The sequence below is a fragment of the Panthera tigris genome, chromosome A2 (assembly GCF_018350195.1).
Source record: "Panthera tigris isolate Pti1 chromosome A2, P.tigris_Pti1_mat1.1, whole genome shotgun sequence".
Classification (NCBI taxonomy): domain Eukaryota; kingdom Metazoa; phylum Chordata; class Mammalia; order Carnivora; family Felidae; genus Panthera; species Panthera tigris.
Window position 1 is genome coordinate 70582357 of NC_056661.1, and position 71744 is coordinate 70654100.

At 40.8% G+C, this 71744-nt stretch overlaps 3 protein-coding genes across 5 annotated transcripts; 2 read left to right on the forward strand and 1 right to left on the reverse strand.

The window, feature by feature from the left end:
• Positions 1-26428: 26428 nt before the first annotated feature.
• Positions 26429-30851, reverse strand: MRPL32 (mitochondrial ribosomal protein L32). Its single transcript, XM_007094783.3, has 3 exons — positions 30629-30851; positions 29076-29257; positions 26429-26992 (listed from the first exon to the last, which is right to left on the reverse strand). The coding sequence occupies exons 1-3, from the start codon at positions 30756-30758 to the stop codon at positions 26738-26740; spliced, it is 567 nt and encodes a 188-aa protein (XP_007094845.1). The 5' UTR covers positions 30759-30851; the 3' UTR covers positions 26429-26737.
• Positions 30852-30960: 109 nt separating this feature from the next.
• Positions 30961-41543, forward strand: PSMA2 (proteasome 20S subunit alpha 2). The gene is made up of 8 exons (NM_001290585.1): positions 30961-31039; positions 34722-34798; positions 35813-35945; positions 37408-37530; positions 38284-38365; positions 40005-40078; positions 41113-41170; positions 41258-41543. The coding sequence occupies exons 1-8, from the start codon at positions 30999-31001 to the stop codon at positions 41372-41374; spliced, it is 705 nt and encodes a 234-aa protein (NP_001277514.1). The 5' UTR covers positions 30961-30998; the 3' UTR covers positions 41375-41543.
• A 4737-nt stretch (positions 41544-46280) lies between these two features.
• On the forward strand, positions 46281-49044 carry CA2H7orf25 (chromosome A2 C7orf25 homolog). 3 transcript variants are annotated; one of them, XM_042977383.1, is made up of 2 exons: positions 46281-46394; positions 47384-49044. In XM_042977383.1, the coding sequence occupies exon 2, from the start codon at positions 47405-47407 to the stop codon at positions 48668-48670; it is 1266 nt and encodes a 421-aa protein (XP_042833317.1). In that variant the 5' UTR covers positions 46281-46394; positions 47384-47404; the 3' UTR covers positions 48671-49044. The 3 variants fall into 3 exon arrangements, with proteins under 3 accessions (XP_042833317.1, XP_007094847.1, XP_042833318.1); XM_007094785.3 differs by lacking the exon at positions 46281-46394 and adding an exon at positions 46578-46919; XM_042977384.1 differs by lacking the exon at positions 46281-46394 and adding an exon at positions 47140-47199.
• Positions 49045-71744: the final 22700 nt, after the last annotated feature.

Genomic DNA, 71744 nt, shown 5'->3' on the forward strand with positions numbered 1-71744 from the left:
TCAACAACATTGATGAATCTTCACTGTATATTGCCTAGATTCAAAAGACTACATATTGCATTCCATTTATATGGCATTCTGGAAAAAGCAAACTAGCGGGATAGAGAAGCGATCAGTGGCCATCAGGGGTTAAGGGGTGAGGGAGGAGTTGACTGCAAAGGGGACATTCTGAGGGTTTATAGAGACTTACCACAGTGTGGCATGATTTTACACCTAGTCTCAGGTGATTCTAGTTATTGTCAGTCCATCACCAGTGATCTGTTCAGTTCCACATTAGAATTGTTCAGTTCCAGTTTCTAAGAGGCTGACACCATAACCCTTACTCCCTAATGTGATGCTGCCTGGAGAAGTTTCTTTTCCAGCTCTTTACTATATTCCTGTCTCATAAGACGGTCCATACAAGACTTTCTTCTGATAGATCCCTCTCATTGGAATGCTTATTTCCCTTTGCATTTGCCTGAAAACTTGTCCCAGAAATAGAGAACTTTGTATGCAAAACTTTAGGTTGTCACTCGGGTGTCTCCAGACCAGCTCCTGAAGGATATGGGTCTAGTTCTTAAGGAAAATGTGATTGAAATACGCTGAACAAGTCAAGTGATACTCGAGATGTCATATTATTCTTTCCCCTGACCTAGGTAGGGTACCATCTCAACACAGTGCAACCAAGGGGACACTTACCCACATTCCTACACCAGATGATTACTCAGAACTGCATAATGCTTGAGATCTTAAATTCCAGAAAACTATTCTCATTCTTGTTACCATCTGCTCTCCCTCAGTGAATACATTGAGAACATCATTACTTACCTCTTTCTAGGCCACTTGACATCCAGTAGCCTTGTTCTTCTGCTGCAACTATCCCAATGTGGCAAACCCAGGACCAAACCATCCCTGGTCTATGTTCCTGTCTGTCTTTGCTCAGAACACCTGAGAGCGATTTCACCATCATGCCAAAACAAAAGCATGGCCTCCATGAAAGATCAAGTGGTTCTTCAGTGCCATTTGGAAATCTTTTTATGTGCCATATTTTCTGCCTGGCACATTTTAAATGCCCATCTAGTGGTTGGAAAATTAAGAAAATTTGCACCCTCCTTTTCCTGGCCTTCTTTACAACTAAACCACAGACCTATCACGTAGGTGCCCCGGTCAAGCTCATCCATCTGAGACCTTATTTTGGAAGTCAGCAATGTAAAGAAACAGGCTCTTGTGAGGCATCAATTCGACTGGTGAGAGCAGCAGTAAAAGCATCCAGATGTTGAAGTTGGCAATGGTTACAAGATTGAGGGGACAGACATCCCGTCCACTGTGGGCCGGGGTAGAAACATCAGGGGAATAAGAAAACATTTCCCATACTGCAATGCAGTAAGTCCCTTGATGGCCCATAATTTACTTTACAACCTCCATTCTTATGTACTTGGCTTAGAGTAGGTGCTTAATACATGTTTAGAATTGATGACTAGCCGAAGGTCACTCAATAGGTCAAGGATCCAGATGTGTCAAATTCATTCTTTCAACTCTAAAGCCACTACTCTTTCCCAGACATAACTGGCAGAGCTGTTTTCTGTATCTGACTCCACCATTAGGCCTGGAATAAATAACGATGGTTGCTTACAACGAAGTCCTCCCATTCCTGGCTTTTCTGCTTCTGGCTCAGCAGCGGAGATGGTAGGACATTTGCAGAGGGCATAGCGCATTTGATATTTGCTGAAGGGGATGATTCACTGTGCCTTCTAAAAGCAATAGCTAAAGTTGGGTCCTGTGAGATGCAACCTTGAGGAAAGTGTGAACAGCACTGTGGGAAGCTTGACTGGTGAGAAATGACCAGGGGCTTGGAGGCCTTCCCAATGCCAGAGAAGGTGGCAGGGGACACATTCGGGGCTCAAGGAAAACAGCTGTCTTCTATCTCTAAATGAGATAACCATGACAGCTTGAAATGCATGCAACTAACTCTTCAGTCATTTCAAAAGTATTTTTACCATAGTGTTCCTCAAGACTCTCTGCATGCATCACACTGTGAAACATGTGGCAGAGACAGTGCTGTGTTTTTGTCTTCCACAGGAGGGGCTGCTGCCCTGTCTCTGGTGACCCCTGAGAAGCTCCAGCGCTGTTGTGGGCCCTCTGCACCAACACCGATGGGCGGTGGAAAATAGCCTTTGCCGTCGCTGCAGTTGAGGGTATGGGCCCAGATATGTGCACGTGCTGTGTGGGAAAGCAGATGTCAACCTCACCAACAGTTCAGGAGAGCTCACTGAGGATAGGGTGGGGCATGTGATCACCATTATGCACAATCTTGAGAAGACGGGGGTGAAGAACGGAAAAGTACAGCCAGGTCAGGCCAATGGTCTGGACAACAAGCCCTGTGAACCTGGATTGACTGAAGATTCAGGCCCATGAGGGCTGCACCACTTCCCACGGTATATCCCCATATTGCAGTAAGTTTCTTAATTGCCCCTAATTTACCTCTACCACCTTGGACTTCGTGTCAAAGGCCAACCAGGCTGCTGTGGCTGCCAAGAAGAGATAGAACTTTAGGTCTTTTCTGTTAAAACATGTTTTCTACACATACAAAAGAAATGAGGTCATGTGACTTATTGCCAACGGAATGCAGATGAAAGGGATGTGACCACCTTCTCTGCCTCTGAAAACCGTTGAGATCCCCCAATGCACCCCCCACTCCACCACACCCCCCTCACTCTGCACTGGAGTGAAGGTTTCAGAATCTGGAGCCACACAATAGAAGAGGTCAAACTATCTGGGTTCACCACTTGGAGAGTCACCTTGGAGACCGGACTGACTAAACTCTTTGTTAGGCTGTGATGTGCATGAGATTTAACCCTGCCATTGAGATATGTCAGACACATTATGGATTGTATTAGTGACTGGCATGAATCACGGTAACACAGACCATGACCAAGATTCTCATCTACTGCTTAAAGGAACCAGTGGATAGTACCAATTAAAATAAAACTTACATCTGGGCAATTTAGTTTGGAAAATATTTATCATTTACACTGTAACCTCCTTTTTACTTTGGGAAATTTCTATCTGCCCTCTGCATGGAATTTTCCTCTGCTCATGGCCCACCTCTCGCTCACCCTCCAACTCTCACCTTATGTCCCATGCCCACAGAGGTTTTTTCTGAAGCAGGTTCCCCCACCATTTTCTCTCATCGCATCCATGTTGTTTTCCTTATATAGCACTAATTACGATTTCTATCAATACACGTTTCTCTGTGTGTGTGTGTGTGTGTGTGTGTGTGTGTGTGTGTGTTTATTCCCCATGAGACAGTAAAAGCTCTGTGACACTGGACCTCATCACTGCCGCGTCCTCACTCCTTATATCATGCAGCCACATGATGGGAGACGTTAGTTGTACAAATGAACAAATTAATGAATAGATACATGCTTTGGTCATTGCAGAGAATGAAGATGAATACAATGAATTCATGATTAATGGTGAGGCTTAGTCAAGCATGTAGTTAAGGACAAGATAAACTGCAACGTGGTATTTTTCAAAGTAATAGAATAAGAAGCCAACCTGAAGGAGTTCCCAATGGCCAGCACTGAAACAATTTGAGCAACCAAATAAATAACGCAGTATTGGATTGTAATCCAAAGTCTAAAATAAACATCCACGAGTCTATACTAACATAAATAAATGCTTGAATAAGTAAATAATGGGAGAGAGAGACGAACCTCACATACAGAAGAATTCCACGTAGGTACTTCATGTAGGTACTTCCCGTCAAGGATCCAGCATCTAATCCCCACCACGGGGGTGTGGGTGAGCTTAGTAACGTGTTTCCAGCGGATAGAGTATGGGCAGAGGGGAGAAAGTAGCTTGACAGTGGAGGAACCTGGCAGAAATGACCTCAGCCAGGTAGGTGAGCAAGGGTAACACTATCGTGATAAATCATGTTGAAAACACACACTGTTGATGTGATGAAGGCACTTCGCCTCGGCAGCCTTCCTCCAAAGACCCACAAGCCGTCTAACCATGAGAGAAACACTAGACAAACCAGTCTGAAGGGCATTGTACTCCGCAAATGTCATCAGAAAGAAGGAAAGTCTGAGAAACTATCACAGCCAAGAGGAGCCTGCATTAGCCAAAATTCTCCACAACGACGGAAGCAAAACACTAGGGTGTAAATGTTTGCATCCTCGCCAAGTCTGTATGTTGAAATCCTAACCCTTGAAGATGATGATATTAGGATGTGGGGCCTTTAGAGGTACTTAGGTCATGAGGGTTGAGGCTGCACGAATGGGATTAGTTTTCTGAAAAAAGAGACCCTGCAAAGATCCCTTGTTCTCTTCACCATGTAAGGAGACAGATGTGAACCAGGAAGGCCCTCACCAGAGCATGACCACATGACCATGCTGATGTCTTGATCTCAGACTTCCCAGCCTCCAGCACTATAAACAATAAATTTCTGTTGTTTAGAAGACACACAGTCCAGTCTGAGGTATGAATACCAATCTGAATAGACTAAGCCTACACACCACACACACACACACACACACACACACACACACACACACTCACAGAAATGAATTAATTATAAAGAATTGGCTCCTACAATCATGAAGTCTAGCAAGTTCAAAATCTGCACAACCAATACATGTCCCAGTTCAAGTCCAAAGGCTGCCAGACTTCTGTAGAACCAGGAAGAGCTGATGTCCCAGTTCAAAGGTTGTCAGACAGAGGAAATTCTATGTTACTTGGGGGAGAGTTACCCTTTTGGTGTGTTCAAGCCCTCAACTGATTGGACGAGGCCCACCACATTGGGAGGCCAATTTGCTTTACTCAGTCTACTGCTTTAAATGTTCTTCTCATCCAAAAGCACCCTCGCAGAAACACCTAGTTGGTTTGTTCTGGGGTTTCAGCACAAAAAACAAACAGGAAAGCAAAAATAAAACCATCCAAACAAAAACACCTGGAATAATGTGTGCCCATTAAATTAACTATCACAGAACCTAGGGAAACATGATGACTAAATGTAATGTGGTCTCCTAAGTAGGATCCTGTAACTAAAAATGACATTAGGCAAAAGTAAGGAAATCTGAGTAAAGTACAGATTTTATTTAATAATAATGTATCAATATTGGTTTATTGATTGTGACAAATGCACTATACTAATGTAAATTGCTAGTAATAGAGAAAACTGCATGAAGGGTGTATGGCAACTCTGTACTAATTTTGAAATTTTCCTGGAAATCTAAAATTATTCTAAAATTACTCTAAAATTAAAAAAATATATTTAAAAAGACGATCTGTTGATGAGTGATGTCAATAAAGGATTCCTGGACAAGGGTGGCTTTTGAAATAGATATTTTGATTGCAGGTGGGCACACCAGAATGTGGAAGCCCTTGAATGTCAGACTGGAAAGCTTTTGTGCATGAATGTCTTCATGAAGATTTAGATAAACAGATCAGAGAAAGAGTGGGGATAGGGAAACCAAAGAGATTATTGCTGGGTCTAAGGGAAGGTAAAGAGGGATCCGATACGGTGCCAACTGTGGAAACAGAAAGGAGCTAGTGGATTTGAGAGACACCCAGGAGTGAATCGATGGGATTTAGGAGCAGACTGGATATAATGAAAGATCCAAAGGATTTTAAAGGATTTTTCAAGGATATTAGCTTCAGAGGCTTGAAGAATGTTGGTGACCAAAATGAAGGTAAGACAAGACCAAGAGCAGATCGAGAGAAGAACAGAAGTTTACATTTGCATTATCCTCAAACTATTCTGGACAGGACATCTGGAAGCACTTGGAAAATACACATGTGGTATTTGGTAGGGTGCCTCTGGTTAGACACAGAGGTACTGGAGTCCTTGTCAGAGGTGGGAAACAGCTGGAGTCCTGGACATAGAAGACTCTGCTCAAAGGATGGGGAAGAAAGAAGGTTAAAGACACAGCACTGGAGGACACCAAGGGAGAAGGGGAAAGAATGTAGAAACCAGAGGACTTTAGGAGGTCAGAGGAGAAACAATGATGTGACTGAAGTTCAGTACAACCCACCTTCCCCCTCCTTGCAGAAACAAAGTAAAAGAAAACCGACAGCCCTGTAAAATACACTGCAATTGATCAATCTAAACCAAAAAATCAGGAAAGAAGTTAAAACCTACTGGGAAGTCTTTTACTGTTAAGTAAAAATGACCAGTGAGGTGTGGTTAACAAACTGAATGCAAGGCAAAAAAAGATTTCGGGGATGGGGCAGTTTTTGATGTAAAAAAGGGGAAATCACAATAATGATCTAGACCTGTAAGTCACAGATGAAATAAAGACTGAATCATAGAATTAAGGGTACCTTTATATTTAAAGAATAGACAAAATTTATTGTCTTATCATAATATAGAAGTTGTTATTTACTTGATATTCTTAAGAGAAAAATGGTATTAAACTAATGGTTTAAAGCATGATTTCTAACATCTGTACTTCAAGAGAGAAAAAAATGACACATAGCCTATACCAGATAGAAAACAAATTGCACAGCAAAGAAGAAAAAGGAGGAAACAATGCTTTAATATGCTTTAGTAGGCATCAGACATTGTGGTACCTAGATCCTTCAGTCAGTTAAGTGTCTAACTTCAGCTCAGGTCATAATTTCACGGCTTGTGAGTTCAAGCCCTGTGTCAGGCTCTGTGCTGACAGCTCAGAGCCTACAGCCTGCTTTGGAGTCTGTGTCTCCCTCTCTCTCTCTCTCTCTCTTTCAAAAATAAATAAGCATTAAACTTTTTCTTTTAAATAGGCATCAGATGTATAGAAAACCTAATCATTTGACTAAGTGCGAGTTAATCAACACTATTAAAATGCAAAAATATCAGATGAGGCTAAAAATGCTAGTCGAAAGGAAAATGAAATATTGTAACACAGAAAAGTTAAAAAAATAAATACACTAGCAAAAATGTAAAATGTAAAATGATTTGTACACAGGGTTGTTCACCATGACGTTAATAATACCAAAGGAATACAAACACCCAATGTCTACCACTGTGACACCTGTTGGGTGATCTGTGCCACATCCGCACAGCATAGAACTGTGTGCCCTTCAGGCCTTTGATGGTATATGGAAGGTCTCTCTATCCTGCCATGGAGATGCTGCCAGGACACACGGCTGTAGTAGTCATTTAGGTGTTCTCTCTCTCCAGACAATGGCGGGAACGCACTTCCATGCCCACTTGGATTTGCTTTTGCCAATTCAATGTCAGCGGAAGCATCGTGCCTCACCCCTGTGTGGAGCTGTTGCCCGGCACGGTGTGACTAGCCTTTCTTTCCTTTCCGCTGAGCCCACACAATGTTCCAGATGGTGGTTGCTCCTTTAGCTTGGGTCCCAAAGTCAGGATGACAGTGACACAAAATAGGGTTCCTAGCTGGAATGGCAAGGGGCATGTAACATGAGTGAGACATAGATCTTTGTTGCATAAAACCACTGAGATTTTTGTGTTAGGGTGTTGCTGCAGCTTAACACAGTATCTTGACAGATAGATCAACTTGTAACCAGAAGTAGGGTGCTATGGTTAAAAAAAAAGTGGGAGGTGATACTGTCTTAAGGTTCAGCTGTAAAGGGTTTGGAAACTGAGTAGAAGCTGGAAGGAGGGGGATCCATACTATGCAGTGGTAAAATGCCTGGTCACATTTGGACCAAGAAGATAATGGGTAGAGAAAGGTCTTCCAGAGGTTAAAGTCAAAGAGTCATAAAAACAATGGAGCCCCAGAACAGTCCTACTCAAGAAACAGCCCCAGGGTAGAGGTCCTCAGACAACTGCCCGGTGGTATCCCAGAGTTGCTGTAAAGATTGCTGTTCGTCCCACTGGTCTACTTCCCAAATGGGAATGTCCACCAGGACAATCTTACTCCATCCTGTCGGGGTGTGCTGTTGCTGTGTGTGGACAGATGGTCAGATGACTTGTTAAGTCTCTGGATCCAGGAAATGCATCAAATGTGAATAGATAACAACCACTTTCAAGAACTATTTAATAACGTAAATATAAGCATGATATGAACCATTAAAAATGAAATATATTCCTATTCTGTAACCCAGCAATTTCACTCCTATATAAAAAACATAAGCGGGCATATAACCACCAAAAGATATGTACAAAAATGTGGATAGCATCTTTATCCATGATAATCCAAAATAAGAAAACAGTCCAAATGCTCATCAATAGAATGAATAAACAAATTGTGGTATTTATACAATAGAATGGTATTTAACAATATACTACCTAACAACACACTGTTGAATGAAAGGAGCCAAACATAAAAGATTATATACTATAGGATTCTATCTATATGAAGTTCAAGAACAGACAAACTATATTGATAGAAATCAGAATATTAGCTATCTCTGTGTTGGGAAAGGGGCACAAAGAAACCTTTCAGGGTTCTGGAAGTGTTCTGTTATATCTCAAGAACAAAATTTCAAATAAAATAAAATATGAACACACACTCTCCCTCTCTCTCAAAAATAAATAAACATTAAAAACAATTTTTAAAGGGGTGCCTGGGTGGCTTAGCCCATTAAGCACCTGACCTCAGTTCATGTCATGATCTCATGGTTCATGGGTTCGAGCCCCACGGTCAGGCTGTGTGCTGACAGTTCAGAGCCTGGAGCCTGCTTCAGAATCTGTGTCTCCCTCTTGCTCTGTCCCTCCCCCATTCATGCTCTGTCTCTCTCTCAAAAATAAACATTTATATATCTCTATATATAATATATACATTATATATTATATAATATATACATGATATATATAATATACATATATATACATATGATATATATTATATATATGATATGATATATATATACGATATATATGATATATATGATATATCATATATATATATGTATATATAGAAACCACATCTGGATCCAGTGTAGAGACACACACCTGACCCTTAGTGTAGGGCTACCACCAATCATCCCAAAGAGTCTGACTTGGAGATGAATGCCAGGAATGCGCTAGCATCCTCAGGTTAGACAAGCATATTTGTATGCAGGGAAGAATTGGAACCAAGTACTTACTGCCAAGAAAAGTGGACTGTGATAGTTATTATGGCTGTTCACAGGTGTGCTGGCTTTCTCTCTTCCCCAGCATATAATAAAAGCGCACTTCTCTGAAATCAGCTATGGCCACAATTTCAACAGCCAATGAAGTGTGTGGTAGTGAGTCCTCTGAAAACCAGTGTGGGCTCTGCCACGTTCCCTTCCCTCCGCAACAGTCCAGGGAGAGCTGCTCTCTCAGCTTAGGCCGGAGGGAGCCCACGATGGCAGCAGAGCCCCAGCCCCCCGAGGGGGACACGGACTGTGAGATGCAAAGTGAACTGTGTTTCAAACCACTGAGGTGTCAGTGCTGTACCCAAACCTACACATAGACCCCAGCCTATCCTGGTAGGTAACAATTGTTAGGTACGAAAAGCAAGTGGTAGGCAAACTGCTTTTCTTCTGTATCTTTATATGAAAGAAAGGGAAGGAATAGGAATAGATACATATATTTGCTGATATTTTCAGAAAGAAAACAGTGGAAGAATACCAATTTTTAAGAAATCACTCATAATGAAAAGGAGGAAAGAGGTAAGAAGACATGGAGAGAAGCCAGACTCCTTTGACTGTACCTTAGTATACAGTTCTCACTTTTGAATCATGTAATTATCTTCTGTATTCAAAATATAGAAGTAAATCATGAGAAAGGGCCCTTGTGGTGATGGAACTCTTCAGTATCTTGATGGTGACAAAATTATTTAGAGCTAAACACACACACACACACACACACACACACACACACAAGTGCAAGGAAAACTGGCAGAAGCCGAACAAGATCCGTGGATTGGATCAATGTTGATATTCTGGCTGTGATATTATACTATGGTTTTGCAAATGTTACTGTTGGGGGACACTGAGTAAAGTGTACGCTTGATCTCTCTGTACTATTTCTTACAACTGCATGCAAATCTATGGCTATTTCATTAAATATCAAAATACATCAAGAAGAATAAAAAACATTCCCTGACTATGAAATTGTATCAAATGATTCAATTATATCTCAAGTTAGTGACATAATCATATAAAGAACATTATTATTTCAAATAACTTTAGAACAAATATTTTGATTGCATATTGTTAGTGAAACGTATCATAAGGGCAAATTAAGCTATGAAGAAATCTTTTTTTTAAGGTTTTATTTTTAAGTAATCTCTACACCCAGTGTGGGGTTAAAACTCACAACCCCGATATCAAGAGTCACATGCTCTGCCAATCGAGCCAGCCAGGTGCTCCAGCTATGAAAAAATCATAACTTCATTCAGTAATGTTACTATCATTATAAAGTGGTACGGCTATAGCTAAATTGTAAGCTAAAGCAAATAAGTAACTATATTAATACTGTTAGGAACTAAGATTCTGAGCATTCTGCAACAGAGTTGCAAGTATAAAATTAAAGAAATAAAAGTCCTGTAACACTGCATTCAAAATGAAAATAACACTATAAAGTCATCAGTATTTTCCTTTTAAAAGCAGTACATTTCTTAGTTTTTTTCCATTTAAAAATCCTGAAGGCAGTGACAAGTTGGGAGCAATGAGCACCCCAAGTAAACAGATCAGGACCTCTAAATGCCATTCGCTCTGGGGATAGACTGCAGTAACGTCACAGCTTCCCCTGGTATTTGCAAGCTTGAGTGTTTCCCTTTGAGTCTAGGCTTGGCCATGTGACTTGCTTTCACGGATGGGACACTGGCAAAGGTGATGCAAGCGGAGGCTGCAAAGCACGTTCTCCTTAAGATTTACTCTCTTGCTGCTCTTGAGAACTCTGTGACCACCAGCATATGAAGAAGCCCCCCACAAACTGACTGGATGAAAGAAATATGGTCTGTCTGCTCCTGGTGTCCTAGCCTAGTGCCACCAAAGGCCTACCATGGGAGCAGAACCAGCTACATAAATTTCGGGGTTAGAAAAAAGTGAAAATGTGGGGCCCTTTCTTTAAAACATTAATTTCAAAACTGCCACAGCAGATCTCTGGGGCCAAGTATGAGGCCCTTCAGAGCATGGGGCTCTGTGTGCCTGAATAGGTCACAAACCCAGCCCTACATGCGAATAAGGCCATCCTCGATCCTCTAATTACCTGCGTTGTTTACGACAGATGTATGAGAGGGCTCAGCAGAGACAACATGAGCAGTCCCACACAACCCACAGAATCATGAGCTAAAAAATTGGTTGGTTTCCGCCACTTGGTTTTGGAATGGTTAATTGCACAGCAGAAGCTACATGGCCTAAACACCAATGTCTAAAATATTATGAACTAATGTCTAAAGAACATTAAAAAAAAAAAAACCACTATAATTAATACTGAAATCTAGTTAATATTATCCACAATGAAGTGTTTAAGGGAAGTTTATGATATCTGCAACTTACTCTGAAATCCATTAGAAAAATAGCAAGGATTGATGGATAGATGGATACATGAGAAAAAACAAGTATACTGAAATGTTAATAACCAGTTGAATCCAGTAGGTGGGTATAGATGTTCACTGTACAATTCTTCCAAACTGTCTTTATGTTTAAAAATTCTCAAAACAGGGTGCCTGAGTGGCTCGGTTGGTTAAGTGTCCGACTCTTCATTTCAGCTCAGGTCATGATCTCCCGGTTCATGTGCTCAAGCCCCGTGTGGGGCTCTGCACTAATAGTGGGGAGCCTGCTTGGGATTGTGTCTCTCCCCCTCTGTCTGCCTCTCCCCTGCTTATGTGCACGAGCATGCACTCTCTTTCTCTCAAAATAAATAAACATTTAAAAAACAAAATCCTGAATAAGAAAGGACACAAGAATCAAACAATGATTGAAAAACATATTAAACATTTAAAACACTGTGTAGTTATCCTGATATTCAAGTAATTATTTAAGTCTGGTCACCATTATTGATAACTAGGGCACCAACTCCATGTTCTAAAAAATGGCCAATAAAGGGGGGGGATTCCACATCTCCCCTGATTTTCCTGTATGACCAATGTTTATCTTCATTGATAAGGGAAAGTTTATTTACAGGATAATTCCAACTGCTAAGAATGAGTAGATCATAGTTAGAAATCCATCATTTTGCAAGTCCTAATAAAATAATTGATTCAGGCGAAGATCCACCAATAGATGAAACCCTTAGATGATAAGTTAATGGGGAACTTGACAGTGGAAAAATCAGGCTGCTGCTACCTGAACCCACTTATGGGACTTCACATCACTGAGAGCCGGTCAACCACACACCACGTGACTTCTAATGCAATATGTTAAGGACACAGAACTACCTACATATTAATTATGCCAAACACAATTGAGTCTGCATCTAATCAAGCATTAAGGCTAACTTCCTGTTCACATGGGGACAGTGGAACAGAAGGAAATGAATAACAGAAGGAAGTAAAACAAAAATTCAAAACGTGCAGGGTTCCTGGGTGGCTCAGTCGGTTAAGCCTCCAACTTTGGCTCAGGTCATGATCTCACGGTTCCTGAGTTTGAGCCCTGCGTGGGGCTCTTCTGCGGTCAGCACAGACCCTGCTTCGGATCCTGTCTCCCCCTCTCTCTGCCCCTCCCACATCCATGTGCGCACAGACCCTCTGTCTCTCTGTCTCTCTCAAAAATAAATAAACATTTTTTTAAAAATTCAAAATGTGAGGGGCGCCTGGGCGGCTCAGTCGGTAAACCATCCAACTTCGGCTGGGTCATGATCTCACGGTTCATGGGTTCGAGCCCTGCGTCGGGCTCTGTGCTGACAGCTCAGAGCCTGGAGCCTGCTTCAGATTCTGTCTCTCTCTCTCTCTCTCTCTCTCTCTGCCCCTCCCCCACTCTCACTCTGTCTCTCTTCCTCAAAAATAAGTAAACATTAAAAAAAATTTTTTTTTTAAATTTAAAATGTGAGACATTCCACGGAACAACAAACCAAGGCATGACAGAGATGGGGGTGGGGACCACACTAGATTAGCAATATGTAAGAGACTTAATGATTGAACATAGAGTGTGGGTTTATTTGCCTCCTAATTCAGACAACCCAACCATAAAATGGTATTTATAAGGAGAGAAACTTTAGTTTGGATTGGGTACCTGAGGATAACCAGGAATTGGGACAAACCTCTCCGACACTGTGAGGTGGCATGGGCGGCTCTTCCCTGGAACCAGGGTGCACGGAGAGGGATCCTTTAAGACATCGGGTTTAAATCCCAGCCGAGCTCCAGGGAGGCACAAGAACTGGTGCAGTGGGATAAACCGCCTCGTTCGTGCCCGCAGCACTGCAAGGACGGCCTGAGCAGAGTGGTTTGGGACACTCGGTCAGGGAGGAGAGGCTGGGGTGTCACCATTTTTCTCCCCGTCGCCGACAAGGTGGGGCTTCAGGGAATGGACAGCTCTCCACAGGGGAGGCAGGACCCGCCTACACCTAGCCACGCCCCTCCGTGCCTGGTAGCCGCCTATCTACTGGAGTGAGATTGCAACTGTCGAACCAGACGGCCCCTCCTCCAGACCAGTGCTGCCACTGGTTCCAAGGCACTCAGTGGTTTTGCGTTTCCTCATTTAATTCTTGGACAATTCTTATTTTATATATACATATGTAGATGGATATAGATATAGATATAGATATAGATATAGATATAGATATAGATATTTTTTCCCTCTTCCTTTTCTCCTTATTATTTCTTCCCTCCTATAGTCTGGTTATTATTGATTTGTTTAAGCAGACATATTCAATCTATTCTCTTTATAGCTGGTCTATAGCTCCTTCTTTATTTTCCTCTGCCTCTCTCTGTATTAAGCCATAGAGTTCCTCTGCCTAGTCAGTTTTCTTTTATTTTTCCCCCACCCTCATCTCTCTTTCTGTATGAGATAAGCCCTCTTCCAGCAACAAGGTGGCCACCTCGTTGTTTTGCTGTAGTGCGTGTTTTTGTTTTTCCTGGTTTTTTTTGTTTGTTTGTTTTCTTTTCCAGGGCTACTTTGGAGAACAAATCAAAGCACGCCTGGTATAGGGTCCAAAACATCACTACAAGTAGGGAGATAAAGCAACCAGAGTCACAACAACAGACAACAAGTAACACACTCCAAAAAACACCTCCTGAAAGGCAAGGCCCTGGACAGTGTATGACCCCTCTTTAATATAGTAGTGCTCACAGGTGCAAGTCACATAACAAACTTTTAAAATACATAAGGGACAGAAAATCAGCCAAAATGATGAAACGGAAGAATTCTCCTCAAAAGAAATTCCAGGAAGAAATGACAGCTAAATAATTGATCAAAACCGACATAAACAATATAACTAAAAAATAATTTAGAATCATAGTCATAATATTAATTGCTGGGCTTGAAAAAAAGCAGAAGACTGCAGAGAATCTATTGCTGCAGAGATTAAGGAACTAAAAAACAGTCATGATGAATTGAAAAATGTTGTAAATGAGGTGCAAAATAAACTAGAGGTGGTGACAGTGAGGTTGAAGAGGCAGAGGGAAGAATAGGTGAAATAGAAGATAAAATTATGGAAAAAGATGAAACTGAGAAAAAGAGAGATAAAAAAATTCTGATCCACAAGGGGAGAATTAGAGAACTAAGTGATTCAATGAAATGGAATAATATCCATATCATAGGATTTCCAGAAGAAGAGAGAGAAAAAACGGGTGGAATGTACTTGAACAAATCGTAGCTGACAACTTCCCCAATCTGGGGAAGGAAACAGACACTGAAATCCAGGAGGCACAGAGAACTCCCTCCAGACAGGACATATTACAGTGAAACTAGCAAAATACAAAGATAAAGAGAATTCTGAAAGCAGCTAGGGACAAATGGGCCTTAACCTACAAGGGGAGACACATAAGGGTAGTAGCAGACCTATATACTGGAACTTGGCAGGCCAGAAAAGAGTGGCAGGAAATTTTCAATGTGCTAAATAGGAAAAATATGCAGCCAAGAATCCTTTCTCCAGCAAGCCTGCCATTCAGAATAGAAGGAGAGATAAAGGTTTTCCCCAAAAACTGAAGGAACTCTTCACCACTAAACCTACAAGAGATCCTAAGGGGGACTCTGTGAGGGAAATGTTGCAAAGGCCACAAAGGACCAGAGACATCACTACCAGCAAGAAACCTACAGATAAGACAATGATGCTAAATGCATATCTTTCAATAACAACACTGAATGTAAATGGACTAAATGCTTCAATCAAAAGACATAGGGCATCAGAATGGATTAAAAAAAGAAAAAACAAGACTCATCTATTTGCTGTCTACAAGAGACTCATTTTATTTTATTTTATTTAAAAAAAAAATTTTAATATATGAAATTTATTGTCAAATTGGTTTCCATACAACACTCAGTGCTCATCTCAACAGGTTCCCTCCTCAATACCCATCACCCACCCTCCCCTCCCTCCCACTCCCCACCAGCTCTCAGTTTGTTCTCAGTTTTTAAGAGTCTCTTATGATTTGGCTCTCTCCCACTCTAACCTCTTTTTTTTTTTCTTCCCCTCCCCCATGGGTTCCTGTTAAGTTTCTCAGGATCCACATAAGAGTGAAAACATATGGTATCTGTCTTTCCAAGAGACCCATTTTAGACCTGAGGACACCTTCAGATTAAAAGTGAGGGGATGGAGATCTATCATGCTACTGGAAGTCAAAAGAAAGCTGACATATCAGACAAACTAGATTTTAAACTAAAGGCTGTAACAAGAGATGAAGGGCATTATATCATAATTATGGGGTCGGTCCTTCAAGAAGAGCTAACAATTGTTAATGTTTATGCACCAAATTTGGAAGCACCCAAATATATAAAACAATTAATAATAAACATAAGCAATCTTATTGGTAAGAATGTGGTAACTGCAGGGGACTTCAATACTCCACTTCCAACAATGGACAGATCATCCAGACAGAAAATCAATAAAGAAACAATGGCCCTGAATGATACATTGGACCTGATGGACTTGACAGACATATTCAGAGCTTCTCATCCTAAAGCAGCAGAATACACATTCTTCTCGAGTGCACACAGAACATTCTCCAAGATAGATCACATACTGGGTCACAAAACAGCCCTCAATAAATATAAAAGAATTGAGATCATACCATGCACATTTCAGATCACAATACTATGAAATTTGAAAGCAACCACAGGAAAAAGTTTGGAAAACCTCCAAATGAATGGAGGTTAAAGAACATCCTGCTAAAGAATAAACGGGTCAACCACACAATTAAAGAAGAAATTTAAAAATATGTGGAAACAAATGAAAATGAAAACACAATAGTCCAAACCCTTTGGGATGCTGCAAAGGCAGTCCTAGGAGGAAAATACATTGCAATCCAGGCCTATCTCAAGAAATAAGAAAAATCCCAAATACAAACTCTAACAGCACACCTAAAGAAACTAGAAGCAGAACAACAAAGAAACCCCAAGGGCAGTAGAAGAAGAGAAATAATAAAGATCCGAGCAGAAATAAACAATATAGAATCCAAAAAACAGAACAGATCAATGAAACTAAGAGTTCGTTTTTTGAAAAAATTAAACAAAATGATAAACCCCTATCCAGACTTCTCAGAAAGAAAACAGAGGACCCAAATAGATAAAATCACAAAATGCAAATGGATTTATCAAAACCAATCCTCAGAAATACAAGCAATTATCAGAGAATACTATGAAAAATTATATGCCAACAAACTGGACAACCTGGAAGCAATGGACAAATTCCTAGACACCCATACAATACCAAAACTCAAATGGGAAGAAATAGAAAATTTGAACAGATCCATAAGTAGTGAAGAAATTGAATCAGTTGTCAAAAATCTCCCAACAAATAAGAGTCCTGGGCCAGATGGCTTCCCAGGGAAATTCTATCAGACATTTAAAGCAGAGTTAATACCTATCCTTCTCAAGCTGTTCCAAAAAATAGAAATGGAAGGAAAACTTCTGGACTCATTCTATGAAGCCAGCATTACCTTGATTCCCAAGCCAGAAAGAGACCTCATTAGAAAGAAGAATTACAGGTCAATGTCCCTGATGAACATGCATGCAAAAATTCTCCACAAGATACTAGCAAATCAAATTCTACAGCATATAAAAAGAATTATCCACAATGATCAAGTGGGATTCATTCCTGGCCTGCAGAACTGGTTCAATATTTGCAAATCAATCAATGTGATACATCACATTAATAAAAGAAAGGATAAGAACCATGTGATCCTGTCAATGCATGCAGAAAAAAAAACATCTGACAAAATTCAGCATCCTTTTTTAATACAAACCCTCAAGAAAGTCAGGAAAGAAGGAACATATCTAAACATCATGAAAGCCATATATGAGAAGCCCACAGGTAATATCATCCTTAATGGGAAAAAATTGAGAGCTTTCCTCCTGAGATCAGGAACATGACAGGGATGTCCACTCTCACTGCTGTTGTTTAACATAGTGTTGGAAGTCTTGGCATCAGCAATCAGACAAGAAAACGAAATAAAAGTCATCAAAATTGGCAAAGAGGAAGTCAACCTTTCACTTTTCACAGATGACATGATACTCTACATGGAAAATCCAAAAGACCCCACCAAAAGTCTGCTAGAACTGATACATGAATTCAGCAAAGTCACAGGGTACAAAATCAATGTACAGAAATTGGTTGCATTTCTATACACCAATAATGAAGCAGCAGAAAAAGAAATCAAGAAATTGATCCCACTTATAATTGCACCAAGAACCATAAAACACCTAGGAATAAACCTAACAAAGATATACAAGATCTGTATGTTGAAAACTACAGAAAACTTATGAGGGAAATTGAAGAAGACACAAAGAAATGGAAAAACATTCCATGCTCATGGATTGGAAGAATAAATATTGTTAAAATGTCAATAATACCCAAAGCAATGTACACATTCAATACAATCCCAATCAGCATTCTTCTCAAACTTAGAACAAACAATCCTAAAATCTGTATGGAACCCCAAATAGCCAAGTGAGAAAGAAAACGAAAGCGGGAGGTATCACAATCCCAGACTTTAGCCTCTATTACAAAGCTGTAATCATCAAGACAGTATGGTACTGGCACAAAAACAGACACATAGACCAATGGACTAGAATAGAAAACCCAGAATTGGACCCACAAATGTATGGCTAACTAATCTTTGACAAAGCAGGAGAGAGTATCCAATGGAATAAAATCAGTCTCTTTAGCAAATGGTGCTGGGAGAACTGGACAGCAACATGAAGAAGAATGAAATTAAACCACTTTCTTAGACCATACACACAAAAAAAACCTCAAAATGGATGAAAGATCTAAATGTGAGACAGGAAACCATCAAAACCCTAGAGGAGAAAGCAGGCAACAATCTCTTTGACCTCAGATGCAGTAATTTCTGGCTTGACACATCTCCAAAGGCAAGGGAATTAAAAGCAAAAATGAACTATTGGGACCTCATCAAGATGAAAAGCTTCTGCACTACAAAGGAAACAACAAAACTAAAAGGCAACCAATGGAATGGGAAAAGATATTTGCAAATGACATATCAGATAAAGGATCAGTATCCAAAATCTATAAAGAACTTAACGAAACTCAACACCTGAAAAACAAATAATCCAGTGAAGAAATGGGCAGAAGACATGAATAGAAACTTTTCCAAAGAAGACATCCAGATGGCCAATAGAAACATGAAAAGATGCTCAATGTCACTCATCATCAGGGAAATACAAATCAAAACCACACTGAGATACCACTTCACACTGGTCAGATTGGCTAAAATTAACAGCTCAGTAAACAACAGATGCTCCACAACAGTGGAGAAAAGGGAACCCTCTTGCACTGTTGGTGGGAATGCAAACTGGTGCAGTTGCTCTGGAAAACAGTGTGGCGGTTCCTCAAAAAATTAAAAAGAGAACAACCTTAGAACCCAGCAATAGCACTACTAGGAATTTATCCAAAGGATACAGGGCACATGTACCCCAATGTTTAAGCAGCACTTTCAAAAATAGCCAAATTATGGAAAGAGTCTAAATGACCATCAACTGATGAATGGATAAAGAAGACGTGGTTTATATATACAATGGAATACTACTTGGCAATGAGAAAGAATGAAATCATGCCATTGCAGCAACGTGGATGGAACTGGAAGGCATTATGCTGAGTGAAATGTCAGAGGACAGATATCACGTTTTCACTCATATGTGGATATTGAGAAACTTAACAGAAGACCATGGGGAAGGGAAGGGGGAAAAGAGTTACAAATAGAGAGGGAGGGAGGCAAACCATAAGAGACTCTTGAATACAGAGAACAATCTGAGGGTTGCTGGCGGGGGGTGGGGGAGAGGGGAAAATGGATGATGGGCATTGAGGAGGGCACTTGTTGGGATGAGCACTCAGTGTTGTATGTAAGCGATGAACCATGGGAATCTATCCCAAAAGCCAAGAGAACACTTTACATACTGTATGTTAGTCAATTTGATAATAAATTATATTAAAAAAAATAAACATTAAAAAGAAAAAAAAACAATTTAGAACATTAGAAAAATTTGAAAAAAAAAAGAATATTTTAAAAGTCAAATATGGCTGGGATTATGGTCCAAATAGATAGTCCTAGACCCATCTCTAACATTCACTAGCTTTGTGATCTTGGTTAAATCTAGGGTTAAATTTCCTGAGCTCCAAAATGAAGCCATTGGACTAAATCATTTTCTTTCAAGCTCTAACAACCTATTCTACTATAAATATCTATATACCATCTGGGAGGCTCGCCAACATTTGTTCTATAGAATTAAAAAGTACAGCTTTACGATTAGCACGTGCCCAACACCAAAGATGCAATGAGGCACATGGGAGAGCCCAGGCTAGCTTCAGATACCAGCTCCCTTCCAGAAGCTCCGGGATGTGGGCAAGTTTCTGTCATGTTCACCATCTATAAACCCCAAGGCAGTCTACCATAGTAACAAAGTCACTAGGATTTAGGATTTAGAATCGGTTCAATCTCAATTCTTAGCCTCTTTGCTGGTTTGACAATGGCAAGGCTTTGCTGTGTGCCAAAGTCTACCTCACAGTGTTGCTTAGTTTCTATTGTGAGGCTCCATTCTACCAGGTGACAGACACAACCGCCAATTCAAGGTCAACAGATCCTGCTTTGCCTCACCACACATATATCTGGAAAGTCATCCTTGGTTCCTGTCTATAAGACCCTGTCAGGACCAGACATTCCGTGGTTCTTCACCTCTCAGTGATACTGCAAAAGGCACTGCCTGCCTAAAAACACCACACAGACACTTGTTCCCTGGAGTCTTTCTGCCTCCCCAAGGCTATACCCACACCCACCCTTCCCCTCCCCCCCCCTCCGCCAAGAAAAAACAAAAACAAAAACAAAAAACTCCAGTCCTCCTTCCAGAGTTAGAATTTGACTGGGGACTGGGTGGGGTGGGCAGGACACAGAAAACTTCCTCAGACTCCTGCCTTCTTGTTCTCTGGCCCAGGGCTTTTTCATCTGGTCCCTCGGGCAGGGAAGCTAACCTACTACATAAATGTGTGCCTTCCCCAATCATTTTCCTTAATTCTTTGGTTTTTCCCCTAACGGCCAAGATTTTGAAGTCTTTTTTTTTTTTTTCTTTCTCTCTCTTTCTGCCTTTCCTTCCTTGAGAAAGTAAATAAGGTGTTCTAGTTCCCTGATTCAGATAAAGGCCAAAAGATACAGGAAGTATCACAGAAAAAAAAAATTAAATTTTTACAGCATATATTGCTTTACAGCATATATTTAAATAGTAGTCTATATAAAACAGTCAGCACTATGCCTCATGCATTATACACACTCAGCTGTAATTATTAGTAACGGCTCTACGATATTATTTTAAAGGTTATTTATAACATGCAAAATGCCTGACATGTTCAGTAAACATCACTCACATTGAAGAAAAATGATTTTGAGCTTATTATAAAGACTAGTATTGGTTTTTGAATGAGGACATTAACTGGAAATAATAATTTTTTAAAAGCTTTGAGAATTTGTCTTTCCTGTTGCTCATTTTTACCTCCTATAAACCATATCCTGTGCTAACTCTGAGTGTACAATTCGATGTCCCTGGCCTCCATGTTCTGGAAAATAGTATCAGCAGAAATAACCATTAAGCTTCCCAAATGATACATGACTTACAACACCAGCCATTAAATCATCAATACATTGGACTGAATAGAAGTATTTGCTTTACCTAAATCTAATGGCAGGAAAATGGGAAAAGCAAAATTATAGATTGGGCTGTGGTGAGCACAGATTCAGAGACCTAGGCATCTTAGGCATATTCCAGAAAAGTATGAAGATGAATCAGCCTTCTCAGATTTCCTCCAGCTTCTGGGATTACTTTAGAAATACTGATGTCTGATCACTATTTATTCCATGCCCGATGGAGGTGGAAGTTTCTCTGGCTAACTAGCAGGACACAGTCTCCTCTCCACTGACAGTGGTTTGGGTCAAGGGCATCGAGGTGGCCCTTGCAATGAATGTGTGGGACCTTAATTAAGGCTGGAAAATAAGATTGGGATAAATATAGAAAAATACCATGTTGCCATGTGGAAAGACTATACCAAATCCATTAAAGTTTAGGGTTAACATCTCAAGCAAAGTCTCAATGAATACAGAACTAGACTCTGTCTGTCCTTCATCATTTCATCAAGTCTCCTCTTTTACTGGATAATTCCCATAAGCATAAACACATGTCTGAGCTGTAAGTTCATAGCGCACGTGTGTGCTACACCGGCCTCTTCCCTGTCTTCCTCTAGCTTTCCCCTCATCTCTCTACTCCCTTGCAGAGGAAGACTTTTGGAAAGAACTCTCTAGGAACACTGCTTCCCTCCTCAGTCTGTCTACTCTTCAGCCCAGTTCAATCTGGCTCCGGCCGCAAACATTCAAAGATAGCAGTTTTGCCAGGTCACAAATGAGATTTGTCCTGATCGCTGGGCCCCCTTCGATCCTCACCCCAGCCGCACTTGACAGAATAGGGAACTCCCTCTTCCTGACATGCTCTCCTCTCTTGGAATCCGTGGCTGAACAACCATCCTGATTTCCTCCTCCGTTTAGGGTTCTTTCCTCTCTCTCTTGAGTACTTGTTCTGGATAATCTCATCCGTTTCCATGGCTTTAAATGTATGGCTTTGGTAGAATCAGAAAAAAATGTCCCCTGCATTGCAGGACCTGACAGGCCATTATTTCTCTGGAGAAGAGGCAGTGCAGTTCACCTGCTGCCCCCTAGTGAGGCAGCTCGGGATGCCTGGTACGTTGTGGCACTTCCAGGGTTTGGTTTCAAGGCTGAGAACTGTCAAGCTGTTTCAGAGCTTGAGAAACAGGGTCCAGGAGACCAGATTATGCTGGTCGTCTAGCTTTCTTCCCGTCCTGGCTCCAACCTGCCTCCCTAACACTCTCTAGCCACTTACCAAACATTGAGAAGGGGGAAGGCAAAGGAGGTCAATGAGACAGGAGAGGAGCAGGGTGACACAAGGGCATGGCCATTACAGGAAGTGTTTCCAGTAAGGTAAAAAGAGCCTCTGGTGCCAGAACACGCACTCTGTTGCCCTCTGCCGTAGACAGGAGTGAAGACAGCAGCTGGAAGAGACACCATTCCATTAGAAAGGCACAAGTTAAAACGCTATGCACCAATATAGGCCACAGGATGACACTGCTCCTTGTGAGCTGTGCCCAAAGGCAGAGCATCTATTTTGGTGTGCGTGCCAGGAAAAGAAACACTAATCATAGATGGTAGAGTTCCTAAGCACAGTTTTAGAAATTCTGAGGGACTAATCCTGTCCCTGAAACATAACAACTGCATATGGGAGGGTGGGGGCTCGGATAGAAGAGTTCTCCAGTTAGAAGAGTGTTAAAGTGACCCATTCCCCTACCAGGAATGGCTGAAAGCCCTCTATTTTTCGTATATATAAAAAGAAATCTTGAATTTGAAAGTCATGCCTGACAAATTATGAAGAATGATTCACATTTTTAAAAGATTTATTACAATTTCTTTAAGTGGGGGTCATCCACAGTACACCTAAATCTCAAAACTCAGTTTATCCACAAAAGGTATATATTTACGTAATGCAAAAGTCCTCACGTATGTATCCTCACGTTTCATCCAAGTTAACGTTTTGAATAAAGGAATTTGAAGAGAGGAGAGCCATGGCTTGCCCAGTTTTGAAAGGATTCTGGCTGCTGTGTTGGGGACAGACTATAGGAGACCAAGTGGTAACAGGGACACCAGTGAGAGGGATACTTTGGTATTCTAGACAAGATGATAGGGGCTTTGATTGGGATGGCAGGTGGTGGTGAGAGGTCAGATTCTAAGTATATTTTTAAATGTAGAACCAGTGGGATTTGTGGATTTGCTCAGATTGAATATGAGAGGAAGAGATGGGTAGATGGCCAATTTAAGGATGACTGGGGTGGGTTGTGGGACTGAGCAACCAGAATGGAGTTGCCATCAGCTGGGATGAAAAAGGTCTAGGGAGTAGCAGAAAGTAGACTGGGAGAGAAGGGATTCTGAACTGGAGATAGGGAGTTGAAGACATCTTCTAGACATTCGACTGGAGATGTCATGTAGGCAGTTGAGCATGGGTCTGCAGTTCAAGGGCGAGGCCCATGCCAGAAACACCACACTGGAAGGTGTCAACATATAGTTAAGGCCATTGACTGGATGAGATCACCAAGAAGGGAGCCTCGGGCACTAGAAGGTGAAAGGGCTAGGGACAAGAGGTGAAATCAGTAAGGGAGTCTGAAGGACGCTGAGGTCGGAGAGGCAGTGAGGCCAAGTGAATGCAGTGGGAGAGGAGTGAAGCCTGCTGAGAAGGTGGTCAACTAGCGGCTGCAGATGGTTGACTTCCAACAATCTGAGGGATGGGCGGCACACTACACTGCGGTAGGAGGCAGGCATGAAGACTTGGACGGACTGTGAAGATGAGGGAGGGTTTAACCAGGAGCCTGGTTCTGACCAGGGTAGTGATACAATCAGATATGGGTTTTAGAAAGCATCTAGTGGCAGTGTGACATTTAGAAGCATAGACACCAGGTGGTGTGGTAGAAGGCATAGTGGGAGAGAAATGATTCTCAACTTTTGCTTATATACTTTGCATTGTTTCATTAGCCACAATGACATGTCACTTTTGTAATTTAAAAACTACTGAAGAAAATTAGAAATATGAGACTAGAAACTAATAATTGGGAAGCACATGGTAACAACAGCTCAGGAAGGAGGACAGGGTCAGAATGAGGACACTGGCAGGGAGATGGAATGAAGTCAGACACCTGATTTTCAGAATCCACTAAGACTCGGTTAATCTGCTAGGACCAGGTTAAACAAGAGTCAGGAAGGAGGAGGGGAGCGCCTCAAGCTCAGAGGGGGCATGCCCCAGCCTCTCCCAACCACAACTTGAACCCTTGTGGAGTTCTTCTCCAAGAGTGCCTAGCAAAATGTCTCAGCGTCTTGAGGGCAGGGACAAGTAGGGAAGGAGTTCATTTCTAATGTTCAGAACATTAACACATCAGGTACGTGAATAATTTAATTCAAGCTCATGATGCCCTTTTTCTTCTAATACTAAAAACTGGAAGAATGAACTAATAAAATGTACTACACAGATAACTTTGAGGGGGCTTCTTAGAAAAAATGGTAATCTTTTATGACACCATTTCCTAACAAACATCTGGTTTTGACATCAAATCTGGGGATCTATTTTATAACATCCATGAATGTTTATCCATGAATAACAAAGTGACCTGCCCACATATGCTCACCAGGTCTGTGTGTGCAGCTGCTAAATCAAGGACAGCACGTTACCTAGGGGCACACTACACAACCTGTTGTCCACGGGGAGGCTGAGTAGGCGGTGGGAAGATTCAGGCATGTACTTCACTGGCCTCAGCTTTCATGAATCACCGATTCCACCTTAAGTTCGACACACAGCACTTCTAAAGCTTATCAACATTAAGAAATAATGATCTGTAGATGACTGCCTTCATATGATTACCCGCATAATTAATTCTTCCAGACTCTTAATTTCATGCTTGGATAGAGTCAAAAGTTACTTACTGGGATTCCAGTACTTTGGAAGTTTTAAGGATTTGCTTTTACTAAATTGTACCACAATGCAGTACTGGTCTATACTGTACCTCATGAAATTGGTTCATTTCACTTCTAGGAATACTAACATGGATTACTGCATCACAGAATCCTCACTATGAAATCCCATGGGAGAAACAGCCCTCAGGTTTGAGTATGAAGAATGTGGTATATTTCTGGATCATGTGTCTTACCTTGTGAGGGTTTATCTTCGTAGGTTCTTTCAAGGAAAAAGTTCCTAGTTGAATTCCCCGCCTACTTCCAAAAAATATTCAGGCTACAGTGGCATGCATTTAAATGTATCTCTGGGTTTTATATTATTTTGCCTACTAATTTTCCATTTAATTGTAATTCCCTTATTTATCTGTGTGTTTTTGTGTTTTAATAAGTTTTCTCACTTTTTCTTTTTTTTGATGAGGCAGGAGACACATAAAATAGCCAACTTCAGGTTCAGGACAGACACAAGAATGGGGCACGAAGAGGGAAATTTGAAATGAATTATGTTAAAAATGCCATTGCTACAAAGAGATAAAGTGAAAAATAAACTAAAAGGACATTCTAGAAGAAAAACACAAAAGACAACATTCTTAGTACATTTTCTGCGGACTAGTGAATTTACTCACATCTTTTAAAAATCTCTTCCAGGGGCGCCTGGGTGGCTCAAGCCACGGTCCGTGAGTTTGAGCCCCGCGTCAGGCTCTGTGCTGACAGCTCAGAGCCTGGAGCTTGCTTCGGATTCTGTGTCTCCCTTTCTCTGCCCCTTGACTGCTTGTACTCTGTCTCTCTCTCTCTCAAAAATAAAATAAAAACATTAAAAATTAAAAAAAAATCTCTTTCAAAACTATAAAGTACAAATCTCATGAGCTATCCAATAAATTCTGAACGTCATTTTGATTTAATGTAAAATATGAAGAGCTTTCTATCTAAATTAACATAATATACCCATATAAAGTGAGTTCCAACAAAGGAAATTCTAATTTGCTAAAACAAAACCGAACAAACCTTCTCTTACTGCCACTACCACCATTTGAAGAAACAATACCCAGAATTCAAATTAACCTATTTTCAGGTGTTACTTAACCAAAAGTATCTGTGTATTTTTGTGTAAGACAAATCACTAGAAAACAAAACCAGAACCAGAACACATACTTTTTTTTTTTAATTTATTTTTATTTATTTTGAGAGAATGAGACTGAGCAGGGGAGGGGCCAAGAGCGAGGGAGACAGAATCCCAAGCAGGCCCCTTGATGTTACCACAGAATCTGATGTGGGGTCCGCCCTCATGAACCCGAGATCATGACCTGAGCTGAAATCAAGAGTCAGACACTTAACCGACTGAGCTACCCAGGCACCTCCAAAACATGTGATCTTTGCTAAGAATTTTACATTGTTTATTTTTCTGTACTAGAAATGTTAGGTTTACTCAAAACCTTACAGTGTAACAGAAATGCACATATTAATCCATTGTGCCTCTGCATAAACAAGCATTTTCAGAGTTTACTCCTGGTATACTCTTCAAATTAACCCACATAAAAGTAACTGCTTTGAGAGAATGTTTTAAACTATACTGGTGATTTTAAAACAAGCATAAAATCAACATGAAAACAAAGCATCTTCCTCTCTTCCAGGACAAGTGTTTTATATGAAGTTATCCTCCTCGAATACTTTTGGTCTTAATGCTGGGTGAACCAGGACGGTCGCTTCCTGTCTCGTTCAATGATTCTCTTACCCTGATCTTGTTCAGATGGTGCCTCTCCTGTGTACAGCACCACAGTCTCCACGGGAGGAGCCTTGAAAGGTCCCCCTTCTTGTTTCCCTATCTGTCTTCTGATTTCTGCCGTCTCCTTGCACACCTTCTCATAGCAATAGCCACAAAGGACGTGCTTCAGTTTCAGGTGACCACATTCAGGACACACGTCAATATTGTTCTTTAAAAAATCAAACAAAAAAACAACAAAATCCTGTTTTAACAAGAAGCATAATAATGCACATCAATCACAGACAGGAATGACGCTCACACTTGAACTTTCTTGGACTGTTCACGTTACATAAGGTCATGCACCATGTAGTTCAACCTCACTTTAATAAGGAAACAGAGGACAAATGAATTTCAATTAATAGAAAAAGTGGGACTAGAACTCAGGTTTACCAAGTATGAACTTGGTACATTTTTCTTAACCATACAGGCATATTATGTAAAATGAACTCTATTACCCCACCTTCAAATACTAAACATCTAATAAGGAGTCCTTCAACACAATGGGGAGATCCATATGGCTGGCATCTAAATGTGGCCAAGGGATATGGAACTCATTTTTTCTTTCAATTTACTGTGGGGAAAACAAGGCGACAAACATTAAAATTGGCTTCCCCTATTTATCGGTGTACCCTAAATTCCTGTATGAAACATATGGTATAATAGTATATGTATCATATATGGTACAATAGTTGGCATATGGTATAATTTTTCTTTTTAAGAATGAAGACTGTTTGTAATCCTTAACATAAAACTCTCGTTATGCTACAATTTGAAAGTAATTTAATGAGTTTTTATACACGTCTGCCCTACTTTCATAAGGCATTTACAACCTCTATAGAAATCTCTTCAACAATGTTCTAAAGGTAGATTTGAAATAGAAAAGAAAAATTGTAAATAGGAGCATCAAAGAAATTCCAACCACTTCATGAGATTAACATATAAACGTTTATGAGGCAAGGACAAAAACAACTTCATTTTTTGAAAGGAGCAAAGAACCCTGCAAATGACTTGCCTCGCCAATTTCTCATTTTCCTCACGACACTGGACTGCATGTCTAACCAGAGGTACAGGAGCTATCCGTGAAGTCGGTGCTCTCTTCCCGACCACGACAGCAGCATAATGTACCGTGTGTGGCAGAAAACAATTTAGTGAGGAAAATGAATACACAGGGTGATATCCTTTTCCCTCAGAATAAAATCATGTCGCAGACTGGTATAGGCTCTCATTCTGAAAATCTTCGGTTCTCTCAACCAAATTGTATAAATTATTGTTGCTTTAATTAAGGACATACTTTTCAGCTCCAGACTTTAAGTCCAGTTCCAAATGTGACTCAGTAATACTTTTTGGCTTCAGTTCTAAGGGTGTGGTTTAATACTGAATGTGGAAGTTTATGCAAGTCGATTCTCTGTTCTTGAGTTTCACCTGTACTGAGCTGCTGCGGAATGTTATGGAGAACCACTCAAATGATGGCTGGTAAAGCCTTAAGTGAACAAATCAAAGGTAGTAAACACTCTAATTTCTGTCTACTAGATTAATGAAGAGTGTATCTATGGGGGCAGGGAGCGGGTGTGGAGACCTGGAATTGTCTGAGGACAGGAACACACCAGAAAGTTTCAAGAGAAGAATGTGAGTTCAACAATCAGACTGCCTAGGCTCAAATCCTGGCTCTATCACTTGACAGTTTGTGACTACAGTCAAATTCTTTTTGCAGTAATGTCTTCATCCTAAAAATGAGCAAAGCTATATTTACTTTGGAGGGCTGTTGTGAGGATTCGATGAGATAATTCACATAAAGCACTTATATCCATCGTAGGTATTTAACAGATATTAGCCATTTTTATTACCTACCTAAGGATTTTCCTTCACAGCATTTTAATGATCACAGTGAAGAAAATAAATACGTAAGGGCTAGTAAAACACAGGACCCAATATATCTACTGCTTCTGACTTTAATTTTAGGTTCTGCCCTAATTAAGATGTTTACCCACATATAATTCCAAATCACCAGCTCCTAACAAAAGTCACACAGGTTCTTCACAACCCAGTCCTCTGCCCAGATTCCAATCTCTCCTCAACTGTGGTCCTAATATTTAGGCTATAGGACAATTGACATACATACATACATAGCAAGAGACCAGAGCAAAGTACACATATAAGCTCTAAGGATGATTTACTGATAGGCCATATAAGTACCAGAAGACATGCAGTGGTGGATATGAGAGAAAGCAAACCCACAAAAATCAGTGTATTACCTTAACTTTAATAAGCTTCTGAGGGTTTCTTCTCCTACAGCGGTTAACTTCAATGCTGCGTCTGTTTTTAGGAGCTGCCATCCAAAAAATACTATCCAAAAGGCTGGAGATCTCCTTACTTCCATTAGTATCATTTGCTGGTTCTGTAAATACTGCTGGACCTTGGACCGCTAATGCTGGTCCTATAAAAACAAAACATGGAAATGCAGAATGGATTTCTAGCTTCAAAATGACTGTTTACAGGTATCGTTCTCCTTAACAATCAACAGTGATGTCAATAGCCCTATATAAAGTTTAGAATATTACATTCAATAGGCATTTAACAGAAACCTTGGCTATTAAAATACACTAAAACTTATACACAATTTTAAACAACACAAACAGAATTTTTCTTAGAGGCACCTGCTGAAATGAATCTGTGAAATTCTACCCAGACTTCTCACCTTTTGAAATACAGAACCCACGGGTTTGGTAAACATGAATAAATCACTCAAACTCCACATGCTACTTGGTAGGCAGTTCCTATTTACTTTACAAGTCAATCTAAGCTTGAGATTCCCAAAATGTACTTCCAACCTTCACTCAGTAACTGTCTATTGCCACCCTGCCCCCGCCCTTTTTTTATATTCCAATTGAATTAGCTCCTTTGTCATATAACCTGGTAGGCCCTTTAAATCACTTAGTTCTTCATAATATTTATTATCCGTTCTCTAAAGAACTCACCACTCTATATAATACTTATATGACTATCAACTATCAGGTTTTGTTTTCCTAAATGGCTGATCAAGTCAAAAAGACTCCTTTATCCTTTTCCTGCTGTTCCTCAGACCTGGAATACTTCTTATGGTTTTAGGAGTTCTTAAAAATATACAAAGCTAACATTTAACAACCGGTATTCCTTTTCAGTATATCTATAGAAGTATTGTTACGCATAGCTCAGTGGTTAACAGCTCGGCCCGTGTGACCTTGAGGCCCTCGCGAGCCTACTTCTTCCGCTGAAAAGCAGTGGTACCTAAAGGGATGGTGTGGAGATTTCCGAGGAAGCACATGTAGGCTTTGGCATATCGGGGACTCTCGGTTCAGACTCCCGGGGTATTATGTTCGTAATACCTTAGAATTAAGGATAGATGTAAATGTCAAAGCAATGACAATTTTAACCTTCAAGATACTTCTAACTGAAATTAGTTTCCAGGGAACACACTGATATCAACAGTATTCAACTGCAGAGCTCAAACACCACAAAGGAGGGCAAATTGCTTCAGGGGTTGAGAGGCTGATAAGGAAACAGGATCCAGATAGTAGCGCCCCTGATCTAAGATGGGCTTCGGTTACATTCCTTGTGCGAAAAGGACACAGAACGTTTTCTGTTTTTCAGGGCGAAGGGAAGCAAAACAGCTGTTTTTAGTTTCTAAGTAAGGAATTAACCCGGACAACGTCCCCACCTGCGGCAGCGGATCAAAGCGCGGGAGGAGGGCGAAATATGAGCAGCGCTCACCACGATGCTTGGGGTCCTCTCATCCAATCCCTCCTCCACGGCGGCATAGCTTACGTACCCCACGAAGAACTGGGAAAGCCTCGCCAGCTCTGCCAAAGTTTCCGTTGCAGTCGTTCCCAACAGTTCTGGAGGAGTCCCCGGGCTGCCGGCCACGGAGGAACCGCCAGGACCAGCATGGCCGACGCCATCTTCCTCGCCTGAAGACCACTCCCACCTGGCTATTGGCTCCCGGCCCCATCTCGAGCATGCGCACAGATGCAGAGTCTGACAAACCTGGCTACTGGAACTACAACGCCCAGCAGGTCCCTGGAACGGCTCTGACTCTCCTCCAATCAGAGAGAGAGAAAGGAAGGAGCGGGGAGGGGAAATGAAAAGAAACCGGCGCCAGTGCGCATGTGTGCGGATGTGCTTTGGCACTCCAGGCAAAGATGGCGGAGCGCGGTTACAGCTTTTCGCTGACTACATTCAGGTATGGAAGGGGCACCGAAAGCCCTCCGCGTAGTCGAGGTTGCAGGAACTCCCCGGCTCCTAGTTTTTTTTTCCGGCCTAGTTTCTGGCTTAATGCTTCCGGGGGGCACAGTAGGAAATAGGGATGGAAACGCGAGTTTGCAAAGTCATTTGCTTGGCTCGCCCGCGGCCTGAAAACCCCGATGCCGGGAAGCCGCGGGAACGCGGTTTTGGGGATCCAGGGCGACCTTGGGGCTGAGGGAGGGTAAGGCCTTCAGTCAGGGATTTGCTTTCTCTTTGGAAACTAGAGAATAAGGCAGTTTTGGATTAGCTGTCTCCGGGTGTCCCGTTCGGAACTCGGGATTTCCTTCCTGACCCACCACGTAGGCCTGATTGGGGAGCTTCTGGAGCTTAGAATCTTGGTCAAATCTCTGAGGTCCCCTTTTCTCTTCTGAAAACCTCACCGTTACAGTTTGGTCTGAGTCTTAGTCTCCATTTGGTACTTAGAAACCTCTTCCCGCTTTCGGTTTCTTCCATGCCCCTATTAGAAGTTTAAGGACTAAAAAGGAAAGCGCGAATCTCTCTGTGTCGCTTAGTGTTTGTGGGCCCCAAACTACTAGACTACATTTACATTTGGGGCGGGGGGAGGGGAATGTCTTTACTTTGCAAAAGATTGTAGGCTTTTCTGTTTTAGAACAAAGGATTAAAATAATACGTATACTTTTCAATATTGTTCACAATGTAAGAAACCGTCAGCGCAGCGAAGGGTTTAATAAATCGACCGGGTAATGATTCAGTTTTACCATTTTCTTACGGATCGGTAAGATCCGTAAATGGGATCTCCCATTTAGCTGAAATGTAGTTGTATCTGGCAACTGAAGGCAAGCAGGATCCAACTTGTTGAGTACTTTATGTGTGGGTGCAACTTAACCTACTCCATTTCTTCCTCCTATCATGTGAGATAAACGTTATCTCAACATCTTACAGATGAACCAACCACAGGTTGGTCAAATTAAGTTACTTGTCCAAGGTCTTAGATGAGTAGCTGAGGTCACATTCAAACTGGGTTCTTTCTGATGACAAAATTAATACATTTCCTATTACTGTTAGATGTCTTTTTAAAACAGTAAAATAGTAATATACTAAAAAGTAAAGTACTTTCCAAGTGTAAACTTCACAGTTTTCAGTGGTAAATGAGGGTGTTTTAACCTTTGAATGAAATGAAATTTTGTAAATCAAAGGTGTTATATACAATATAGAGAACACTATTTGCTAAATAGTCACTGTTCATATTTGTGAACAAAGCAAACTTGGTTCTGTATCTTTAAGAGAGTGTAATCCTTTCTTTAGAATAACTGGAGCCGAAACAATCAAATATCATCAGGAGCTAAATCCTTCTGTAATAATGTCTTTAGTAAAATAAACTTTTTTTTAACATAATGGTTCAACTCTTTTAGATTTTAAAAATGTGTTTCTCGCCTCTTGTAATTAGAATTAAACTCTTAATGATGGAAGTGATGAGGCTGTGTTATAGGATGAAAAAGTGTTCATGTGAATTACATTCAGTTGAGGATATTGACAGTAAATGAGTAAACAAATTGGTGTCTACTAATACATTCTGAAAAACGTTTTACTCAGGAATTTTATTAAAAGAGCCTAAAAGAAGCAGCATAACTGTAGATTGGATAGTCAGGAAAAGCCAGTGCTTCAGGGTGGTTTTTGAGACAAGAAGGTGAAAAAGAGCAAACTATTTGAAGATTTAGGGGTAGAGAGACTTATGGACAGAGGAAAGAGGATAAATGAAAGTCCTGAAATTGGAAAGAGCTTGAACTCTTACAGGAATTGATAATAAGGCCAGTGTGCTAGAGTATAGTGAGCAAAGAGTTAGTGTGGGTAGGGCCAATCTTGAAGAGCCTGGCAGGCCAGAAGAAGTTTGTATTTTAAGTGAACCAGGAAGTTATATTTAAGTGACAGGCGACCTGGTACAAAGGTAACTGACTGGTGGGATAAAAGTAAGGGTGGGAAAGAGGAAAACTAGTTAGAAGGCTGTATCGGTTATCCCAGCTAGAGGTGCTGGTGCTTTGGAATGGGCTAGTTGTGTGACTGAATACACAGATGGTTGATTGTTCAGTGAGCTCACAGATGGGCGAGCTTTCATACAGGAAGATGTAACAGTAGATGTTCATGCAGGTGATTGTGGGGAACAGTGAAAAGGTAAGTTTAAGTTTACCTGAGCCTTTAAAATGTTCCCAAGTGTATTTGAGCTCGATGTTGAGCAATAATTGAAAGCCAGATGGACCTAGTGGGTCATATGATTATTGAAATAGTGACTAACAACTACAGCCTAATTTTAAAAATTTAAATACCTATTAATGTTATTCCACTCAAGTTAACTGCTTTTGTCACTTAAGAGTCTTTAAACTGTCACACTTAGGCTTATCCCTTAAATAGGTCTCCTTGTGTCTCTGTCAGCTAAATGATGCGGACTCCTGGTACTAGGTTGTACGTTAGGATACTGACCAAACAGAGCTTAGACTTTGTTGAGGAAGGCGAACATTGTATGAGTAATTTAAGCATGATGAATCTTAGCCAGAGAGGAAGTATGGGGCACCATAGGCATGAGTGTGTGGGATTCAGCCTAGTCCCTGTGGCCAGGACAGCTTCTTTAAGGACATGAATGACATTTCTACTGAAGACTGAAGGATGACCAGGAGGAAAGAGTTCACCAGACAAGGGTGAAATGCATTGCAGACAGAGGGGGTTAGCTTGTCAAAGGGGTTTTTGAATTCTAAGAGTAGTCTGTGTGTCCGGAACAAAGCTGAGGCTTGGGTGACAAGAGAGTATCCATAATTTTATGAAGATAAATGACCTTCTGAAACTCAAGTTTTATTTTCACTAGTAGACTAGAGACACGGACCAAGCTATGTCATTCTGGACAAACTACTTTCAGTCAAAAACTTTTTAACTGTGAAATCAGGTTAGTTTACGATGATTTTAACTCAACAACTGGTTCGAAATAAAGTATGATCTTAAAAGCCAGGTTAGGGCTAGAATCTGGCTACCAAACCCATGAAATCAGATATGTTAGGTATCACCAGCTCACAGCTTCTAGAAATAGCTTATATAGAAGATACTTTGTCGTGGCTGATAACCATCTAGGTCTTACATCTTAGGCCATGCCTACTTTCTAAAATGTGGAACTCCACCCATATGAAATCTATGCTGTTGTTTGGTATTTAACAGACATATACATGTTCTTAATAACACTATTTGGTATTTACTTGCTGCTGATTTTGTGCCAGGAACAAAAGGCATCCCTTTATTTAATCTTCACAACAAACTTCTGAAATGGCTGTAGTACTATTATCCCCATTTTATGGATGTGAAAACTGAGACACAGCAGGATTAAGTAACTTGCCTGAAGTCACAAGGTTGGTGAGTGATAAAAGGCAACAGTAATAATGATGGTGCTTAAAGAGTCAGACAAGAAGGAGGGGGAGAAAAAGGAAAGCTAAGTGCTTTACTATGTATATGTACAAATTGCCTGGTATCCTCAATTTCTGTACAGCTTTATAACGTGAAAGCCCAGCTATTCCTTGGTATTTGGTTAATGGATTTGACTTATATATCTGCCCTAAGAGATATTCCTATTATACATATTTGAAAATATGTGAATTTAGCAAATATCTTTGTTTCTTTTTAAGCCCATCTGGTAAACTTGTCCAGATTGAATATGCTTTGGCTGCTGTAGCTGGAGGAGCCCCTTCAGTGGGAATTAAAGGTAATTAAATGTTTCATTCATTTCACATGCCTGTTAATAGTTATCTTAAAGTGCTTTTGGAATTAATTAGTGATTAATATAAATAAATAGGGCAGCATAATTTTTAATAGTTCTTTCTGTTGATTTACAGTATTTTGAAGTTTAAAGAAAAGTAATAAGCCAATGAGTACAAGAAGATGATTAATTTTTTTTTCAAAATAAATATAGCTCCTTTATCTTTTAGTTGTAATAACCCACAAGTAGTCTTTCCCATTGAGAAAAACTGAGTATTCTTTTGTTTTTCCACTGATAATAATCACTATTCTGTGGCAGTTTTTATCCTTTCTATAATTTAGAAAAATTTAATTATAAAACTTCATCTAAAGATACCCTTTTTTTAAAAAAAGCCTGTATCATTGATTTTAAATTTCAAATTACAAGAACAATAGCCAAGTAAGCAGAATTCTAAAAGGTACAGACTCTTCGGACTCTTCGGTGTCCTGGAATATTGGGTAATGCATTTACCTATAGGGATTCCTTAGCATAATAGAGATGACCAATGAGGGAAAAATGGATTTACCATTTAAAAAAATTTTTTTTTGATTATTTATTTTTGAGAGAGAGAGAGAGAGAGAAAGGAAGGAAGGAAGGAAGGAAGGAAGGAAGGAAGGAAGGAAGGAAGGAAGAAAGAAAGAAAGAAAGAAAACAAGCAGGGGAGGGGCAGAGAGAAAGGGAGACACAGAATCCAAAGCAGGCTCCAGGCTCTGAGCTGTCAGCACTGAGCCGGACAGGGGGGTCAGTCCCATGAACCCTAAGATCATGACCTGAGCCGAAATCAAGAGTCAGGTGTCTAACTGACTGAGCCACCCAGATGCCCTGAATTTATCATTTCTTAGGTGATTTTAATACAGAAAAAGTTTTATAAATAAGAAATAAAGGAATTTGGGTAAAATGCATCCATAATTAGAAAACTGTTGAAGCAGAATCTTTAAGTGACTAAACATTTAGCACTGTTTTTTTTTTTTTTTTTTAAAGCTGCAAATGGTGTGGTATTGGCAACCGAGAAGAAACAGAAATCCATTCTGTATGACGAGCGAAGTGTACACAAAGTGGAACCAATCACCAAGCATATAGGCTTGGTGTATAGTGGCATGGGCCCAGATTACAGGTACTTTGTACTATTTGTTTTTCCTCACTGTTTTATGAGCTGCTTGTATACTTTGAGGAGAAAAATCAAGGGATGTTTTTCCTTTAATCTCCCAACTCTTCATTTTTGTGCTTTGCTTAGCAACAGCAGCATCAAGGGCAGCTGAATTTAGTCTGTCTGCATGGAATAGACCAAGGGTTGCTTTAAGGATAACTCAGTGCCACTGCATTGTAAAAGAGGAGATCCAGTAATTCTCTTATCTGTTTAGTGGTTTTTCCCCTCTGATCACACCCCTTTTTTTCCATCCAAGGACTGGGCTTCAGAGGATTTGCTGTTCTCTCATGTATTTTAAAAACCAAAGCAACACAAGTTATAGTAAACTATATTTAAAAAAAAAAGTTACAAGGCAGCAAAAGAAAACATTGCCATCCCATTCAGAGTTTTCCCCATTATATTTTTGTTCTTAGCAAAGGGACAAAATTCTCAAGGCCCCTGAAACATCAGGGTACCAGCAAGTTGAAAGAGATTGGCAACTTTGTATGTTTGCCACTTAACGAGTAAAGCAAAGGAAGTAAAGAAAGTAAAGAAAGAAAAAACAATTAACTTCATTCCTGATTTTGGGGGAACAAGACAGAGCCAAAGTTTCACTTTCATGAGTTGGAAAAAGCCACAGTTGCTGGAATGTGGTCAAGCCTCACTACAGTGGATCCCGTTGCCACTGTGTATAGAAGGGATGCTGCAGTGCACTGATGGGGTAAAGTGTGAGGACAGGACAGCGGAAGACAAACTGAGTATTACACTGGGAGTGATGGTTCACATGAGTAGTTTACGAGCAGGTAAAGGTACATCTATTTGTCTTGCTAATTTGATTATTATATAGAATATTCTTAATATTATTTAATACATTTGTTATTTTTTTATGTTCTAAGTAGTTTCTTGCTGTTCCTTAATCTCTTAAGGGTACTCTTTGAAGTGCAGAGTAGCAAAAAGATTGAAGTAGAGTGAGAAAGATATGCCCCAAATTGTGTGTGTGTGTGTGTGTGTGTGTGTGTGTGTGTGTGTGTGTGTGTGTGTGTGTGTGTGTGATCGTGTGGGCATTTATGTGTGTTGGCTTGACTAAGATACAAAGACAGGGTGACTGCCCTCAGGAAAGGGGGCACAATCTTGAAGAAGCCATGGAGGGAGATAAGGCTCCCATTGTGTATGCTAAATCTGTTAGTACCGAGCTGACTGGTACCCCTTGTCCCTAATTTTCTTCCTTTTGCCTTGTCCTTGTCTCGTCTCCTGTGGCTCAGCTCTGTGTGGCTCTGTTTTCGTGTAAGATAACTGTAACCAGATGTAAGAGCAAGACTGGCTTTGAGCTGATCGTTACTATTCCATAGAAGCATGTAAGACTTGTGCTGTATATGCCTGTAGAAGAAGAGTCGTTAAGGAGCCGAGTGTCAAGATTTTCATGAAGTCTTATTTCTTCCTTGTTTGTTAGAGTGCTTGTGCACAGAGCTCGAAAACTAGCTCAGCAGTACTATCTCGTGTACCAAGAACCCATTCCCACAGCTCAGCTGGTACAGAGAGTAGCTTCTGTGATGCAAGAATATACTCAGTCAGGGTAAGTTGATTTTACTACTTGAAATGCATCATGAATTAGAAAAAAGAAAACATTTTAGAAGAGTAGGTGTATTTAAAAAGAGGACTTACTATTCCTGTATTTATTGAACAAGTAGAGAAAATTACTATGATGAATATTTCCGATCTTAGTTGGAGCTAGAATATTTTTTAAGGAAGAGATTGGAGTGTTTTCTTGCTGTTGATCTACTAGCAAAATGCGGCTTCCACATAAAGCCCTTTTGCCAGTGACTGAAACACTTCCCTATGGGCAGGCAGTTATTTCTGCTTCCAAGTTTATCTTTCCAACTATAAATGATTATAAGCACATAATGAAAGCAATAGCTGTTGGACACATCCATAGTCATTGTAATTCTCTTGAATCTGGGTATACACGTGGATGAGATAGTATAAAAGTACTTGCTAACGTGTAAAGCTAGTGGAAAAAAACTGCATTTGTTGAAAGTTGTTCTTTGTTAAGACACAAAATGTTACTCCACACTTATTAACTCCAAAATTTGTGTCACTCCATTTACCAAAATGATTTGACTAGTGTTCCTTAGTACCATAAAGAGAATTCGTTTTTGAATTGATTTGTTCAGAAAGATACTAAATACTGTTTAAGGAACTTAAAAGTCTAATTCATTTTACCTGATGATTTGCTTTGTTAAGACTTGAAACTGTTAATAAATTCCTACCTTAGGTTGATTTTAACACCATGAAGATGCCAAATAATTTTTGTTTCTCCTTTCTTTAGTGGTGTTCGGCCATTTGGAGTTTCTTTACTAATTTGTGGTTGGAATGAGGGGCGACCGTATTTATTTCAGTCAGATCCATCTGTAAGTATTATCAGATATACCGGAGGGATTAACGTACTCTTTGAACAGCTAATAAAAACAAAAACCATAAAAAGTTTAAAATTTAGCAGTATTTTCTTTTTTTCTTTTTCATTTGGGCTTTAGAACATATGGAGTAGTGCATTTGTACATTTAAAATGTTGGTAATTCAGTCTTCTGATTGAAGAGGGTACATTAGGTCTGTGCTCTCTGTTCTTCTTCCTTTTTGTATTCATTAAGTTCACACAGTGGAATGATTTCTTGAAATAGTTATCAAATCTCTTTAAATCTGTGGAGTTTTATTACTTTGAGAAATATTCCGATGAAAGATTTGGGTCTCGAAGACAGTGCTGCACTCCTTGCCATCTGTTTAATCCTGGGGCCGACTTGGAGTATGACTCTAATTACACACACAGACATGACTCTTGAAGACAGTGTTGTGCAAAGTGGGTGAGTCTGTCTGCTCTAAAGCAGGAGATCGGCATCTGAGTTAGAAGGCATTCAGAGGGGCTACTACTGCTCTGCAACTGTGTGAGGAAGTTTCTTCCACAAGTTTCTTCCTTGTCTGAGGAAAGCCGGAAGAAAAAACAAGTATTCTGGGAGTTCTGACAGTGTCTGTTACCCCATCTCTGAGCCTCTGAAACTAAATGACATGCCCTCTTAGCTTTCTTCCCAGTGGGTAGCAGAAGCCATCATCACTGGAATCCAGGTTTCATCTTTTGCCCTTTTCTTCCCTGCTTTATTTCAAAGGCAGTTGTTTCTTTTAAAGAATGTTTGGTGTATTTCTTTCAGTATTTTTCTTAATGTGTGTGCATATGTATTTTTTTCAACAGATGAGGCCATGTTATATACAACATATTGCTGCTTTCATTAAACATTAGATTACAAAATATCAAAATTTCAAAATATTAAAAAAAATTTTTTTTTAAGTTTTATTTATTTTTGAGAGAGACAGAGACAGTGTGAGTAAAGACAGGGAGAAAGAGAACCCCAAGCAGGCTCCGCACTGTCAGCATAGAGCCTGACACGGGGCTTGGACTCATGAAACCATGAGGTCATGATCTGAGCTGAAACTGAGAGTTGGACATTCAACTGACTGAGCCATCCAGGTGCCCCAAAACTTCAAAATATTTTTAATGAAATACTGTCTCCTTTTACTTTGTTCAGCAGTGATGATAAAGACTTGATCACCATTTTTCTCACGTGTGTGTGTGTGTGTGTGTGTGTGTGTGTGTATGATTCTAGAGTCCTTCAATCCTAATATGCTGAAATATTACTTTTGATTATTTGTTGTAAGTGAACCTGTTGCCTTTAACTGACTTTTTCACATAAATTGTAACCATAAATCACACATATGCAAAGTGTACAATTTGATGAGTTTTGATGGATGTAAATAGCTGAGAAAGCTGTCACCACGATCAAATTACTGAACTTCTCTATAATCTCCAGAGGTGTCTTCGTTCCTCTTTGTTATTTAGCTCTCTAATCTTTTTAGAAAGTAGCCTCTCTTGTGACATACTTCATTGTATTCCAAATATTCTGTGAACTGTTAGAGACTAATTTATAGACCTAAAAAAGAAACGGCAGAGTGATATAACTAGATTAATGATTTAAAATGTGTTTCCCTTCTCTTCCTGATTAGGGAGCTTACTTTGCGTGGAAAGCCACAGCAATGGGAAAGAACTACGTGAATGGGAAGACTTTCCTAGAGAAAAGGTAGGCTTACTGAAACTCAGTTTCTTAGCAATCTCACTTTATGGTTCTCAGTGTTTTTAAACAATTAGTATCCCGAATCTAAACACATTTATTACTTTATATTCAAACACTCATTTGTTTAGCCTAGTTACAAATAAAGTAAAAACTTCTCTTCACCCTGGCTCCCTAGTCTTCACAGTATATTAAGTGGTAATATTATCTATTTATTAAGAACTTTTATTTCTGCATTCTTTGGGTTTTTTCCTAAATTTAATTGTTTTTATTTTTTACTTCATTTTTCCTCCTACAATCTCAAAGAAAAAATAGTTGGAATTGGAGTAAAAAATTGGGGAGGAAAATTTAAGTGACGTAAGTGATAACCGTTTACCTTATGACAGTTACAGAAAAAAATGGTGAAGCTCAGTTCCTGGTATTGGCAATAGATTGTTGTATGTGCTGGATGAAAAGTGCGGTACCGTGTAAAAATCTGCTGTCACTGCTCTTATTTCCAGCTATCTTCTCAGCATTGGTCCACCGAAAAATGTCCTACACGCATTTTGAACGGCAAAAATTTATAATTAACTCTATATAACCGGCAGATGAACCTTTCAGTACATTTTTCACATAATGTTAAAAGATTATGAAAAATTTTAGACATGGGATTAATCAGTAAACAAATAATTTTAAGATCTTTCCTAAAGCACTTTCCTTTTCCTTTTACGTATTAATAGTCTTCAGACATTTCACATGAAGTTAAAACTTACAAGAACCAACAAAAGAAATTTTAGCAAAGGTCTGATTTCTTTATTTAAAAAAATTATAATATTCCCACCACATTCTGATTATATTAAAATATTTATACTGCTGTTAGGATTACAAGCGTCAATTTATTATTGGGGGACAGCTATCGCAATGAGTGGACTAAAAGAATCTGTAGCTTAGTATTTGTAGGAGCGTTTTAGATTTTGAGAAATTCTTATGTTGCTGCTGTCATGTTTAACCATAAATAATGTAAGTTCTGCTATAAATCATTGCCTTTTCAAAAAATTCTTTAGATATAACGAAGACCTGGAACTTGAAGATGCCATTCACACAGCCATATTAACTCTAAAGGTTAGCACAATTTCTAACAATGGGATTTATAATGAGTTTATAATTAAGTGCTTGGAAAACTGACCTTTTGCCCTTCCTCTTCAATAGGAAAGCTTTGAAGGGCAGATGACAGAAGACAACATAGAGGTTGGAATCTGCAATGAAGCCGGATTCAGGAGGCTTACTCCGACTGAAGTTAAGGATTACTTGGCTGCAATAGCATAATAATGAAGTGACTGAAAAATCCGGAATTTCAAATAATCCCTCTACTTAAACATGTTTAAAGTATGTTTTGTTTTGCAGACTTTTTGCATACTTATTTCTACATGGTTTAATGGACAGATGTTTTTAAAATGACACTTATAAATCATAATAAACTGTTAAATCCAACTTCAGCTTTTTAGGAGTTAGTAAAATTTTAAAATAGTTATCTCCTGCTTTTTATCACAGTTGACTTCTGGAAACTACATTGCAGAGCAGAATGGTGACACACTCTTTAATCTTCATGCAATTTTGGTTAAGTCAAATCTTGTTAACCTCTTTACACTCAGATGTTGTCCATGTTTCAGGAAAGCAAAATGCTGATTTTGGTAAACACTGCTTTTAGAGCTGGGAGAATCTGCAGGCTTTCATGGATTCATGAGACAAGATGGGAAGCGTGGGTGCTTTGTAGGCACCATTAGGTGTGGATCAGTGAAACTGTAGCACACTGAGATTGCACTGGAGCTGTGAAGAGTGCCAGGCCAAAGAGTCTCCTATAGGAGATACATGATGCAAGTGGATAAAAATGATGTACTGGTTCCTATTGGTTTCTCCATCACAAGTAGGTAAATGTATTTAAAAGGAGTCCCTTAGATTCTACTAGACTTTTTAAACTCGAGGATAAACATGAGTATGGAAATAAAATCCTAATACTTAAACATCAAAACTATGGCTTAAGGGTCTCCCTTATTCATGTTATCTCAGTGTAATCAGAACCTTGGCTTTAAATTAAGGCCCATACAAACAGGCAAATAACGCGATCTCTCTTTTCATCAGATGTGTAGACATTTGTTTAGTTTTTTGTTTTTTAAAGCTTCTTAGGATAAGAGAAATCATTAGTTTGGCTCACAGAACAGAGGTTATGAACATCATTCTTACCAACAAAGATACAGTATGTAGTTCTATAATTTAAATGTGGCTCAAAAGATCTTGATTAAGATTTAGCTGAGTGTAGGAGAAAAGAGTCTTACCTTGGACAGTTTGGTCAGGATTCCCAGTTCTGCTCCCACAATCACGACAGCACCATATCTTAGCATAGGCAACGGCAGGATTATTATGAAAGATGGAAGATGGCAACTTGATATCCAACATCAAGATGTTGGTCTTGAAGGCCTTCTCTAATCATCTGTCCTCATGTCATGGGCTCTTGGTATATTGCACACTGGAAAGAGAACATAGTGGTAAAAAGGAATGGGTTTGGGGTCAGATCTTAACTCTCATTTACAGGCTAAGTGACTGTACAGGTAATTATCTCAGAGGGTTTTCTAAGGACAGAATTTGATGATGCCAATGAAAGGCCTGGCAGGGTTGACGGTCAAGTACTCTAAGGTTTAGCTGCCTTTGATTTGCGTAAGCCCTCTCTTCTATCCAATATTCAAAAACCAGAGGAATGCCAAAATCCTACAAATCAAAGAAGGGAAACATAAGGCAGGCATATTAGGGACAAAAGGAAAATGTGTGTAAGATTCCCAATGGGGGCTAACAGAGTAAGTCCACAGAATAAAGGGAGGAAAAACTCACTGAAGCAGATTTATGTCCATATTCTGTTCTTGCCTCTTGCCCCGTTAAATGCAAAGCCTAGTTCAACTGAAGCTGCCTAGAACACTTTTACCTTTGTTCTCAGTTTATTCTTTTCATTAACCTTAAAATTAAGCCAATCCTTTTTGTCTCAGTTCTTGGGGAACTCAGTTCTTTGGTCTTATGACCCACTGCATCCGAGAATGCCCCACAACCCTTCAGTCATCTCTAGCTTGTGGAGTTGAGCTGCTTTTAATCCACTTATGTGTCACAGGGCTCCTCATGTGCACAGCCCCCCTCCATTCTCAGTTCATTTTGTATCCTCCCAGTCTTAAAAAGTTTGCCTCCACTTGTGCTGTCCATCCTCTTTTCTAGTTCCTCACTGAAGTTGGCAGAATAATTAGTTATGAACCATGGAAGTGTTTAAAATTCACATGTGGGGGCAGGAGGGAGTTGGAAAGGCGAGATAAGGATGAGGGGCAATACTGACCTTTATAGTTCTCGAGCACCGGTTCACTGGGCACTGACTGGATGATAAGGAGGATCAAAAGAGCTTTCACATGTTCAGGGACTGAAGCCGCCAACTCAGCCCCTTAACCCCACCTCTGTCATGTAACTCCACGTGAGCGACAGCTTCCTAAGCATGAGCATATTTTTAAAAAGTTCGATAATTCTAACACTTCATCAAAGGCTGTGCCCCTGCGTTTCATCACTTTGAACTTGTCTAGGTTTTCCAGCAGGTACTGTCCTCCATGTTTCACACAGTAGGCTTACCCAGTTATCTCTGGATTCCTGAAGTTGAGCCACTATATAAACTTTATATCCTGCAAGATGGGAATTCGGAACTCTCCCTCCCTTCTCTCTGCCTCAGTTTAATTAGATCATAATATTCAGTTTGAAAGTTTCTGTTACGGCTATGGAAGTATGCTGTTACCCCGTTTCCTAAATAATCTTCCTGCAGGTAATACTGCTTCACTTCTTTGTGTTCTGTGTAGCCATCACCAACTCCCAGATTCCCGTGACAGGATCGTAAAACCTGCATACCGTTTTCCTCAGTATATCGTGTTAAGTGACCTTAACGGTTCTCTCCTCAGTCCTCCAATCCCCCACCCTGGTCCCACAACACCTCCAGAAGTTTCTGTCTTGGAACCTTCTGTCTTTCTGCCCTAATCCAGCCAGTTGCAGGTTTGAAACTATGTTCTCTCTCCATTGGCTGGTATAACTTTTTTCTCCTTTGCAGTTCTTAGGACTTTTATCTGCAGCATTTTGAAATTTCACAATGACATGTCTGTCTTTGGGTTTCTTAACTCAGGAGGCCTTTTCACTGTAGAAACTAAGATCTTTCAGTTTTGGTAAATTTCATAGTGTTTGAGAAATATTTTTTGCTAAAGTTTTCACCTGTCTTTATTGTGCATTCTAGTACAGTTTTACCCATTCTTCCTACTCTTTCATTGATATTTTAACATTGGCGATACCATTTTTAATTTTGAAAAACTCATTCTTGGGGCGCCTGGGTGATTTAGTTGGTTAAGCCTCCGACTTGTGCTTAGGTCACGATCTCATGGTTTGGTTCATGAGTCCTGCACTGGGTTCTCTGTTTTCAGTGCGGAGCCCCCTTCTGATCCTCAGTCTCCCTCTCTCTGCCCTTCCCCCACTCGCGTGCATGCTCTTTCTCGAAAATAAACATTAAAAAAAAAAAGAAAACTCATTCTTTGTCACCTTTCCCTTAAAAAAGTCCTCATGTTTCATGAATGGAACACCTTTTATCTGAGGATGCTAGTTATAGAATACTTTTCAAAGCCATTTGTTCTGCTTTATGTTTACTTCAAATTCCAAACAGAAGAATGTTTGGAAGCACTGTGTTTGCGAGCCCTGCGCCTACTTACTCAGGGATCCTGCTATAGGCCATCTTCTGTGGTCTTTGATTTGTTCGGCTTCTCCAGAGAAAAATAGGGAGAGGAGCGTCTGCATCCTAGGAGGGGCAGAGGAGGGACTAATAGTATTTCACATTCCATAGGAGACTGTCACTTCATAATGTGTCTCGAATCCCTCTGACTCCCTGCCTTCGACATGGTAAACTCTAGTTTTCTACCCAGGGAAGGGTGGCTAGCTGTCCAGCTTGCACTGCACCTGAGAGAGCATTTGGCTGTTTGTTCTCACAGACTGAAGCCGTGCCCATTTTCAGTCCTGCCTCACTGCTCCCCTCCCTTCTGTCTTCCAGGCACCTGCAGTTCCAAAACCTTTTTGGGCTCTGCTCTGTGAGTCACTTGCTGTAGACACTTTCTCCACTGTGCTCACTGCTCCATTTACAGAGAGGCTGCCTGGGTTAAACAACCTCTTTGTGGTGGACTACCTGTAAAATATATTTACCTTTCAGTTTGCGAAGAGGATCAAATAAATTAATATGTGAAAAGTACTTAGAGTAACACCTGCCATATACTAAGCATTGAATGGATGTTGTTATTGCTCTTGGTCTTCCAAAAATGTGTTGACATATCTCATGTGCAGTCTCATTTCTTGTTCTTTTTATTTTCGTGGGTCTGTTGCTTTTTCTTTCCTAAGACTGCCATTCAAGTAAGGCTTGGGGAAGGAGCAGGCACACATGGGATTAATATTAACTTGAAGCCCATTTTAATTTTTTAAAATTAGCTTTATCAAAAGTCCTAACCTTTTGGTTGACTTTGGACACTCTTGTTAGCCTAATATAAGTTCCTCCCTCAGAAGCCATCCGATTATTTGTCCTCTTCAGAAAGGCAGCATATCTCTGATACCACACTTTCAATGGAGAGCCCAGGATGGTGCAGTAGAAAGTGCTTTGGCTTGGAATCCAGACTCCCAGCTCCGGCACTTACCAGCTGTGACACCTTTGACAAGCTTCCTGCCTGTCTCCTCTTATATTAAAATGAGCTGAAAATCTTTCTGGAACCACCAATGCCTGTCACTTGGTAGGAGTTTGAGCTTGACAGCAGGAGTGGGGTACTTGGGCACAACTGGGAGTTTTCTCCACCAAAATGCACGACTCTCGCCCCAGGGAAAGTCCAACCGAGCGTAAGACCTAGGGCGCGGGGTCGGCCTCATAGACTGAGTGGCCGACGACCCACTGGGAATGATGCCCAGCCCCGCGAGCTTCGCCTCCGCTCCTTTCCTGGGCCCAAGTGGCCGCGAACCCCCCGGTGCTTCCCTGCTCCGTGTGTGCGAGAAGCCGGGTGCCCTCAACAAACATGGCCGCCGCGTTAGCGTCAGCCACGCTCGGTAGATCGCGCTGCCGCCTGGGACTCGCGGGCTCGGCGTCACCCGGCGCGGGGCCACGTGACGCGAGAGGCTGCTGAGGCGGCGGCGCTCGCGCGGGCTGAGCAGCGGCGGCGGCTAGAGTGGGGTGGGGTCCGCCAGACGAGGTTTCCCGGCGGGTCCCGTCCTCGCGCACGCACGTGCCCGCTTGCTCGCGCTCCCGGTCCTGGCGCTGCCGGTGAGGAGCCGGGGAGGCAGAGGGAGGGAACGGGGCGCCCCTACCGAGACCGGGAGGGGGCTGGGCCGGCCGGCCTGGCGGGGGGAGGGGGCCGGCTCCGGGCCGCCGCGTCCCCCCCCCTCCCCGCCCCCCTCCACCCCCGCTCTGGCCTCCACGCCCGGCGCTGGTTTCGGGGGCTGTTTGAGCCCGAGTCTGCGTGGCGGGGTCCTGCTGTGCGGGCGGACCCGTTAGGGTTCCAGGGCCCAATGTCTCCCCCCTCCCCCCCCCCCGCGCCCCCGGAAGGCTCTGCAGACCTCCGGGTCGTCACGGGCTGCACTCGTGGGGTCTAGTTAATCTTCGGCTTGTCCTTCCTGGTGTGAGCGGGAGCCGAGTTGGTGGGTCCCGTAGCTCTTTTAAAATATACTGTGTTGACGTCAAATGCAGGATCGGGGCAGTCTTGATTCCTCGGCGGGTGTACCGTGTGTGTGCCCGTGGCATAGCACGAGGCAGTCACGTCAAGGAGAGCGACTCACGAAGGAGGAAAAGGTTAGAAAGGCTTACAGTATGGGTTTGGACAATTTGCTATAACCGTCTAGTCATTTTTAATCTAGTCACGTTCTCTACACTTGCCCAGCCTTTTATAAAATTGCTCTCCCACCAAACAGCAAAGCTGCTGCTGAGCGAATCTCTTATGTAGTAGATTGCCGAACAACTGCGCTTTATTCTGACCTGGGAAGTGCCGGAAAGTACCTTCAAACTGAAAAAAAATAAAGGTCTAAAAAGTGTGTCGAACCCGGCATACCACGGGAAGAGTTCAGAAATACAGGTATCATCCTTAGTTGTCAGAGGAGGGAGTCACTCCCAAATCAGTCATGCCCAAGTCCAGGTTCATAGACTCAGACTCCATAAGCTTTGTTGCTAGATTGAACTTCTGTAGTCCTCAGTGAAGAATTGATTGCCATGATTTTTGAGGACTATTTCAATTTGCCTTGTCTTGTTTCTTTTCATAGGAAAGGAATAATGCTGTCAGCATGTCTGCACACTCCATGCTCTGTGAACGAATCGCCATAGCCAAGGAACTGATCAAGAGAGCGGAATCACTTTCTCGATCAAGGAAAGGTGGTATAGAAGGTGGTGCAAAGCTGTGCAGCAAATTGAAGGCAGAATTAAAATTCCTACAGAAGGTAGAAGCTGGGAAAGTAGCTATTAAGGAATCCCATTTACAGAGCACTAATCTAACACACCTAAGAGCCATTGTGGAATCAGCAGAAAACTTGGAAGAAGTTGTTAGTGTTCTTCATGTCTTTGGTTACACAGATACCTTGGGAGAAAAGCAGACCCTTGTGGTGGATGTAGTTGCAAACGGTGGTCATACGTGGGTGAAAGCCATTGGCCGCAAGGCTGAAGCTCTACACAACATTTGGCTGGGCAGGGGCCAGTATGGTGACAAGAGCATCATTGAGCAGGCTGAAGACTTCCTCCAGGCCAGTCACCAGCAGCCAGTGCAGTATAGCAATCCTCACATCATCTTTGCATTTTACAACAGTGTCTCCAGCCCCATGGCGGAGAAACTCCAAGAAATGGGCATATCCGTGCGAGGAGACATAGTAGCGGTTAACTCTCTGTTAGATCACCCTGAAGAGCTCCAACCAAGCGAGAGTGAGTCCGATGACGAAGGCCCTGAACTTTTGCAAGTGACCAGAGTAGACCGAGAAAATATACTAGCAAGTGTTGCGTTTCCAACAGAAATTAAGGTTGATGTGTGCAAAAGGGTAAATCTGGACATTACTACTTTAATCACATACGTATCTGCCCTCAGCTATGGAGGCTGCCACTTTATCTTCAAAGAAAAAGTGCTCACAGAACAAGCCGAGCAAGAGAGGAAAGAGCAGGTGTTACCACAGCTGGAGGCGTTTATGAAGGACAAAGAGTTGTTTGCTTGTGAATCTGCTGTCAAGGACTTTCAGTCTATTCTAGATACCTTAGGAGGACCTGGGGAGAGAGAGAGGGCCACTATGCTAATTAAACAAATTAATGTGGTGCCAGACCAGCCTTCTGAGCGTGCCTTGAGACTAGTGGCCAGTTCAAAAATCAATAGCCGCTCATTAACAATTTTTGGGACGGGAGACACTCTAAAAGCCATCACAATGACTGCCAATAGTGGTTTTGTCAGAGCTGCCAACAACCAGGGTGTTAAATTTAGTGTGTTTATCCACCAGCCCAGAGCGCTTACTGAGAGCAAAGAGGCCCTGGCCACCCCCTTACCAAAAGACGACACAACTGACAGCGAACACTAATGACATCCTTTAAATATTGTCATGGAAGTAAGTTACTTATACCAAAGGCTGGGTCTTCCCATCTTAAATGGGGAAGAAAAAAAGGTCTATAGTACACATAACATTTAGAACTCTTAAACCGGTAGAGTTGATTGTGTGTGTCATCTATAAAATATATAACCTCCTACAGCAGTAGCAAAAGCACAAGAGACAACCTCATTTATCAGACTGTCTACATGATAGCAGTTAAGAACAGAAATACATCTATATTAAAGCTTTTAGCTGTGTTGTAGTACTTTTGTTTGATTGAGTAGGGCAACAGCCCCCTAGTGGTCATCAGCATTTCATGGAATATGGCTACACTGCATCTTGCATTAAATATCTGGAGAAAACTCTGAAGCTTGTTTTTCATTATGGTGATTGATCAGTTGATGTGGGTTGAGGCTGGGAAGTAATAGTTTATGATTAGTTTTAGACTGTAAAGTTATGGCCATTATCAATGAAAAGGAACTTCCTTGGTTGCTATGTGTCAGGCATACTCTGGTGGTTAAAGAGTACATTAATGTAGAGGAAAATAAAGTGAATACTGGTCATGGGAGTCCCATGAGCCTATGGATATGCCTTTGTGAAAAGAAAGGTAAGCAGCAGTCCCACTCCTGTAAAGCTGGGACATTTAAGGCAAAATCGTAATTTGAATAAATGGTAAAAGAATTAAGCATTTAGATCACATTTTACTTTAAAGTACAAATAGTTCCCATAGTGCAAGTATTTGACTCATAAATACTGCCTTTACTGTTTCTTTTGCAAGTGGCAAGTAACAACTGCATTACTTCACTCTTGTGAAATGGTGGTAGGGGAGATTCCATACTTGTTGCACGACAGAATTTGTAATTAAAAATAAATTTTTATGTCCACATTGCCCTAGGTGCTTCATTTACAGCAAAACAAAATTAGCAAAGTAGATAGGTACTGACAACATTTTAAAAAATGGGACATTACACCTTGGAGCTTAAGTGTTAATGCAAGCTAAGTGTAGGAAATGGTATTAGAACACATTGCCACAGCCTAACCTCTTTCTGTTGCGCCAACTTTACTGTTCTGTGAGAAGGGAAACTCAACTTCTAGCCACAGTGTTTGTTGGGGGCAGGGTTTTAGAATTTGGTTATAGGATGTCCGTGAACACTGAGATGAAATGAAAAAGTAAACTCGGGGGTGTTTCTCTTGGGAGAGATTCCATTATTAACTAGGAACACATTTCCTAGGGGAAAAGGCTGAGATTGGGGTTTGCATTTAGTGGGGAGAGGTGGATTTAACTTGTATTGCAACTGAAATTGTGTAGTGTTAGAAATTGGGCTTAGGCCTTTTCAAGCACTTATTAAGGTACTATTAAGGTACTATTAAGTACCAAGCATTATTATAATAGTTTGGTCTAAAAAAAAAAAGAATTATTGGTCTTTGCACTAAGGAATTCTTATTCTGAAATGGAGCTGAACAACTGAAGTGTGATTAACTTATTGAGTGTTGTCATGTGTCAGGCACAGTATGAAGGGCTGAGCTTTCAAGGAGTAGCAGGAAGAAGATAGATTTTTATTCCTTTCTGCTATGAGTTGGCACCAAAAAACTTGAATCTTTGCCAGCCACGATGTGTACAACCACAGTACTCTTTGAAGAAATTGATTTCTGAAGTGTCCATACCTGTGCTGCTCCCATGATCATTAACCTTTTCTAGACATCCAGTTGTTAACAATTCCCAACAATCTAGTCAATGATGCAAGCACTAGATATGGACACGTGGTGGGGCACTGGATCCTAAAATATAAAGAAGTGCCTTCTCTAGAAAGACATACATGCACACTCCACCTATATATATCCTAGACCTGTTACAGCCGACCAAAGGAAAAAAAAATTAGCAAAGGTAAAAAATTAATAAAAGAATGAGAAAAGAGAATGTTGTTAAATAGCAGTTAAAAACTGTCAAGTCCAAGGAATCCTATGGTTATAAAGGAAATGAGATGTCCAAAATGTTATGAAGAGTGGATATACATAATGTAAAAACTATGGCTACGACCAAGAATTGAACGCGGTGGGGGAAAGTAAAAGCGTGTTAAGGCCTCATCTTCTTTAGAAGGGAGTCAACAGCAACTTTGTCATTTTTGCCATTGAAAAATAGAACAATATAATTTGAGGTGTCAAACAGGAAATGTGACTGATGGTGTAAGTTAAACCAAGCTGACTGGCTTTCAAATGAGGGGTGAGGATGGAGAATAAATCTAGTCCATATAGGTAAAGACAAGCCAGAAGAACTCTCAAGGGAGCAGAAAAACCAGAAAGCATAAAATAAGACATGTAAGACCAAGAAGGATATAAAACAGCTGGGGAGAAGATAAATTAGTATAGGGAAATACACTGTATTTGTATATTTTCTGGATAAATTTGGAAATCTCAATGAAATAGAATTGAAGAAATAGAAGACCTAACTAACCAATAGCCATTGAAAAAATTACAGAGTTATTAAATAATGACCCAAAAAATGTCCAGGTCCAGTTAGCTTCATTAGATAAGTTTTTGCTTACTTTAAAAATCAAATAATGCTCTTGCTCTAAAAGTAATGTGGAACACAACACTATAAGCCCCATGGAAAATATGCAACATGGTCGCTGTGGTGTTCCTTTTACTGCCCCTCTCCTGTCTGAAGAGAGCTCTGGCCTGCTCCTGCTTGAGGGCAGGGCCTCTGTGGAGGGCTGGAGCCCTTTGGCTATGTCGGAATTCATGTGACAGTAGGCTGGTCATCTCGCTGTCATTACTGTATCAGGAATGTTTTCAAATTCATTTTATGGAATATAAGCATAATTCTGATACTGAAACCTGACATTGTATCCTGAAAAAAAAAAAAAAAAAAGCTACAGCTAAGTTTCAGTTTTAAGAATATATGCACAAACATCTCAGTTAAAATGGAGCCGAGGCAGAGAACACTTCATCCCGTGGGAATATTGTTTCCCAGGGGATGAAAGGCAGAGATGAGTCTCCAACCTTAATACTGGGGGTTTGGGGATTAAGCTCCATGCTGGGGTAGAATCAGAGACCTAAGGCTCACTTGAGATGAGGTTATCCCCAAGACGCCTGTGTAAAGCCAGAACCTTTGGAAATCTGTGGCCCCATGAAAGAAGATCGTGCAAACATTGCCCAGGAAGGCAGCAAGGAAATTTGACTCTAGTGGCTCTGAGCAGAAGAAAATAAATCAGATTTGGGCTTGATTTGCCCAGCCTATGCTGTACATGGGTTTAGAGTCCAAATTCTATTAGTAGCTTCCTGAGGATGTAAAATTAGTATAAAAGTTGTCTCAGGCAAGTACTATCCCTCAGACACCTGACAGAAACGTATGTGGCATCATTCTGGGCTTGGGGACACTTCAGTTTCCCAAGTCTCACATAAGCATCACAGAGTCCCATGGAAGAACCAAACTTGGCGTGGATGAGCTTTCAGTGTGACATCCTGAAAACATGAGGAAACCCACCATCAGTGAATCAGCAACACAGAGTTCCTCAGTATTGGGGTCTTTGATGTGTTCCACATGTATATTCTGGGGACAAGAGGAATTATCCAGAATGGCAAATGGAGGCTAAAATACCATTTGCAACAAAACATTGGGTGCAGCTAAGTTGGAGGATGTGGTTTATATCTACAGAAAGAGAGCTGGGTTAGCTCAGGTAGGGTTTAGCTCAGGTAGCAGATGTTACCTACCCAGTCACAGGTTGTGCTGGCATTGTGACCGGAGAGCTTGTCCCTTGCAGAGCTGCAGAGAACACCGCATCTGTGGGAAACTTGTTTCCAAGAGGGAAAAAGAGATGAGCCAAGCATTCCATGCTGTCCTCTCAGATTTAGTGATCACATAAATGGCTCTATATTCCCACAGTGGAACAAGGCCAGGAGTGTACTGGGGGGGGGGGGGCAGAGAGAACCCCCCCCCCCCCGCCCTTCCACCATCATGGAAATCACAATAGGAAAAAGACATTTCTGTCTCCACCCGAATAAAAGGGATTAAGGAACATAAGTGTGCGGGCAAACAGGGCTTCTAGAAATATAAAAACTCTCACTAAAATTAATAGTTGAGAAACAAACTTTTAAAAAGTTGATTAGACAAACCTAAAGAAAAAATTCTGAGTTGAAATATAGATCTTAATAAATTTCCCAGAATTCAACAAAAAAAGTTAAGTGTTGGAAAATGTGACCGGATGACAAAGAGGACACTTAGGAATATCCAACAAGAGTCACAGCAGATATAGGCTGGCACTCTGAGCCTGGCCCCAGTTCTCACTTCCTTTGCCTGCCAGTCCTGTAGAGGCTGCAAACCCTCATCCGCCCAGTCTTATCCATAAGTGCCCAAATTCCTTGCCAATGAGACAGAAGTGGGGTTCTGTTAGTGCTGCCTCCTCTTTGTGTCTTCCTCCTGGTTAGTGTGGGTGATGGTGAGGCTCACTTATGGGAAAATGATAGCTAAGAAGTGTAAAGGGGATGAGAAAATTGGGGAAGTCACCATTTTGTCATTCTGAATTAAATAATTTTATAAGGATGAGAGAAAGGCCAATGGAATCTTGTACACTTTGGTGCTGACCAACCTGGTTCTTCCTTCAGGATTTGTTGCCGTGTAGAAAAATAAAACCTCAATTTATTTAAGCCACCTCGGCTTTTCAGTTACATGTAGTTGAAATATTTCTAACAGGCATTAAGGTCAGGCAGGATTTCCTTTCTTTTTAATGGCTAAATACTGTTTCATTATATATCAATATATATATCAATATATATCTATATCTATATCTATATCTATATCTATATCTATATCTATATCTATATCTATATCTATCTATCTATATCTATATCTATCTATCTATCTATCTATAGATTCATTGCTCCATAGATGGACACTTAGATTGTTCCTATGTCTCCTCTCTTGTAAATAATGCTGCATTGAACTTGGCAGTGCAGATATATTTGTGAGTTTGTTTCTTTCTGATAAATACCCAGAAGTGAAATTGCTCGATCACATGGCAGTTCTATTTTTAATTTTTTTGAGGAACCTCCATATTGTTTTCCATCATGGCTAAGCCAGTTTACATTCCTACCAACAGTACCCAAGGGTTCCCTTTTCTCCACATCCTTGCCAACACTTGTTATACTTGTCTTCTTGATGATAGCCATTGTAACAGGTGTGAGGTGATCTCACTGTAGTTTGATTTTCATTTTCCTGATGTGTACTGATGTTGAGCACTTTTTCCTGTACCTGTTGGCTATTTGTGTATTTTCCTTGGAAAAATGTCTATTCAGTTCCTCTGCTTACTTTTTAAAATGTTTATTTGTTTTTGAGAAAGACAGCATGAGCAGGGAAGGGACAGAAAGAGGGCAACAGAGGATCCCGAAGCAGGTTCCACACTGACAGCAGTGAGCCCGGTGAGTCGCTCACAAACTGCGAGATCACGACCTGAGCAAAGTCGGATGTTTAACCAATGGAGCCACCCAGGCCCTCTTGTGTTTATTTTTTAATTGGATTTATTTTTTCTGTTGAATTGTATGAGTTCCTTATATATTTTGGATGTTAACTCCTTACTAGAGATATGATTTGCAAATATTTTCTCCCATTCTGTAGGTTACCTTTTCATTTTGTTGATGGTTTCCGTTGCTGTGTAGAGGTTTTAGTTTGATTTAGTCCCACTTGTTTAATTTTGCATTTGTCACCTTTACTTTTGGTGTCAAATCAAAATATCATTGCCAAGACCAAGGTCAATAAGCTTATTTCCTATATTTTCTTTTAGGAGTTTTATGGTTTCAGGTCTTATGTTCAAGTCTTTAATTAATTTTAATTTGATTTTTGTGCATGGTGTAAGGTGGGGTCTAGTTTCATTAATATTTGCATGTGACTTTCTAGTTTCCCCAGCACCATTTATTGAAGAAACTATTCTTTGCCCATACATATTCTTTTGGCACCTTTGTCCTTAATTAATTGACCATAAATGCATGGGCGTATTTCTGGAGTCTCTATTCTGTTCCATTGACTTATGTGTCTGTTTTTATGCCAATACCATAGTGTTTTGGTTACTCCTAGCTTTGTAATATGGTTTGAAATCAGGACGTGTGATGGCTCCAGCTTTGTCTTCTTCTCAAGATTGCTTTGGTTCTTTGGGGTCTTTTGTGGTTCTATACAAATTTTAAGATTGCTTTGTCTACTTCTGGGAAAAATACCATTAGAATTTTGATAAGGATTGCATTGAACCTGTAGATTGGTTTGGGTGATATGGACATTTTAACAATATTAATTCTAATCCTTGAGCATGGAATATCTTTCCATTTATGTGTCTCATCTTCAATCTCTTTCATCAATGTCTTATGGTTTTCAATGTACAGATCTTTCACCTCTTTGTTTAATTTTATTACTAGGGATTTCATTCTTTTGATACAATTATAAGTGAAATTGTTTGCTTAATTTCTTTTTCTGAAGATTTGTTTTTAATGTATCAAAATACAACAGATTTATGTGTATTGATTTTGTATTCTGCAGCTTTACTGAATATTAATTTTAGTTCCAATAGTTTTGTGTCTGTGTGTGTGTGTGGACTCTTTAGGGATTTCTATCTATAATACATCATCTGCAGATAAGTTTTTTGGAAGCTTTACTTGTTTTTTATTTATTTGAATGCCTTTTATTTCTTTTTGTGCCTGATTGTTATGGTGAGGACTTCTAATATTACGTTGAAGAAAAGTGAAAAGAGTCAGCATCCTTTCCTTGTCTGTTCCTGATCTTAGAGGAAAAGTTTGTAGCTTTGAGTAGGATGTTACTTGTGGGTTTGCCTTATATGGCCTGCATTATGGTGAGGTACATTCCCTCTAACCTCAGTTTTCTGAGAGTTTTTATCATGAATGAATGTTAAAATTTGTCAAATGCTTTTTCTGTGTCTATTGGGGTAATCATATGATTTTCATTCCTCATTTTGTTAATGTGGCATATCACACTGATTGATTTATGGATGTTAGACTATCTTTGCATGCCTAGAATAAATCCCACTTAATTAAGGCATATAATCCTTTTAAATTGTTGAATTTGGTTTGCTAATATTTTGTTGAATATTTTTGCACCTATGTTCATCACAGATGTTGGCTTGTAATTTTCTTTCCTTGCAGTGTTTTTGTCTGGTTTTGGTATCAGGATCATGCTGACTTCATAAAATGAGTTTGGAAGTATTTCTTCCTCTTTAATTTTTGAAAGAGTATAGGGATTGGTATTAATCCTTTTTTAAATGTTTGATAAATGTCACCAATGAAACCATCTGGTCCTGGACTTTGTTGAAAGGTTTTTGATTACTAACTCAATCACCTTATTATTAATTGATCTGTTCAGATTTTCTATTTCTTCATGAATCAGTCTTGGTAGGTTTTACGTTTTAGAAATTTTCCGTTTTTTGTAGATTGTTCAATTTGTTGGTGTGTAATTATTATAGTAGTCTTTATGATCATATGTATTTCTGTATTATCTGTTGTAATGTCTCCTCTTTCATTTCTAATTTTATTTATTTGAGTCCTGTCATTTTTTTCATGGCAAGTGTAACTAAAGTATGTATGTTTTATTTACCTTTTCAAAAACCCAGTTTAGTCTCGTTATTCTTTTCATTTATTTTCATAATGATCTTTGTTATTTCCTTCTTTCCTAACTTTGGGCTTAGTTGGTTCTTCTTTGTCTAGTTCCTTGCGGTGTAAAGTTAGATTGTTAATTTCTGGTTTCACAATTCAAGGGTGATCTCTTCTGGTGCTGTAGATGAAGTTTCTTTAAAATTATTTTTTAAATACACTGTGCCACATATGTATGTGTGTGTATGTTTGTTCTGGGTCCCTATAATTCTTCAGTGTTAACACAGTTTAGTAGGGCTGTTATCATCAGCTTCTCCCTTCCTTCCTTTGTCATCAGATTCTCTCTCCAAGGGATTCCACACCCTTGCTTTCTTCCAAACTCAGTGCCTGCTCCGTACTGCCATGTCTAGTAAGAAGTACTTTCCAAGTCTTTTCTTTTTGATTCTGGTGTTCCTAGCCCTCAGACCCTCCTGGTCTCAGATTGACTATAGAGATAGTTCCCACTTCTAGTGCTGTCCTCTACTTTTGGAAATGGAACATTTTTGTTTTCTCTCAGGTCTATTTTCCCCAGGAATCTTCCACATCTCTGCTTTTCCATGAAGTTTCTTCCAAATCTGTTGACTTTAGGTGTGCATTTCCCCATTTATTTGTAAAGTAGGAGTTTGTTTTCTTCTCTGTATTATAGTTATGCCATAGGAGTAGATTGTGGGTGTTTTATTTGCTCTCCTTTTTGTTCCATATGGTTTAGAGGAGAGCAGTAGTGAAGATGACTCTAGGTGTCTGTCATTAATTGTTTAATAGCTCCCATTGAATATATATATATATCATAATTTTCATGAACTACTATACAATCTATTGATGGACTTTTAGGAATTTATAGTACTTTGCTATTATAAGCAGTTCTGGAAAAAAAATCTATCCATCACTAGGGCTACTGTTGTGTAATTTGTTGTCTAAACCAAGAAACTTGAAAATACAAGAAGATGCTAAGACAACAGGGCTAGCTTCTTGAACCAGCTGTCCTGGGAAAATTGGACACTCTACCTTACACAACACATAAATTCCTAACGATATAATTAAAATATTAAGTGTTATGTGCCTTTACCAATTTATTGCCAGATTGCCCTCCAATAAATTGAACCAATTTACAGTTACAGAAATGGTTTGTGAAGGCATCTTTAACCCATATACTTAGGAATACTGAGTATCATACAAACTTTAGAAAATTTTAACAAGTATATAAAAAAGATTTCATTATCTAAAAGAACATGTATTTAATTGTGAGTCAGGTTGTTGGTAGGTTTCTTTGCCATTTATGTTTCCCTTGCTCTGAATCACTTTATATATATTTTTAAATTAAAAAAAAATGTTTATTTATTTTTTAGAGAGAGAGTGTGAGTGGGGGAAAGGCAGAGAGAGAGGGAGACACAGAATTTGAAGCAGGCTCCAGGCTCTGAGCTGTCAGCACAGAGCCACAGAGCCCGACATAGGGCTTGAACGCACACAGCGTGAGATCATGAGCTGAGCCGAAGTTGGTTGCTTAACAGACTGAGCCACCCAGGTGCCCCTGAATTACTTTATATCTTTTGGAGCATTCCTATTATGTTTTTCTATTTCTTTACTGGTTTATAGGTGCTCTTTGTATAAGAAGGAAATTATATTTTTTATGTGTTACATATTGGTAAAATCTAGTTTGTGTGTGTGTGTGACTAAGAAAATGCTGTTATGTTTATCAAACCCCATTGCCCTTTTTGTCCTGAGCACACAGCTGAACCACATTTATCAGCCTCCTCTGATAAATGGGCTGACTTTTATCAGATGGGACCATGGAATACGGGTAGAAGTGAAATACACTACTTCCAGGTTTGGCTTTAAACCTTCTTGCATAATCCTTCACAGTCTTTTTCTCTTTTGTGGCCAGATACAAAAGAATTAGTGAAAGACTTGGAGCCTGTGGGTTGGTGGAGGTACCAAATAAAGGGAACTGGGTTAATGGTGTCTATGGTGTTAAAAAAGAAACAACAGGCCCGAAAAGGAGTCACCTGTGCTAAGCCCCATGTCAGCAAACCAAGACCTAATACCTAACCTAACTTCAGTTTCAACCTTTTCCAGGATGTACCCTTTAACCAATGAACCTGTAATTACCCACTCAGCACTAGTGAGATAATCCTCACCAAATACAGCCCTTCCATTCCCCTTAGAAGGATGACCTTGCCTAAAACAATGCATTTTTTTTTTTTGCTAATAATTTCCTTTTTCTGCCCCTTTCTGCCTTTAAACACCCTTCCCTTTGTACAGCTCAGCAAAGCTCTTTCCTATTGCTAGATGGGATGCTTGCCAATTCATGAATCCTTGAATAAAACCAATTTGATCTTTACATTTACTCGGGTGAATTTTTTTTTATTTTTTAACATTGGTGAGCAAAGTCTACCTACATGAGCAGAGTCTAACACTGTCGATAATCCACTGATAAATATATGCTTTGCCTTAATTAATGGTATTTCTCTTGTCTTGGAGATGTTTTGCATTTCATGCAATCAAATTATTAGTCTCTCTTCCTGGATTCTGCATCAGTCTTGAAAAGGCTTTCTGAAAGTTCTCTTGTCAGATTGCCAGTTTCCATTTCCATAAATAATATATGGCAGTGCTTAGCTCCCTATGGCCTTACCAGGATTGGACTTTTTATATTTTTTCAGTTGGTAAAAAAAAAAAAAAAAAAAAAAAAGAGAGAGAGAGAGAAAGAAAGAAAGAAAGAAAGAAAAGAAATCTCTTATTTGGTTACTAGTGAGTCTAAGACTCTTTATATATGTTTAATGATCATTGTATTTCTGTCATAATTTGCTTGTTAGTATCTCCTCTCTCTCAACTGAGATGTTTTACTTTTCATTGATTTATAACATCTGTTTATACAAATTAAGGATTGTATCAGTTATCTATCTAATATGACAAGCTATCCCACAATTTAGTGGCTTAACATAATCACCGTTTTGTTGCATCTCGTGATTTTGTCGGTTAGGAATTCAAGCAGGACTTCCTGTGTGATTCTTCTGCTCTGAGTGGCATTGCCTGGCATTGTCACTTGGTGGTACTTAACTGGAAGCTCGCATGACCTAGAGGTTCCACAGTGGCTCTGCTCACATGGCTGTCACCTTGGCAGGGATGACTGGGAGGCTGTGCTCAGCTGGTCCCTCTCCCTCCTCATGTGGTCTCTCCAGCAGCCTCTTGTGTGAGCCAACTGCTCCAGGAGCAAAACCGGTAGTGTTTCCTCTGTGCAGCCAATAGAAAGATTCCAAGTGCCCAGAAGCTAGCCAGGCATAAAAGAAGGCCAGCGCCAGGGCTCGGGGCTCAGCCTTTGGAGGAGACTGTGCTGAGCTGGCACCGGTGTGAAATAAGCAGTCTTTTCTGATTCCCCAAGGGCATGCCGCTTGTCTTTTCCTGGGAGCCGAGTATTTGCTGTAACACCAGAAGACAGGAAGGGAAAGCATGCAGTCCCTTAAGACCCAGCTGGGCCCAGAAATCAGTACAGCATCTTCCCTACTCTAGTGGTTAAAGCAGGCCAGGGGCTCACTTCAGTGGGAGGGGACATAGGGCCCAGCACTTGATGGAAAGCCTATTATAGAATTTGTGACCATTTTTAATCCACCATGAGGATTCAAGCCTTTCCCTGTTAAATACATTGCATATTCCTGATTTTTGTTTTAGTCTTTCAATGTTAGGTTTTTTTTTTTTTTTTGTTACACAGATGTGTTGAATTTTTATGTATTAAACTATGTTGGCTTTTATTCTTCATTATGGCTTCTGTATTGTGTCAAGTTGAGAAAGGCCTTCTTCATCCAAAATTACCTTTAAAAATGAAATTCCCCTATACATCTTTCTGGTGTCTATATGGTTTGATTTCAGTGTGCGCATGTTCACTATGTATGTAACGTACACACGAAGTCAGAACCTTTAAAATATTTTCCAAAATAAAATGAGCATCAGTCTTTTAGTTCTTTTTATTTAATTGTATTCTTGCTCCATGAACAAAATCTATTTTGGGCTTCCATATTATACTAATAAAATAACATTTTATATGTACCGCAACATAATTTTGAGGACCAGTCCAATATAAATGAGCTCTTCTCATAGATGCTTAAAGTTGATATTCTGCTAAACTGTTGAAAACTATTTAAAGAGCATTTCCACTGGGTCTGACAGAATTGTGCTTCCATTTTTTCTTCATAACTGGACTCCATGTAGCTTTTTGGGGTATTATCGTCACCCTTCATTGCAGTTTGAAAGGAATTTCTTGGATGTGATCTTTTCTCTCTTCCCAGAGTTTTGGCTGACTGTTTGGATCATCCTGACAAGAAAGCAATACAGATAGGACTATATGAGGTTTTCCACCTTGGATGTAGGATTAGCCCAGGAGACAAACATTTTTCCCACAAAACAGTTCATTTTAAGGAAGAGTTTTTGCATCTCCAACCAGGCATATGTAAACAGAAGGCTCATACAGAATGTCTACAGATCCAAACTAAAATTAATTTCAAATTGCACATTTTTGTTCTTTTCTTCTTTTGATGGACAACTGCATCTACCAGTGAACTACAGAGTAAAAACAACACACACCCACAATGCAGACATGCACTTACACACATGCACACGTGTATGTGTATATGATGCGGTGTTTTCTCCCTTTAAATAAAAAAGCAAAATGAAACTTTTCTACAAAACTGTCTTCAAAAACTTTCTGCAGAAGAAAATAATTGTCCATCATTAAGAATTAAGGGTGGAATTCGTTTTGAGTGGTGAGTGTGTGTGTGTGTGTGTGTGTGTGTGTGTGTGTGTGTGTAGGGGGCAGTCAAGGTGGCCAGAGGGTTGTGGTTCCTAATCTCTAGCTCAGAAGAAAAAAGCAGACAGCTTTTGAGGACTCTTTTCTAGGATATTTGGCAGAGGATGAAAAAGGAATTAGCCAGTTGGAGCCCCTTAGAAGTTGAAGATGGCGATAATAACTACATATTATTAACAATAACAATACAGTGATAAGAAAAATGTCATCTCAGGGCCTAATTTAGTCACTTATAAAACAGAGGGAACTACATAAATTGTCTTTAAATTCAATTCTAGCTCCATGGTTTCCAGTTTTTCTTTTATTCACCCCCCCCCAAAAAAAAAAGTGAGTATAGAGCTGGTTTAATGATCTTACATTAATCTCTGAGGATGAACTAGTCATCTAGGAGCCCCTCTGGTGTGAAAGACAGTTCCCAGTGTGAGGAATGCAAAGACAGATGAAGTCTCGGTTCTGGTCCTCATGGAGATTTATGTATATGCTAATAATTATAGTCTCAGGATTCACATGCAAGACACCGATTAGCCTTAATATGTAATTTATAAATCCAGGCTAAATGAATTACTATCAGTTTGGCCATAAAGTCAGGATACTTAAGAATCAGTTTGCTATTTGAACATATTTCCCTATCTCTGGTGCAATGAAGGAGGCTGGGAATAAAAAGGACTTTGGGGATCATGTTTACCCAGCCCATCTCTGAGGTGAAAACAGAGTTCAGGAGAAACGAAGAGAAACAGAACCAGAATTCCGGTTTGCTAATTACCAGCTCTTCCCACTGGGGGGCAGCACCGCGGAATGGTCAGACCTTGGAAGTCCAGCCAACTCTGGTTTGATTCCTCAGTTCGCACTCTGCGTGGGCCTTGGGCCAAGGACTTAACCTCACCGAGCTGTGGTTTCCTTGTCTGTTGAATAAGAATAGTATTTATTTTATAGGATTGTTTTGAGGCTTTAAATGAAATAAGATACTGTATGCATAGCGTTTAAAGCAGAATCTGGCACAATGACAGGGCCTAGTAACCATCAATTGTTATTTAGCTATCATACTTCCTATACCTTTTTATATGTAATTGCTCTGAATTTGTGCTAATTACAGGTGGTTGGAACCCTACTCGGCCTGTGGAAGACCTTGTGAAACTTGACATTGGCACTCCATGACCACGCACGTCCTAGAGCAGGGTCCTAACAAGTTTTAATGAGGGCTATTTTAATTTTCTGTGATGAAGAGAATACTGGCTCGGGATACCTTTCCTGTGTGTCTTTGTGGATTTGGGGGTACAGGGGTATGGAATGCGGGGAAGGATGGGGCCTTTGTGGGCAGGTAAATTCTATGTGGAGAGAAGTTTAAATGCTGACGTCAGACTGTTCAAAGACTCCAAGATACACAAAATAGATCTTTTTGCCCAGATTCAAGACTGTTCATTTACACGTGTGCTGCTTGCTACCTGTCCAACCAATTCTGAGTTTTACCTCTACCCACCACTCTCCAGGAGCCTTCTGGCAGGCAGTGGCGGGGAAGACGCTGCCGCCCCTTCTCAGCCGTGCACACTGACGCCACCCAGAGGGAGGATGGAGAACTACGGAGGCATCAAGTTCTTAAGGTCAACTTCAGTACTGGTTCTAGTAAAAGCTCTAGGCTTTGTTTATCATTTTTCCTTCTCAACTTATAAACTGCCTTAAATCTATTTTTTTTTACGTTTATTTATTTTTGAGACAGAGAGAGACAGAGCATGAACGGGGAAGGGTCAGAGAGAGAGGGAGACACAGAATCTGAAACAGGCTCCAGGCTCTGAGCTGTCAGCACAGAGCCCAACGCGGGGCTCGAACTCACGGACTGCGATATCATGACCTGAGCCGAAGTCGGTCGCCCAACCGACTGAGCCACCCAGGCGCCCCTTAAATCTATTTTTTAATCAAAGTGGTGATACAAGTCATATCAGCTCCTACTAAATATTTTTGTGATTTTAATACCCGTCAATCTATTATTTAAAGACACGTATGACACAAAGAGTGAATCACACAATGTCACCAGCAGAGCATTTTTAGATATGATGTGTGATTCTGTGTTCCATATTTTACCATGAACATTACAAAGGGAATGAAAATATTTGTCAAATAGGCTTATTTGGGATGGAGAGAGCCGTCTCACCGTATTTATATTCTTTGTGTCATTTCCCGACTTTGTCATCAGTTCTATTTGCTCCATTATTAAATACCACCATCTGGTGAGATTCTAGCCCTCTTGGCCTTTCTTCTGTTGAATATTCTTGTGATCTTAGTCTATAAAAGCAAAACAAATGGATAACGTGTGAGTTGGGACCAGAAAGTAAATTTGGTTCCGTCTGCTTAAAAGGGTGCTTGTGCATTCTTGGCTGTGCCCCATTCTCTTTTGATTTTGCACAATGTGTATTGAACTGAGGGGACTTACTCTTCATGAATAATTTTTAAAATAGAGAACATTGGTTCAAAAGAGAAAAAAATGTGACAGTAGGAGAAGGTTACAATCCTGAAGAAAATCCTGCTGGAAGAAAATCAAATGGGAGATGCTAATAGATCCTATTCATTTCTGAATTCCTGAACACGGAGTCAGGCTATGGCTTACTACCACAGAGGGGTTGTTTTTATTTCCACATTTATCCAGGGTGATAGGATGGGAGCCAAGCAGAGTGGTGGATTATAAAAGGTGTAGAAGTGGGGTGCTTGGCATCTGACTCTTGCTTTCAGCCCACATCATGATCTCGCGGTTCACGAGATCAAGCCCCATGTGGGGTTCCAGAGCTGACAGCATGGAGCCTGCTTGGGATTCTCTCTCCGCCCCCCTGCCCCGCCCCCCAACATGCGTGGTCTCTTTGTCTCAAAATAAATAAATAAACTTTAAAAGGTGAATGAGTGAAGAGGGAAAACCCACAAAAATGGGCTAATTGAAACAAAAGCAAAATTCAAACTGGAAAGTCAACCAAGAGTCTCTGTGTAAAGTCAGGGAGCAGAGTGTCCTTACAGGCAGTGGAATCCCCAAGCAGGTCTGTTGTTGGTGCCACTGGACTCTGAGCGATTGTCACCCAAGTCGGTAAGGTGGCTCCTATCTGGCTCCTAGATTGGCTTTTGACTGGTCTCCTCAGTAGACGTGGCATGTATTCTGTCTGTGGTTGCTTTGTTTTCCACTGGCTCTGTAATCACAGACTCGTCATCCATTGAGCCTTGGCTAGGTGGAATCTTTATTTCTTCTGTGAGCATTGGACTTATGGTCTCAGGTGGCAAAGTTTAAGATAAATCTGAGGAATAACAACAATGACAACAACTGTAAGGACAGCTAATGAAATGTGGCTCTGTATTAGACTGTTTTCTTCACTCTGCTGAGTTTATCCTATTTTTAAATCAAGGCAATTAGATAATAGAAAGGGGACAATGACAAACTATTTTAGGAAAAATTTGCTTTCATTTCAAAATCATGCCTGCGTCACAACGGTCCAGGTAACGTGAGCTCTCCTCCACTCTCTTTTGCAAGGATTGTTCTTGGCCTCTAACTGTTGATACAAGTGATCAGATCACTAGGTCTGGAAAGTAATGAACTTACCAAATTTGCACCTTCTAAGGCATTTTATATGTTAAATCAGGTAATGTCTTTTTTATAAAATCTTTGTATTTGAATGTCTCCAAGGAAAGGAAATAATCTTTTCTATATAAGAAATCAATAGAAATATACAACAATCAGCCCAATGCAGTTAATTTCCCAAATAATTTCCCTTAACATCTTTGCTTTTCCTGGTTCAAATCTATTCAGACAGTGGTTTAGGTGACTGGAGTGTTCTAAGCTTAGCCATTGATGGGACTGTTCCAATCCAGCAACATGGAGAATAAACTTTTCATTCGAGAAGGAACAAAACTATATTATCTTATTAGTGAACTCCTAAACCAAAAAAGTATAGAACAATAAAATGTTTTTGACTTCAGGGACGCCTGGGTGGCTCAGTTGGTTAAGCATCCGACTTTGGCTCAGGTCATGATCTTGAGGTTTGTGAGTTGGAGCCCAGTGTCGGGCTGGAGCTCAGAGCCTGACAGCTCAGAGCCTGGAGCCTGCTTTGGAGTCTGTGTCTCCCTCTCTATCTGTCCCACCCCCACTCACGCTCTGTCTTTCTGTCTCAAAATAAATTAAAAAAATTTTTTTAATTAAAATTTTTTTTCGACTACAAATTGACAAAACAAAATACAAGCCAGTAAAGAGAAATAAAGGTAATATCTACTTTGCCCCTGTTAAACCCGAAAAGTTCAAAGATGCTTCAGCATTTGTGCAAGGTTTTGAAAGTGTGAGTAGTAGAAGGAAACTGAGGCATGTTGGCAGCTAGTTGAGTCAAATTAGTCATATTTAGAGACCCTTGTTCTTTGCTATTAGTTTCTCAACCCATTTTGAAATGTTGCTGCAAACATGAATACACTTTGTAAGTAAAAGTGCAGATTCCTCCAGTCCCATCACCACAGAAAAATCTGGAAGTTTCAGTGCGCTTCCATTCAGAAGGGCCCAAGCATGAGGTATGAAGGTGTAAGAGGAGAGGAGAGCAGGCATTATTGCAGTTATGGAAGAGGCCAGGAGGTGGGGCTGGCCAGACGTCAGGGCATCCTGGCAGGTCCTATTGTTGGAGGCTGGTGGAGGCTGATGAGGGAGGCTGCCCTTCCGGAAAGTCGTCACCAGCTTGTTGAGGAATGGACCTGTCTTGGCATTTTGCCTCTGCATCTGGGAGCTGGGGGGCCTCTGCCTCGGGTGTAGGACCCGTGATGGGTGGGACATGATTCAAATATAGCAGGACACCCAGTTTTAAACTGTTTGTTCCTGTAACTTATGGAATCACCACAATGTTGTCTTCAGCTTTTAACCTTTGATAATGACCACATTACCACAGTCTGGATTTCAGCTAACGTTTTGAAATGTAAAGAAAAATTACTTGCAAGTGACATGGACAGAAATAATTTCATCCCACAGGCTTCTTTCCCAAGACTTCCCTGGGGGTGGCTCCTCAGGGAGGTGTCAGTGGCAAAGAGGGAGAGTTATCATGACTGTCCCCTTAGGTCTACCACCTGCAGACTCTCCCCCTGTTGCTTCTGCACATCTTAAACTCGAGAAAGAGGTGTCACATATGACAAGCCTGCATTGCTCATCTCAGGAAGGTGCGGTCTACATACAGGTCCAAAGGCAGATGTGGGACAGAGGTCCTCCCCAGAATGGAGAAGCACGTATTACCCTATTACAGGTCCAGGACAGACAATCAATAAAATTATGGTCACACCAGGGACTGAGAGCAGGTTGTTGAATAGAAGCATCTGATTTTACGTGTGAGTGTTGCAGAGGAGACAGTAATTGTTATCATGCAATTTAATATTGATTGCAATAAGTAGTTATAACTAAGTCTAATTAATAATACCCCGACCATTTAAAATTACCTGTAATTCTAAGGTGCTCATGTAGCATTTATTGCACTGTGGAGGGGGGTGAAAACAGGTTTGCAAAGCAAATTAATAATGTTTCGGAAAGGGAAGAAAACTAACAGGATGTGCTGGGCACGTTGCCAGGCACTGATCTGTCTCATTTACTCCTGACCAAAGCTCTTGGAATTATTCCCCTCATCTGATTTTGACAGATGACCAAACTGACGCTCAGAGAGGCAACTCGCTTGCCCAACAGTGAGTGAAGCCCGAAGCCCAGGCCTTCTAAGTACAAAGCCTGTGTCTCTAATATTTTAAGACGTAAGGGCAGCCGCAGATTTCCTGTCACCGAGAAACCACTCTAACCGTGGTCTCCACTTGATAACACGGGAGGCGCTCTTTATAGTAGTTTAGAATATGGTTGAGGGGCACCTGGGTGGCTCAGCCGGTTAAGCATCTGACTTGGGCTCAGGTAATAATCTTGCAATTCATGGATTCGAGCCCCGCGTGGGAGTCTGTGCTGACAGCTCAGAACCTGGAGCCTCCTTCAGATTCTGTGTCTCCCTCTCTCTGCCCCTCCCCTGCTCACGCTCTGTCTCTGTCTCTGTCTCTCAAAAAATAAACGTTAAAAAAAAATTTAAATATGGTTGAAAGAAAGCTAAGATGTCTGGCAGCCCAAAGTCAGCTAGAGGGTGAAAGCACTACATCTGTTTAAGGACTCGAACATAAAGTCATTTGTTCTGAAAATACGAGCCTCACTAAAGGAAAGAAAAAATAAAATTCAAATTCAGATTTGGAAGCAACCGAACTCAGGTGCTGGGCCCAGGCATCATTAAGGCCACCAAAGGTGGGTGAGAAGGATGGCTGCCTGAGTTACCAGGCCCAGCAGCTAATAATTAACACTGCGTTCCAATCACAATGTCTGTGACTTCCGGTCAGCCCAGGCAGTGATTAATCACCCACCTTTCCCTCCACCTTTCCTTGGTGGCGCACGTTGCGGGGGTGGGGGGGACCGCCTCCAAATGCATCCCTGGGGGAGATAGATGAGATGGATCTTTTGAGCTCTCCCTCCATTCCCGCGGCTTCTCTATGTTGGATATTTCTTCTCAGATCTAGTTAATCATTTCTCCTGCTTCAGTACCATTCCTGAGGCCACCTGGGGCCCTTTCCAGTGCTCAGAGCATTTTCTCATCTTCAACAGGGCGGCCTTCCCAGGACGTGGGCTCCCCCTTTTGTGTACCTCGCCCCTGTGCCCTTCCTGGGTCCTTGTTGGACTTGTTGCCTCTGTCACTTGAGTGACCCAATGGCCCAGGCTCAGAGGAACACCGTGCTTTAAGAAGTACAGACCAATAGGCAGAAGTCATGAATGAGGACATTGGGGGGGGTTCAGTGTTTCAACCCCGGAAGCACTTTGAATGCCTGCTTAGGACCCTTCCCATTTTATGCCCTCCCCCTCCCGCAAACTATAGAGTTTTTCATTCTCCATGCACCACCCTCATCCTCCTTTTCCACCCTTTCTCCACACCTATCCCCCATTCTTCCTCAGCCTCAGACCCCCAACCCCTTTCTCTATGTACTTTTCCTCTTCGTGGGACCTTCCGCAGGAACTGGTCTTGTGGGGTGGACCTTCCCCTGTTAGCCGAGAGGCATCTGGTGAGAATAGGTGCAGTGCTGGATAAGCTCATGGAATGGGGACCAGAGGCTGACAAGCACAAGACTCTCTGAGGCAGGCAAGAGTTGGGCCAACCGTGAACATCCCCTCCTCCCCACCGGTTAATGGATTCATTAACAAAGGCCTCTTGAGTGAACCTTGGTCACTGCAGGGCTGGGGACCCGAGGTGTCGGGCACACGGCCTCGCCCCCTCTGTACCTACGTACAGGGCCAAGCCTTTTCTGGGATAAGTGGTTATTGGGCAGCCTTTCTCTACTAGTTTCATTTGTGTGGGCAGATCTGTGCTTTTGATCAAAATAACCTATTTCCAGTATCCATCCATAGAGCACCTAAAGTAAAGCCAACGCCAAAGTCTTTCTGTCTCCTTTTTTGTTCTGATTACAAAAGCTTAAAAACGGAAGCTTCCCAGAAATACGTAAAATAAGATCTTGAAAGGTTTTTGTCAACCATTTGGTTACACTTCCATCCAGGCACATTCATCTCATGTGCTACATTATCCTTATAAACAAGGGGAATGCTATAGATATCACTTAGGAATTCACTTCCCTCCAAGCCCCCAATTAAAATGCAGTTCATTAAAACTAAAATTAAAATCTTGGGCATCAATCACATCAGTTCCAAAAACCCGTCTTCAGCCATCCCAGGGCAAAGGGCCAATTTTTGCCCAAAAAGCTTTTTGTTTTGTTTCTATAGAAATGTACCTTTTCTCTTTCTAGAGCATGTTCCTGCATTACATAAATACACTAGTTTTTGGAGGAACTCACCCTTGTGTGATGCTAACTGAAGACGCTGTGTATCTCTCTTTTCTCTCTAAGATAAAGAGGCCTGAAGAAGGATAAAATAAGCACCTTTCTAAAGAAAGCCTTTCCCTAGAACCAGGGCAGCATATTTCTGAAACTTTTATTAGTTTTCTTTTCTTGAAATTTCAGGATGCCATTAAGGATCTAGGAACATGGTGGTCCAGCCTTAAAGTAGCAATATGTTTTCCATAAAATTTACAAATATCAATCAATAGACATTAGACAGGAAGCTAAAAGCCCAGCCTCTCTGCTGTGAAACAGACAGGAAAGGAGATTCATGAGAATTCTAAACTGAGAAAAGAATCATCCATCGTCTTATCAAAATAATTTTGGGTTTCTTTGCTGAAACTTGTGTGATCTATTCCATTCCTTGTTTCTGTCCCTTAGCCTGTGAGATTGTTACTGACTTGTTGGTTCTGTCGGAGAAACCTCCAAGGGGCCTGAAGACAGGCAATGTGAAATGGCTCACCAATTAGCCATCTGGGTTAGATAGTCAGGAAATGTGAGTGAGGGCATTTGGTTTATGAGCATTTTATTTTGCCTTCGAACATCCCCTACAAGGTCTCAGTTATCAGCGGGCAGGGAGGGGGGTTGTCTTGCTCTGTAGACATAATAGCAACCTTTTAACCTTTTGATTGGAGATGTCCCTGCTCTGACCAGCCCGGTGGCTCAGATGAAAGGTTTTGCATTTCTCTTCGGTCTACGAGAAGAGAAGAAGAAGGTCCCATCCTGCACCTGGGAAAATACACACAACCTACATCCCGGAGCGTCCTGCTAACAGCTTTCTTATCACAATATTTTAGTAAGGTGTCTGAGGAACCAGGCACAGCAGCTACAGATGCTCACCTACAAGTGAACCGGAGGCTCTCACCGCATTCCACGGCCCCTCAGGCTCCCTCCCGTCTGAGTCATGGACGGGAGCTGGGCCAGACGTCTGAGCGGCCTCTTTAAGAACTTCACCAGGAAGCCTACTGGCCACTGTCTGTCCTCGCTGTGCCACACACCGTGGCCCTGCTCTAACGCATCACTGGTCTTAATGGGGACTGCTTTGGAAAATGCTATCACCTGGTTCTTTCAACTGCCCTTTGCCTTGGGGAAGGAGACAAACAAATGTCCCTCCTAGGGCACCTTCCCTTTCCCCATTCTCTCCTTTGCATCCATGTCTCGTGTGTCACATGACACTGTTACCCTCTAAGGATCTTCTTTTTAGGTGCTCTGAAGCATCCCCAAAGCTCCTTGACGGTACCGTCTGCCTTCCAGGACTGTGCGCTTTCCCCTAGAATTGGCTCACTTCTCAGCAAGAGGGACACAAAAGGCCAGCCACACCAGAGGTTATGGATGGTGCCCTTTGACAGGCGTGGGGCCCTCATGGCCACGTGCTGAGGTGCTCAGTACTGTCGAACCCAGTCTCCAGGTGAGGAAGCTGAGGCTCTGGGCTGCTGAGTCACCAGCCCACAGCGACAGGGTTCTTCTCACGCTGCCGGGGCGAAAAGACCAGTTCTCCTAATTCCTGTTCACTTCCGTTCCCGCTGTCCACAAATACAGCTTTGCTGGAGACTGATATAACCAGGCAAGATGGGCACAGTTGAGAAATTTTTTTTCTTTTTCAACTTTTCACTTACATTCTAGTTAGTTAACATATAGTGTAATAATGGTTTCAGGAGTAGAATTTAGCGATTCATCTCTTACGTGCAACACCCAGTGCTCATCCCAAGAGGTGCCCTCTTTAATGCCCATCACCCTTCTGGCCCACCCCCCCAGCCACCTCCCTCCATCCATCAACCCTCAGTTTGTTCTCTATCGTAAAGAGTCTCTTATGGTTTGTTTCCCTGTCTCTCTCTCTCTCTCTCTTTTTTTCCCTTCCCCATATGTTTATCTGTTTTGTTTCTTAAATTCCACTTTTGAGTGAAATCCTATGGTATCTGTTTTTCTCTGACTGACTTGCTTCACTTAGCATAATACGCTCTAGTTCCATCCACATCGTTGCAAATGGCAAGGTTTCATTCCCTTTGATGGCTGAGTGATACTCCATTGTCTATATAAACCACATCTTCTTTATCCATTCATCAGTCGATGGACATTTAAAGTGTTCTCTCCATAGTTTGGCTATTGTTGATAGTGCTGCTATAAACATTGGGTTGCATATGTCACTTTGAATCTGTATTTTTGTATCCTTTGGATAAACACCTAACAGTGCAATCCCTAGGTTGTAGGGTAGTTCTATTTTTAACTTTTTAAGGAAACTCCATGCCGTTTTCCAGAGTGCACCAGTTTGCATTCCCATCAATAGTGTAAGAGTGTTCCCCTTTCTCAGCATCCTCGCTAACATTCTGTTGTTTCCTGTGTTGTTAATTTTAGCCATTCTGACAGACGTGAGGTGGTATCTCATCATGGTTTTGATTTTGAGTTAAAAACACATTTATGCTTCAAAATGATGAAAATATACATGTGTCTTTAAATCAGAAAATCCACCAAGAATGTAAGACTTCATGAAGTGAAATGATTTTCTATTACTTGAGATATATATCCAGACAAGGGTTTGTTTTTCTAAGAATTAGCTAGATTTTGTTTCTACCACAGATAATCCTGAAAAGATAATTTTTCTTTAGTCTCTTAATTATAGGTTTCTACCTCTCTGACAATTTCCAAATTTCTGTCATATGTTTTCAAAAAATTTTTAAGTCTACTTATTTTGAGAGAGAAAGCAAGCACAAGTGGGGGAGGGGCAGAGAGGGAGAGAGAGAATTCTAAGCAGGCTCCATGCCA

Bases quoted from the DNA above. Each gene is read 5' to 3' on its own strand.
- MRPL32 (XM_007094783.3), bottom strand. From the start codon at position 30,758: ATGGCGTCGGCCATGCTGGTCCTGGCGGTTCCTCCGTGGCCGGCAGCC. The intron at 29,258-30,628 runs GTACGTAAGCTA...TTGTTTTTATAG, and splicing joins CTTTCCCAGTTCTTCGTGGG to GACCAGCATTAGCGGTCCAA. The intron at 26,993-29,075 runs GTAATACACTGA...GATTTTTTAAAG, and splicing joins AGAAGCTTATTAAAGTTAAG to AACAATATTGACGTGTGTCC.
- PSMA2 (NM_001290585.1), top strand. From the start codon at position 30,999: ATGGCGGAGCGCGGTTACAGCTTTTCGCTGACTACATTCAG. The intron at 31,040-34,721 runs GTATGGAAGGGG...TTTCTTTTTAAG, and splicing joins TTTTCGCTGACTACATTCAG to CCCATCTGGTAAACTTGTCC. The intron at 35,946-37,407 runs GTACTTTGTACT...CTTGTTTGTTAG, and splicing joins GGCATGGGCCCAGATTACAG to AGTGCTTGTGCACAGAGCTC.
- CA2H7orf25 (XM_007094785.3), top strand. From the start codon at position 46,812: ATGCAGGATCGGGGCAGTCTTGATTCCTCGGCGGGTGTACCGTGTGTG. The intron at 46,920-47,383 runs GTTAGAAAGGCT...TTCTTTTCATAG, and splicing joins GACTCACGAAGGAGGAAAAG to GAAAGGAATAATGCTGTCAG.